General features: G+C 40.5%; 1 protein-coding gene, 2 long non-coding RNA genes and 1 pseudogene across 5 annotated transcripts; 3 read left to right on the plus strand and 1 right to left on the minus strand.

Annotated features, from left to right (window-relative positions):
- Positions 1-1,946: 1,946 nt before the first annotated feature.
- Positions 1,947-2,454, plus strand: LOC106987815 (RNA-binding protein 8A-like; annotated as a pseudogene).
- A 13,901-nt stretch (positions 2,455-16,355) lies between these two features.
- LOC106987820 (uncharacterized) lies at positions 16,356-38,160 on the plus strand. The gene is made up of 4 exons (XR_001432253.3): positions 16,356-17,136; positions 29,387-29,485; positions 30,292-30,454; positions 35,588-38,160. It is a non-coding gene; the product is annotated as an uncharacterized LOC106987820 (long non-coding RNA).
- On the minus strand, positions 33,176-42,436 carry LOC128316347 (uncharacterized). Of its 2 annotated transcripts, none has more exons than XR_008300101.1 (3): positions 42,138-42,435; positions 35,554-35,771; positions 33,176-33,297 (listed from the first exon to the last, which is right to left on the minus strand). It is a non-coding gene; the product is annotated as an uncharacterized LOC128316347 (long non-coding RNA). The 2 variants fall into 2 exon arrangements; XR_008300102.1 differs by lacking the exon at positions 33,176-33,297 and adding an exon at positions 33,306-33,448 and having other exon boundaries at positions 42,138-42,436.
- CLEC2D (C-type lectin domain family 2 member D) lies at positions 42,145-57,661 on the plus strand. 2 transcript variants are annotated; one of them, XM_015086135.3, is made up of 5 exons: positions 42,154-42,357; positions 45,218-45,328; positions 51,429-51,613; positions 55,617-55,720; positions 57,434-57,661. In XM_015086135.3, the coding sequence occupies exons 1-5, from the start codon at positions 42,297-42,299 to the stop codon at positions 57,570-57,572; spliced, it is 600 nt and encodes a 199-aa protein (XP_014941621.1). In that variant the 5' UTR covers positions 42,154-42,296; the 3' UTR covers positions 57,573-57,661. The 2 variants fall into 2 exon arrangements, with proteins under 2 accessions (XP_014941622.1, XP_014941621.1); XM_015086136.3 differs by lacking the exon at positions 45,218-45,328 and having other exon boundaries at positions 42,145-42,357.
- The last annotated feature ends 14,224 nt before the right edge of the window (positions 57,662-71,885 follow it).

Raw genomic sequence — 71,885 nt, forward strand, 5'->3', positions numbered from 1 at the left:
ATCAAAAGTGTCTGCTTAAACAAACCACAACTAGAATAGAGAAGGGAAGAAACAAGAGGAAGAAAAGGAAATATATACATATATATATAAAGAATTGACCGAGAGTCAAATCAGAAAATGCAAAACCATTGGACCAATATCTGATGGTGACTTTGAACAAGTGGCTGCACTGGTCTGGAGGAGGGGCCGTCTGGCTGGGTGAGGGTCAGTCTTGCTCCATTAGATATGCAGTTACCAGGAGGGGCGTAGGGCGTGGTTTGTGTAGGTTGGCCCCGCCTCCACTGTGGACCCTCTGTCCCATTCCCTGAAGCCCCACTTTGTTGGTGATGGGGAGAAAAATCGTGACACCCCCGTTCTCCTCCCCTGACCGGGTGTCCCAGACCACTCTGTTCAGGCCGTCCTCACAGTGCCGCGTGGGCATGAATCAGGCCATTTATCCTGCTCCACAGTCTCCCATGCCTCCCAGGTGCTTGGTGGGATTGCTAAACCCCAGTGTCTTAAAGGATCCTGATCTGTGTGCCCCTGTTCCAGGGTAGTGCCACTCCACCCAGCAAGCTGACAAAGGGCCTCTGGCTAGTGGGCTGGTGAGTGGCTACATGTTTTTTCCCCAGATCACTTAAGGGAGAGGACTGCTCTGTCCAACTGTATCTCTGAGCTCACTACAGATCCCAGAGCTGGTCCTTCTTCTCCCATAGGCACGCGTACAGGATGGCAGGCCCCAGTTCGGAGAAAGTCCTGCAACCCTGGATCATGTTAGAAATTGGTTATTTCTCTCTCTCTCTCTCTTTTTTTCCGTTCCCTGTTCCATGATTTTTCTCTTGTCCAAATACAATCCTACACTTCCGCAGCCTTTCTTTCTCTTCCTTGTGTCTCTCCACAGAAGGGGATCCCTCCTCTCTGTGCCTACACCACCCATTTTATTTTTCCCAACTTCTAATCATGCACCTATGGACCGCCAAGGTGTTCCCGTGGACCTCTGGAGATGTTTCTGTCACTCTGTAGCCTGGATGCCCAGAATTCCAAGTCTTCTGGCCTCTATACTGCTGTGTTTGAGGGATGAGGAAACTTCGGGTCCCCCTATTTTTCCACCATGTTGACTCCTCACCTCACGATCTATTTCCCCTTCAGCCGTCTTTTTCTTCCCTGCATCTTGTCAGACACGTCAGGTCCTGTGCTTGTCCGAAGGGTGTTTTTGCTTGCATCACACCTTCCTTAAAATTTTTAAGTGAAACTACCATATGACATCTTAACCCCACTTCTGGGTATACATTCAAAAAAATTGAAAGCAGAGGCCCAAAGAGATATTTGCATAATCATGTTCAGAACAACCCTACTCACAATAACCAAGAGTTGGAAGCAACCCATAGAGTCATTGAGAGATGAATGGATAAAGAACATATGATACATTGACACCTTGAATGGTTAGAATCAAAAAGATAAGAAGTAGCAAGTGTTGGTGAGGATGTAGAGGAAAAAAAAAAAGCAAAACCTCCTGTGAGATGGGTGGGAAGGTAAACTGGTGCAGCCACTGTGGGCAACTGGGTTTTTTTATAGAGGTTCCTCAAAAAATTAAAAACAGAAATACCATACGATCCAGTAATCCTACTACTGGGTATTTACCCAAAGAAAACAAAAGCACTAATTTGAAAAGATACATACCTTCCTACATTTATAGCAGCATCATTTACAAGAGCCAAGATATGGAAGCAACCCAAGTAGTAGCCATGGATAGATGAATGGATAAAGATATTAATCAGCCATAAGAAAGAATGAGGGCTTGCCGTTTTCAACAACATGGATGGTCCTGGAGGGTGTTATGCTAAGTGAAATGAGTCAGTCAGAGAAAGACAAATACCATCAGATTTCACCCATATGTGGGCCCTAAAAACCAAAACAAAGAAATAAATGAATAAAAAAACACTGTTCAAGAACTGGGTCCTCATGAGGCCAGGAGCGAGGATTTTGCCATGGATGAGGACAGGGAGGAAAGCATCCACAAACTGAAAGAAAAGGTGAAGAAATGGAAGGGACATGGCTTTGGCTTCAAAGAAGGGTCTGGAGCACGGATGTGGGAGGATTATGACAGTGTGGAACAGGATGGCCATGAACCTGGACCACAGCACTCTGTTGAAGGCTGAATTCTATTTGTCACTGGAGTCCAGGAGGAAGTCACCGGAGAAGACACCCATGACAAATTTGGAGAGTGTGCGGAAATAAAAAAACATCCACCTCAACGTGGACAGGCATACAGGATACCTGAAGGGGTATATTCTAGTTGAGTAAGAAACATTCAAGGAGACCCAGGTTGCTATGGAGGAACTCAGTGGGCAGCATTTTATGGGACAGCATTTATGCGCCACCAGTGTGGACTGGTGTTTTGTTCAAGGTCCACCCAAGGGCAAGGGGAGAGGTGGCCGAAGACGCAGCAGGAGTCCAGACTAGAGGCAGCACTGACTGCAACTCTGTTGTCCAGATATTCTCTCCAGAGATTCTATTTGACCATGGAGGCTTGGAGAAATAAGGGTGGGGTAGAACTCACTGTGTTTATATTTCTTCTCTCACTCTACGTGCTTGGAGTTTTTTGTTTGTTTGTTTTTGTTTTGTTTTGCTTTTGTTTTAGTTATAAATAAATGTTCCATTTTTGTTTCGTAAAAACAAAAGAAACAACAACCACAAAAAAACCCACTCTTAAACACAGAGAACAAACTGATGGTTGCCAGAGGGAAGATGGGTGGGGGAATGGGTAAAATAGATAAAGGGATTAAGAGGCATAAACTTCTAGTTATAAAATAAAGAGTCATGAAGACAAAAAGTACACCATAGGGGATATAGTCAAGAATATTGTAATAATGTTATATGGTGACCACACTTAACCGTGGTTAAGCACCAACTAATGTAGGAAATCGTTGAATCAATATGTGGTAGTCCTGAAATGAACATAACATTGTATGTTAATTACACTTCAATTAAAAGAAAGAAAAAAAGAAAGGACCTCAACATATGGTATATACATGCAATAGAATATTATTCAACCTTGCAAAGGAAGGGCGTTCTGGCACATAGTACAACACCGTATGGTAAATCTTAAGGATGTTATGTTAAGTGAAATAAGCCAGTTTCAAAAAAGACAAATAGTGTATTGGCTCACTTATATGAATTATCTAAAGTAGTAAAGTTCACGGAAACAGCAAGTAGACCACTTGGTTACCAGTGGCTGGAGGTGGTGGTGGGGGTGGGGTGGGCAGTACTTTGTTTAATGAGTGTGGAGTTGCAGATTTGCAAGATGAAACGATTCACAATGCAAATATAGTTAACAGACACTACCGAACCATACGCTTAAAAACGGTTAAGAAGGTAAATTTTTGGTGTTATTACCACAATAGAAAAAAAAAATTGCTGACCTGGTGTTCAGTAATGAGAAACAGGGGAACAGAGGTGACCTTATCCGAAAATCCTCAAGATGCAAGGACAGTGTTTTCAGTCCCGCCCAGAGAATTGGAGAATGGTCGATTGTTGGAAGAATGCAGAGGGGTATTGGGAGGTGAGAGAGAAGTGAAGAGTGCAGCACTATCACCCCACTCACGTTCCCCTCATTTAACATTGACATATGGACCTGTATGCACCATTCACTAGCTTTTTTCAGATACGGAATTGTGAACAAAATGATTCCTGCCGGATTCAAACGGTTAAACCTATTGCCTTTGAGAATGTTTTAAGATATTAAGAGCGTTAGGCATGGTTTCAGAGAACTGAGAGAAATAAATGCTAACCACTAAACAACTTATCGGTTGGCTGTGGGTTGTCATCGCTTTGCTTTGCTTTCTCGCTCATTCCTGTCCGGCTGCCCTGCATAAGTGGCAGTTTTGTTCTTGTTGTTGTGTAAGTCTCAGGACTTCAGTGTTCCGTGAAAACAGGTACACTTGCTGCCTTCTTCTGTGTGCCTGCAGAGTTTGCATGCAAAGCACGTTTATAATTTATTTGCAGTATGGTAGTATCTATGTTTTGGCTGTTAGATTGAAATTTTCCCTTGAACCATGACTGTTTTGTAATGCCAGAGGATAACTACATGCGTACATACTGAAGGGATGAATGAATGCGTGATGCACTTGTTGTGATTGTCCTATGCTTCGTATTTGCACTGGGGATTAGATGCATAACACTGCCCGTATTGGTTGCTAGGGCTGCAGTAAAAAGGTGCCACAGACCGGAAGGCTTAGTTCTGGCAGCTGGATGTCCAAGATCAAGATGTCAGCAGGGTTCATGTCTTCTAAGGCCGCTCTCCTTGGGTTGGAAATGGCTGTCTTTTCTCCATTTCTTCACGTGATCTCCTCCCTGCATCTATATCCTAATCTTCTCTATTGACAACGACACCAGTCATATTGGGAACAGGCTCACCCTAAAAGCCTCATTTTAACTTAATTATTTCTTTAAAGACCATTTTTCCAAACAGTCACAACTGGGACGCAAGGGCTAGGATTTGAATATATGAATATTTTGGCAGGGAGGGGAGTATAGTTCAGCTCATAAAATATCCTAATAAGTTTTGCACTTTTAAATCAGGGTAATGGTTATATTTGACTGTAGATGGTTTGTGTGTGTGTGTGACTAAACTTGGAATTATTAATATAAGCTGATCATCCTGCAAAAATTAAAGATATCTAAACACCAACTGAACCTACCGATTAACCCAAGGCAAAATACAAACTCTTCCAAATTGTTCATGCACTGTCTATAGCTCGTTTCATAAGGAGTTACGCCAATGCTGAGAATGTTTTCAACATTATAATGAAAAAATGATACTGCACAGAAATGATTTCTGTTCGAGGTTCAGAAATTTCCACTGTGAACAAAATTAGGCCAGTTGCCTTGATGCACAGGAAATACTTACCACAAATATCTTCCTAGAAACATTTACACATTTTACCCTTCAAAAAAATGTTTGTTTATTTTTGAGAGAGTGAGAGTGCATGCTCAGAGAGGGGCAGAGAGAGAGGGGGACAGAGGATTTGAAGCAGGCTCTGTGCTGATCCAGACAGACCAATGTGGGGCTCAAACTCAAGAGCTGTGAGATCATGACCTGAGCCAAAGTCAGACGCTTAACTGACTAGGGCCACACAGGTGCCCTGAAATGTTTGCGTTTTTATTTTTTTATTTAGTTTTTTAATGTTTATTTAATTTTGAGAGAGAGAATGAGAGAGAGACAGAGCACGAGCAGGGGAGGAGGAGAGAGAGAGGGAGACACAGAATCTGAAGCAGGCTCCAGGCTCCAGTTGTCAGCACAGAGCCCGAAGTGGGGCTCGAACCAATAAACTGTGGGATCATGACCTGAGCTGAAGTCGGAGGCTTAACTGACTGAGCCACCCAGGCACTGCCCATTCATTTTATTTATGTATTTATGCATTTATGTATGTATGTATGTATGTATGTATGTATGTATTTATTTATTTATTTATTTAAATATAATTGGTTGTCAGGTTAGCTAACATACAGTGTATACAGTGTGCTCTTGACTTTGGGAGTAGATTCCCATGATTCATCGCTTACATACAATACCCAGTGCTCATCCCAACAAGTGCCCTCCTCAATGCCCATCACCCATTTTTCCCCTCCCCTGCCCCTCCCCCCCAAAAAACGTCAGTTTGTTCTCTGTATTTAAGAGACTCTTATGGGTTTGCCTCCTACTCTGTTTGAAACTATTTCTTCCCCTTCCCTTTCTCCATAGTCTTCTGTTAAGTTTCTGAGGTTCCACATATGAGTGGGAACATACGATATTTGTCTTTCTCTGACTGACTTATTTCACTTAACATAATAGCCTCCAGTTCCATCCACATTGTTGCAAATGGCAGGATTTCATTCTTTCTCACTGCCGAATTATATCCCATTGTATATATATACCACAGCTTCATTATCCATTCATCAGTTGATGGACATTTGGGTTCTTTCCATGATTTGGCTGTTGTTGAAAGTGCTGCTGTAAACAATGGGGTACATGTGCCCCTGTGCATCGGCACTCCTGTATTCCTTGGGTAAATTCCTAGCAGTGCTCTTGCTGGGTCATAGGGTAATTCTATTTTTGAATTTTTGAGGAACCTCTACCCTGTTTTCCAGTTTACATTCCCACCAACAGTGCAAGAGGGTTTCCGTTTCTTCACATCCTTGCCAACATCTGTTGTTTCCTGAGTTGATAATTTCAGCCACTCTGACCAGTGTGAAGTGGTATCTCAATGTGGTTTTGGTTTGTATTTCCTTGATGATGAGTGATGCTGAGCATCTTTTCATGTGTCTGTTGGCCACCTGGATATTTTCTTTGGAAAATGTCTATTCATGTCTTCTGCCTATTTATTCACTGGGTTATTTGTTTTTCAGGTGTTGAGTTTGGTAAGTTCTTTATATACTTTGGATGCTAACCCTTTATCTGATATTTCACTTGCAATTATCTTTTCCCATTCTTTCAGTTGCCTTTTAGTTTTGTTGATAGTTTCTTTTGCAATGCAGAAGCTTTTAATCTTGATGAGGTCCCAATAGCTCATTTTTGCTTTTCCTTCCCTTGCCTTTGGAGATGTGTCAAGAAAGAAGTTGCTGTGGCTGAGGTCAAACAGGTTGTTGCCTGTTTTCTCCACTAGGGTTTTGATGGTTTCCTGTATCACAGTTAGGTCTTTCATCCATTTTGAGTTATTTTTGTGTGTGGTGTAAGAAAGTGGTCCAATTTCATTCTTCTGCATGTTGCTGTCCCAACCTCCCAACACCATTTGCCAAAGAGACTGTCTTTTTTCCATTGGATACTCTCTCCTGCTTTGTCAAAGATTAGTTGGCCATACCTCTGTGGGTGCATTTCTGGGTTCTCTATTCTATTCCATTGGTCTGTGTGTCAGTTCGTGTGCCAATAGCATACTGTCTTGGTGATTACAGCTTTGTAGTAGAGGCTAAAGTCCAGGATTGTGATGCCTCCCACTTTGGTTTTCTTTTTCAACATAACTTTGGCTATTCGGGGTCTTTTGTGGTTCCATACACATTTTAGGATTGTTTGTTCTAGCTCTGAGAAGAACGCTGGTGCAATTTGGATTGGGATTGCATTGAATGTGTAGATTGCTTTGGTAGTATTGACATTTTAACGCTATTTGTGCTTCCAATCCATGAACACGGAATGTTTTTTCCATTTCTTTGCGTCTTCTTCAATTTCTTTCATTAAGTTTTCTATAGTGTTCAGCATATAGATCTTCTACATCATTGCTTAGGTTTATTCCTAGGTATCTCATGGTTCTTGGTGCAATTGTAAATGGGATCGATTTCTTGATTGCTCTTTGTGCTGCTTCATTAATTGTGTATAGAAATGCAACTGACTTCTGTACATTGCTTTTGTATCCTTCAACTTTGCTGAATTCATGTATCGGTCCTAGCAGCTTTTTGGTGGAGTCTTTTGGGTTTTCCATGTAGAGTATCATGTCATCTGTGGAAAGTGAAAGTTTGACTTCTTCTTTGCCAAACTGGATGCATTTTATTTCATTTTGTTGTCTGATTGCTGAGGCTAGGACTTTCCAAAACTATGTTAAACAAGGGTGGTGACAGTGCACATCCCTGTCGTGTTCCTAATCTCAAGGAAAAGGTCTCAGTTTTTCCCGATTGAAGATGATATGAGCTGTGGGCTTTTCCTATATGGCTATTATGATGTAAGGTATGTTCCTTCTATCGCGACTTTTGTTTTTTTAGTAAGAAAGGATTCTATGTTTTGTCAAATGCTTTTTTTTGCATCTATTGACAGGATCCTATGGTTCTTATCCTCTCTTCTATTAAAGTGTTGTATCGCATTGATTGATTTGCAAATATGGAACCAGTCCTGCAGCCCAAGAATGAATCCCGCTTCATCATGTGAAAAATTCTTTTATTATGCTGTTGAATTTGATTTCCTAGTATCTTGTTGAGAATTTCTGCATCCATGTTCATCAGTGATATTGGGCTGTAATTCTCCTTTTTTATGGGGTCTCTATCTGGTTTGGGAATCAAGGTAATGCTGGTTTCATAGAATGAGCCCAGAAGCTTTCCTTCCATTTCTATTTTTGGAAGAGCTCAAGAAGGATAGGTATGAACTCTGCTTTAAATGTCTGGTAGGATTCCCCTGGGAAGCCATCTGGCCCGGGACTCTTATTTGTTGGGAGATTTTTGCTCCGTCATTCAATTTCTTCACTTGGTCTGTTATGGGTTATGGGTCTGTTCAAATTTTCTATTTCTTGCCATTTGAGTTTTGGGAGTGTGTAGGTGTGTAGGAATTTGTCCATTTCTTCCAGGTTGCCCAGTTTGTTGGCATATAATTTTTCATAGGATTCTCTAATCACTGTTTGTATTTCTGTGGTGCTGGTTGTGATCTCTCCTCTGTCATTCATGATTTTATCTATTTGGGTTCTCTCTCTTTTCCCAGACTTCATAGAAGTCTGGCTAGGGGGTTATCAGTTTTTTTATTTTTTCAAAAAGAAAAACCAGCTGTTACAGTCATTGATTTGTTCTCATGGTCTTTTTTATTAATCTATATTGTTTATTTCTGCTCTAATCGTTATTATTTCTCTTCTTCTGCAGGCTTTGGGGTTTCTTTGCTGTTCTGCTGCTAGTTCCTTTAGGTGTGTGGTTAAGTTTTGTATTTGGGATTTTTCTTGTTTCTTGAGCTAGGCCTGGATTGCAATGCATTTTCCTTTGAGGACTGTCTTTGCTGCACCCCAAAGGGTTTGGACTGTTGTGTTTTCATTTCATTTGCTTCCATATATGTTAAACTTTCTTCTTTAATTGCCTTTTGGCCCATTCATTCTTTAGTAAGATGTTCTTTAACCTCCATGCATTTGGAGGCCTTCCAAATTTTTCCTTGTGATTGGTTTCAAGTTTCATAGCATTATGATCTGGTATGCAGACTCCTTTATCCAGCAAGGCTGTTATTCAGAATAGAAGGAGAGATCAAGACTTTCCCAGACAAACAAAAACTAAAGAATAAGCCAGCCCTACAAGAGATTCTGCAGGGGGCTCTGTGAGTGGAACACTGCAAAGACTACAAAGGACCAGAGACATCATCACATGCATGAAACCTACAGATAACACAAGGACATTAAATCCATAGCTTTCAATAATTACTCTGAATTTAAATGGACTACCAAATTCTCAGTCTTTTTTTATTTTTTAATTTTTTTAACGTTTATTCATTTTTGAGACAGAGAGAGACAGAGCATGAACAGGGGAGGGGCAGAGAGAGAGGGAGACACAGAATCTGAAACAGGCTCCAGGCTCTGAGCTGTCAGCACAGAGCCTGACGTGGGGCTCGAACTCACGGACCGTGAGATCATGACCTGAGCTGAAGTCAGATGCTTAACCGACCAAGCCACCTAGGCACCCCTCAAAGTCTTTTTTAAAAATATATATTTATTTTGAGAGAGAGAGAGAGAGAGAGAGAGAACAGGGAAGGGACAGAGGGAGAGCAAGAGAGAGAATCTCAAACAGGCTCCGTTCTGTCAGTGCAGAGCTGGATGCAGGTCTCGAACTCACCAACCATGAGATCATGACCTGAGCCAAAATCAAGGTGGATGCTTAACTGCCTGAACCACCCAGGCACGCCACAAAGTCTTTCTTTTATAAAGTGATATGATCCCCTTGTCATGTGAATCCTTCTACTGATATTTGGTCCATATTCATGAAGCATTTACTATGTTATGCTTCATGTTATTTGCTTGGAGGGTTATATAAGTAAAATTTAAATATAAAATACAAATACACAATACAAAGTTAGCAACAACAAATGTTAAGCACAATTTAGGTTTTCAAAAAAAAAGAAATAAAAGGGTTGGGTAAATTCGCAGCTGATGTTGGGTGGGTGGTTGTGGTATAGGAAATGGTGGTGAAAGTAAGAGAATTTATCTGAAGAAAAAAAGTCTTAAAACAAAAGAGGCTTGGGTTTTGAACACGATGCAATGTAAAAAATACATAAAACAGTTTTCTGTGTTATTTATTAATAAATATTTATGGTAAATGCATAAAAATATGCATGCAAGTTATCTGCACCAACCTCAGTTTAGATGGTAACTTTGGGAGAAAGAAAAGGAAAAACAAATGGCTTTAGTAGTATCTGTAAATTTTGTTCAAGTTTTTAACTTGATGCAAGTGAACTATGTGCAAAAGTGTTGATTTCTTACATATGCAAGGCATTATTTTATTGAATCACTAATTTATTTAATTTTTTTTACTATAAATCCCAAGCAGGTATTGGCCGTATTTTTATTTTCAATATCATTAGTCATTTTGCTTACATGCATTTCATAATCAGAAATTTTTATTTTAAAGAAGCAGCAACTTCAACGGATGTTTTATCCCATTTATTTTTATTGATGTAACAGCTTACCCATAATTTCATCTCCTTATTTTGTGTGTGTGTTTGTGCATATGTGTTTTATGATTATTTTTTGCTATATGATCTATGTTTTCTTTGTTTGCCTAGGACATAGGAGCACATCTTTTGGAAATTTGAAAGTTTTATAATGTTATTAATGTCTTTAGTGGTAATATTGCATCTATTTATTTTATTTATTTTGTTAAAAGTTTATGTTGCTTTTATTCTGAGGGAGCTGAGTATCTGCTCAATGCTTTAGAGCCATTTGTAGATCCTTCTGGTAAATGTTCTGTTTTGGTCATTTAACTATTTCTATATTGAATTACTAGCAGTTTCCTTAGTGAATATTTAAGGCTCTTAATATATTAAAGAAATGAACCCATTTAACCCAGATTGATATGTAACAGTTATTCTGTTTGTACTCAAACAGTTAAGGGACATGATAATGTGGGTATCCATTTTTTCCCCATACCATTCGTTGAACAGAATATTGTTTCCCCATTGAATCTTCTTGGCTACCCCACTTTATTCAAGCTCTTCTAATTTATAACATTTATATCAGGAATCAAGGAACGGGTCAAATCTTCCTGCCACCTGCTTTTTTATAGCCAGCAAACTGGAAACATTTTTTTATTTTTACCTTTTTCATTGTTGAAAAAAAATTTTAAAGAATGTTTCGTGGTATATGACTTTCATACTGAATTCAAATTTAAATATCTGGAAATAAATAGCTTTTTATTGGAGGTTTTTTTTTAATTGAGGTAAGATCAACATATAACATTGTGTAAGTTTAAAGCGTAAAACATGTTGATTTGATACATTTATATATTGCAATATGATTACCCTCATAGCATTTCCGACACATCATATGATTATTATTACTTTTATGTGGTGAGAAGTTTTAAGATTTAGTCTCTTAACAACTTTATATAATACAGCATTAACTATAAGTGCTATGCTGTGCCTTACAGCTCCATAGCGAATTCATTTTCTAACTGCAGGTTTGAAATCCAATTTCCTGAAACCCAGCCCTTGATAACCACCATTCTATTCTGTTTCTACAAGTTTGACTTCTTTAGATTCCACATAGGGATGCTATCATATAGTATTTGTCTTTTTGTGTGATTTGCCTTACTTATCGTAAGGTCCATCCATGTTGTTGTAAATGGCAGGATTTCCTTCTTTCTCCTGGCCAACTAGTAAATTCCATCTTAAATACTTACCACATCTTCTTTATCCATTCATCCATTGATGGACATTTAGGTTATTTGCATAGCTTGGCTTTTGTGAATAAGGCTGCAATAAACATGGGCCTGCAGCTATCTTGTCTTTTTTCTCCCCACTTTTCTTGAGATATAATGGGTATATAACATTGTATTACTTTAGGTATCCAACATAATGAGTTCATAAGTGTATCTATTTTGAAATGATTACCATGATGGATCTAGTTAATGTATAGCACCTCATGTGGTTGTAACTTTTGTCCTGTGGTTAAATCTTTTACCTTAGCAACTGTCAAATGTATATTATTGTTAACTGTGGTCACCGTGCTGTGCATTATATATCCAGAACCTACTTATTTTGTAACTGTTAGTTTGTATCTTTTTGACCACCTTCCCTCGTTTCTCTCAACCCACATTTCCTGCCTCTGGCAACCACCAGTATATTATCTGTTTCTATGAATTCAGTTTTTTTAGATTCTACATATAAGTAATATCATACAGTATTTGTCTTTCACTGTTTGACTTGATTCCTTTGCATACTGCCCTTAAGTTTCATTCGTATTGTCGTCACAAATGGGATTTCCGTATTTTCGTGGCTGAATAATATATTCCATTAGGTAGATAGATAGATGGATAGATAGGTAGATAGATGGATAGAAAGATGGTTAGATAGGTAATAGTTGGATAGATAAATGATAGATAGATCTACCTGTCTATATAATCTCATTTATAATATCTGTCTACCTCATATTTCTTTACCCATTCATCTGTTGATGGATGGTTAGTTTGTTTCTATACCATGGCTATTGTGAATAATGCTACAGTGAACATTGGTGTGCAGATATCTCTTCAACATAATGATTTTGGGGTGCCTGGGTGGCTCAGTCAGTTGAGCGTCCGACTTCAGCTTAGGTCATGATCTCATGGTTCTTGGGTTCGGGCCCCTTATCAGGCTGTGTTGACCACTTGTTCAGAGCCTGGAGGCTGCTTCAGATTCTGTGTCTCCTTCTCTCTCTGCCCCTCCCCTGCTCACGCTCTGTCTCACTCTGTCTCTTAAAAATAAATAAATGTAAAAAAAAATTAAACATTAAAGATAATGATTTCTTTTCCTTGGATACATAACCCAAAACGGGATTGCTGGATCATATGGTAGTTCTAGCTTTAATTGTTTGAGGAACCTCCATACTGTTTTCCATACTGGCTAAACCATTAGTTTACATTTCCAACAATAGGGCACAAGTGTTCCCATTTCTCCACATCCTCACTAAAACTTGTTATTTCTTGGCCTTTTGACGGTATCCATTCTAACAGGTCTGAGGTGATATCTTATTGTAGTTTTCATTTGCATTACTCTGATGATTAGTGACATTGAATATCTTTTCACTAACCTGTTGGCCATGTGTATGTCTTCTTTGGAAAAAAAAAAAATTCTATCCAGATCCTCTCCCCATTTTGTTTGCTTGTTTTCATTTTGTATTGAGTTGTATGTTAAAAATATATTTTGAATACTAACCCCTTATCAGCTAGAGGGTTTGCAAATATTTTCTCTAGTTCTATAGGTTGCTTTTCATTTTGTTGATCATTACTTTTGCTCTATAGGAACTTTTGATAGCACCAAGCCCCATTCAGGGCTTGAACCCATGAACCATGAGATCATGATCCAAGCTGAAGTTGGATGCTCAACCGACTGAGCCACCCAGGTGCCCCTGTACAGGAACTTTTTAATTTGCTGTAGTCTTGCTTGTTGATTTCTCTTTGGTTGCTCGTGCTTTTGGTGTCATATGCAAAATACTGTTTTGAAGACCAATGTAAAGGAGATTCTTCCCTATGTTTTCTTTTAGATACTTTATAGTTAAGGGTCTTATGTTTAAGCCCTTTATCCATTTTTAGTTAACTGTTGAGAGGTACAAGTGTCTACCTAATTTTATTTCCTGCATGTGGGTATCCATTTTTTCCCCATACCATTCATTGAACAGAATATTGTTTCCCCACTGTATCTTCTTGGCTACCTTGTCAAATATTGGTAGACATTATTGGAGGGTTATTTCTGAGCCTCCATTCTATTCCATTGGTCTATGTGTCCATATTATGCTGGTAGCACGTCATTTTGATTATTATTGCATTAGAATATACTTTTAAATAAGAAATGTGATACCTCCAGTTTTGTTCTTTCTGAGGATTACTTTGGCTATTTGGCTAGCCATACAAATTCTAGGATTTTTTTCTGTTTCTTTGGAAAATGCCCCTTGGAATTTTAACAGGGATGGCATAGAATCTATAGGTGACTTTGGGTATTATGGACATTTTAACAATATCAGTTCTTCCAATCTTTCCATTTGTTTGTGGCTTCTTCAATTTGTTTCATTAAAGTCTTGTAGTTTTCATTGGACAGGTCTTTTACTTTTTGGTTAAATTTATTCCTAAGTACTTTATGTTTTCGATGTTATTATACATGGGATTGTTTTCCTGATTTCTTTTTCACACATTTCATTGTTGGTAGATAGAAATGCAACTAATTTCTTTATGTTAATTTTATATCCTACGACTTTACTGAATTTGTTGATCAGTTCCAACAGTTTTTTCGGTTGAGTCTTTAGGATTTTCTGTATATAATAAGATCATATGATCTGCAAATAGAGACAGTTTTGCTTTTCCCTTTCTGATGTGGATACTTTTTATTTCTTTATCTTACCTGATTGCTCTAGCCAGTACTTGTGGTACTATGTTGAGTGAGTGGTGAGAATGACACCCTTGTATTGTTTCTGATCTTAGAGGAAAAGCTTTTAAGCTTTCACCATAGACTATGATGCTAGCTCTGGGATTGTTGCATATGGCCTTTATTATATTGAGATACCTTCTTTCTATGCCCAATTGTTGAGTCTTTTTATAGAATGATGTTGTATTGTGTCAAATGCTTTTTCTGCCTCTATTGAGATGATCATATAATTTTTAAAATTATTATATTAGTGTGGGGTATCACATTTATTGATTTACCTATGTTAGACCATTCTTGCATCTCAGGAATAAATCCCACTTGATCATGCCATGGGATCCTTTTCATGTGCTGTTGATCATGTTTTGCTAATATTTTGTTGAGAGCGTTTGTATCTATATTCATCAGGGATGTTGGTCAGTTTTCATCAGGGTAATGCTGGATTTGTGAAGAGAATTTGAGAGTAGTCTCTCCTGCCCAATTTTTAAAAAAAAGTTTGAGAAAGATTGGTATTAATTCTTCTTTAATTTTTTTTAAAGTTTATTTATTTTTGAGAGAGAGAGAGACAGAGTGTGAGCAGGGGAGGGACAGAGAGAGAAGGAGACACAGAATCGGAATCAGGCTCCAGGCTCCGAGCTGTCAGCACAGAGCCCGACGCGGGGCTCGAACTCACAGACTGTGAGATCATGATCCGAGCTGACGTCAGACGCCCAACCAACTGAGCCACTCAGGTGCCCCAGTATTAACTCTTCTTTAAATGTTTGGTAGAATTCACCAGTGCGATCATCTGGTCCTTGGCTTTCCTGTGTTGGGAAGCTTTTGATTCCTGATATTCTCTTTACTTGCTATTGGTCTGTTCAGACATTCTATTTTTTTGTGCTTCATTTCTGGTAGAAAAGAATTTATCCATTTCTTCTTTGTTACCCAGCTTGCCAGCATGTAATTGTTCATAGTAGTCTTTTAGGATTCTTGTATTTCTGTGCTATCAGAAGCTGAAGTGAATCTCGTACAGCATGTTGTTGGGTCGTCTTTTTTTTTTTTTTTTTTCCATCTAGCCACTCTGTATCTTTTAATTGGAGAATGAAATCCATTTATTTTTAGAGTAAATATTGATATGTTAGCACTTCATAATGCCATCTTATTAACTGTTTTCTATTTTGTAGTTCCAAAATATTTTGTTCTTCTTTTTTCTCACCTGCTGCCTACCTTGGCGAAATGGTGATTTTCTATGGCAGCGTGCTCTGATTTCCTTCTCTTTGGTTTTTGTGAATCTACTATAGTTTTTTTTTTTTTTTTTTTTGCTTTGTAGTTCCTATGAGACTTAAATAAAAGGTCTTACAGATATAATAGTCCATCTTATGCTGATAGCAACTTAACTTAGATGGCATACAGAAACTCTACCCTTTTAGCTTTCTTTTTATGATTTTAATGTCAAAATTTGCCTCTTTTTACATTTTGTATTTAAGTAAGTATAGTAGCTCTAATTGATTTTAATACTCTTTTGCTTTGACTTTTGTAATGTAGTTAAGTGATTAACACACTATCATGTTGCAGAATTGAAGTTTTCTGAATCTGATTACACATTTACCTTTACCAGTGAGTTGTATAACTTAGTATGTTTTCATGGTACTAATTAGCATCTTTTCATTTTCAGTTTGAAGAACTCCTTTCAGCGTTTCTTATGAGGTAGTTTTAATGGTGATGAACTGCCTTAGTTTTTGTTTGCCTGAGAAAATCTCGATTTCTCCATTTCTAAAGGACAGTTTAGCCAGCTTGTGTATTCTTGGTTGGCAACTTTTTTTTTCAGCACTTTGGTTGTTTTTTTAACTGTTTATTTATTGAGAGAGAGAGAGAGAGCACAAGCAGGGGAGGGGCAGAGAGAGAGCGCGAGAGAGAATCCCAAGCTTACTGCATGCTCACCATGGAGCCCGACACGGGGCTCAGTCTCACGAACCATGGGGATCATGACCTGAGCCAAAATCAAGAGTCCGGGGCTTAAGGGACTGAGCCACCCAGGCGCTCCTAGTTTGGCATAATTCTTAAATTTGTATATCTTCTCTTCACCTTATAACAAACAGAGCAAGCTGGCTTTGGTAACCTTTCTTTTCTTTTCCTGAAGGTGGTGCTACAGCTGAAGCTTGTGTTTCCTCCCTTGCGTCAAACTCTGGCTTGTTTTCTGCACATCCTCTCTTTGTCTATTTAGCTGCCTCTTGCTTCCATCCTGGGAAGTGCACACAGAATGCCAGTCACGGAGTGGGAGGAAGTGTGAGTTTGGTACTTAGGACCAGCTCGGGGAATCCCCAGGTGAGGTTTTTCTAGCTCTTGGCCAGACTTCCTGCTGGAGCCTCGAAGGCAATTGGCAAGATCAGTGTCACTTTAAGATCAGTGTCTCTGATATTCTCATCTCCCTCTCTCCCAATCTCCCTTCTCGGACTCACAGAATTCGTACGTTTATGCTCTGGGTTGTGTGGGAGAGAAGGCCTTCTCTAGCAGTGTCCTGCACAAATTGGGTAAGCCAGGCGCTCACTTGGTCTCCCTTTTTTTCTCACGGGAGGAATACCAGCTTTCTTTTTTTCTCTAAAGTGTGCCACCTTCTGGGAGGAATAATGCTTGCAAAGTTCCTCCCACCCACTCCAAGGCATCCAAACTCTTCTGGGTTGTTTTTTGTTTTTTCGCGCTGGAACTTTTCCTCCATAAACCTGAACTTTCCTGAAGGCCCTCTTGTCTGTAAATATCTGCCCAAGTCTGTGTTTTCCAGGCACCACGAGCAAAAGGGATTGGATCTGGTTCACAGGATCCTGCTGGTTCCACTGGGGTCTATCTGCCTATTATCCAGTTCCCAGGTGAGTAAGGCTTCTCCTAAATCCCTTGGCATATGGTGCTAGATAACGCAGGCTCCCACGGAAGCACTTTCGTTCCTGGATAGATGCCCAATTTTAGATGTTGAGAGAGGGCAAATGAGGAATGTCTTACGCTGCCATGATGTTGCTCCGTAACTTTTATGATTTAAATTGATTTTCTTAATTTCATATTTGTTGGCTGACCAAACGTCTATCACACGAATTTCTACCTTTGCCAGAAGAAGAATTTAGCCACATTTACAATATATATTATCTATCTATCTACATATATATTTAGGTCACGATAATTTCAATTGTAGCTCAGCCTTAGTACTTACTTCATCATACATAGTGTTGATATTAGTTATACAGCACCCACTTTAAACTACATATTAAATACAGTCATTAACCCCAGTGAACAATTCGCACTTCTAGTCATTTCATACTACGTCTTTATCCTTTCTGAGATCCTTAGTTTTAAGCATCCGTTAGTTGGCTGGGCTTATTCATCAAGTTGTTTATTTTTAGAACGATATATGCTATATTTATCATATTCAATAAGTTCTTAATGTTAAGTTTTGGTTTTAATTTGCATGACAACTCAATGGATATAAGAACTTGCCTCTTTCGCTGTTTTTCTCAGACAGTGTAGACATTATTCTTCTATTTCCCGCCATCGATGGGCCTGCGGCAAAGTCTAGGGTGGGGTTCACATTCTGCATGGTAAGCAACAGACTTTTTCTTTGTACCGAAAAATCAGAAACTTTACCCAGACTGCTTTATTTATTTATTCAATGCTCAGATTTAGTTGTCTTCTTATTTCAATGAAGTTTTCTTCTACTAATGCTTAGCCGTTTTCCATTGTGGGCTAGTCTTCAGGAACACCGATTTTATGCATGTCAGAACTGCTCACTCTTTCTTAACAATCATTTTCTCATTGCCTTGACTTGGTTCACAGAGTCACTTTGACATCATGATATCTCTAACGTAGTTTTGCTTTATGAGATATCAGAAGGCATTCTTATCTTTCTGATAAAAATATCAGACGTATTTTTCACCTCCCTTTTCTGTGCTGACTGCCTCCAGCTCGTGTTTCGTCTCTCTGTTATGTCTTTACCCTTTCCGTTTTACCTGTTAGAGGAGTTCTTTTTCCAGCGTGAGTCGTCCATAATTTCTTCAAGTATGAAAAAGTATTTCTATGCAATTACCTAATTTCTCCCGAAACATGGATTCTCATACAAAGTGTTCACCTGCGTTTCTATGCTAATTTTAGTGGGGGCAGCAATAAAACAAGGTGGAGAGGGTGTCTATGCAGGGATCCCGTGGAACTTCTTTCTGGACATTGTTCGTGTTGTATGGGGCAGCTTTTCAAGCCAATCATTTGTTCAAAGATAGTTTTGGAAGGGATGGGTATAATAATACAGATGATCCGGAAATTTCCAATTTTATACCAGGGATGGTATGAAACCATCAAAAGATTTTAGTAAAGAGGGAAATCATATAGACACACATTAAGAACAATGCAAGCAGAATTTGTGTGGAATAGAGAAGGAAGAAACATATAAATAAATATGATACCATTTTGAAACAACTGATAGGGAAAAAAAAATCCATTGTTTGTCTCTAAATATCTATGGAGAGCTCTTAAATTCAGCTCATTTTCCAAACTTTTCAACCACCCCCCCACCATTTTCTGATGGTATTCAAATGGTCTTCACCTCCAGAACCCTGAGTGAATTCTTTTATTTTATTCCAACTAGTTATTTCATTGAGATATAGTGGACATACCCAGGTGATTTCTTTAACACTTAATATCTCATTTATGAGAAAAGTATTTTAAGTATTAATAATAATACTATTCGAATTTGGAAACTTTGGCAGTCCATAACCTACATTTAATCCTCTCCTAACCCACTTCACATTTTCTATTTCTTGACTCCTCTTTGATGGGTTTTTTGGTTTCGTTGTTGTTTAACAAATCACCTCCAAAATTTAGCCTCTTAAAACAACAAACATTGATTATATTGCAGTCTTTCTAGATCAAGAATCTGAGTGTCCTTCTGTGAGATGCTCTGCCTGAGAGTTTCCCAAGATGTTGGACAGGGCGACAGGCATGTCAAGGTTCAACTGGAGGACATTCTGTTTCCAACCTCATTCACATGGCTGCTAGCTGGCTTCTGATCTTCAATGCCTTTTGGCTGTAGATATCAGTTGTTTGACATGTGGATCTCTCCACAGGGTCCTAGGAATAAAGAGGAAGAAAGTTTATGGCACACAGAATTCAGTTTTTTGTAGCCTAATGTCAAAAGTGACATTCCATCATTTTGTTGTATTCTATGCATTAGAAGTTAGTTACCAGGTCCAGCCCGTGCTCCTACGTGCAAAATACATTCACCCTCCCAAAAACCCCAAACATCTAATCCCACTAAAACATCAGCTCCTAGTGTGGAATCTTACCAGATAAATCAGGTTCATAGGTGGATGTTTCTTTGGACATAGTTCTTCAAGTACAGTTTCTCTAGGTATACAGATCTGAGAAATTAAGGAGACAAGCTTCCCATAAACAAAATGTACACTGTCATACGAATGAGGAGAAATGGATTTTTGTCCACACTGTTTATCTTTGGGTCTTTAAGGTCTCAAAAATTTTAAGATCCTCGACCTCTTGCCAATTGTTTTCTAGAAAGGTTGTGTCAATTAAATTCCATGCTGATTAAGCATAACAATGACACTTCTCATTCTTAACATCCCCAAGAACTTTACTTTCATTTCTCTAATATTTGCCAGTTTAATAGGTGAAAATGGTACTCACTTATTTGGTACTTTATTCTAGTCATTTTGTTGTCATAGGGATCATTCATTCATGCGTTTAGCTTGAATGTACCTTAGTAGAGTGTAAACGATTAAGCCTAGTTGTAGTTCAGACCCACAGAACTGTGCCTGACTTGGGTTTCACTTAGTAGTTGCAACATACTAGGTCTTTCAACTGTCAGTTTGTATAAACCCTAGAATCACATTGCGAGGATTCACGCCCTCCCTTTCCTGTTTACTTATTTTGTTGACTTGGACAAGATATAGTAATCTTTTCAGACCTATTTCTTAGTACGATGAGGAGATTTCTTAGTACAACCAGTACAATCGGGAGATAAGGGTGCTTTGTGGAGACTGAGACCACATGTGTAATGGGTTTAAGAAAGTTTCTGCGGGGTGCCTGGGTGGCTCGGTCGGTTGAGCATCCGACTTCGGCTCAGGTCACGATCTCACAGTTCATGGGTTCGAGCCCCGCGTCAGGCTCTGTGCTGACGGCTTGGAGCCTGGAGCCTGCTTCGGATTCTGTGTCTCCCTCTCTCTCTGCCCCTTCCCTGCTCATGCTCTGTCTCTCTCTGTCTCTCAAAAATGAATAAACATTAAAAAAAAATTAAAAAAAAAGAAAGTTTCTGGCTGGTGGTAGGCTCACTCCTCTGTTGGCCTAATATATGTTGCCTATGCTAAGTTACAGTCTCTACAAAAATAAACACACACACACACACACACACACACACACACACAAGTTATCCATAAAAGTATATATAACATCCTTTGGTCATTCAAAAAAAGTCATGGAAAAGGGTGTTATTGTTGTCTTTTAAGTAATTTGTGAAGTAGGGAGGAAAGTCATTGTGTATATCGGATTTTTAATCGGCAAAGGTTCCTTTGCAGTTTTGCACAGGAAGCACTAAACTTTATCACAGGGTGTAGCCCTGATCTGCACAGTCAACAACACAGTTATTGGTGCATCAAATTAAATAATGTGGATTTAGCCACTTGGCAGGTAGCTTTAACTTTCTTACTTCGGTATACAACTATGCAAAACTCAGGTACAAGGAGGGATGCAGATTGCTTCCCTAACAAAGATTTCAGAGTCTGTTTCAGACTTCGTTAAAGCCCAAGAAGTTTTTCTCTTTAAAACTATACTTCTTTCTGAGCCTGGCAATGGGGAAAGAGGGAAAGAGCAACTGAATGGTTTTGAAGGTGACGGAGACAGACCTGGGAAACGACTTTCTCACTGGGTGAGGAGTCTATAAGGAAAGTGAGTTAAGGGAGGGGGGATGGTTGGTGGTTATGGGTACTCCCCCCCTGCCTCTGGGCTATCTGGGACGCACATAAGGGGAAATTTACTTCAAGAGTATGTGGAAGGAATTAGAGGTTTATGGAATGGCATTCGTGGTGTTAAGAACAAAACAACAGGTCCAAAATGGAGTCACTTGTGTTAAGCTCCACATTACCGAAAAGACTTAATTATAATTTCAGCTTTCCCGGAAGTGGCATCTTAAGCCAGGCAATCAGAAATCGCCTGATCAGTGCTAGCGAGGTTATTTGCCCAATAGACCCCTGCGATCCCCTAAAGGAAGGTAACTTTGTGAAGATCGACCTAACTTTTTTTCCTAATACAACTTCCTTGATGCTACTCCCTTCTTTTATCTTGTAGAGTCTTTCATTTTGTAAAACTCTTCAAAGATTCCTTCCGTCTGCTAGACCGGATGCCGCTGACTCGAATCCATTTTTGTTCAAATAAACCCTCAGCATTTTAAATATGTTTCAGTTTACCTTTCAACAATGGGGTGATATCTCCAGGGAGCCGGTCATAGGAGGAGGTCGGAGTTTTAGAGGTCAGGGTATGTCCACTTAACAACCTACGTCCACATAGTAACAGATGAAAATAAGTTCCCATATGCCAACTTTCCCCTCCCTTCCCATTTTCCCCTCTTACTGACATCTTGCATTAGCGTGGTGCATTTGTTGCCAAAAAAAAATCCATACTTTCCATTAAGGCTGTCTCTATTTATATATTCTCTGTGTTTTGGCAAATCTATAAGAACATGTCCAGCATTACAGTATTAGACAGAATAGTTTCACTGCCCTGAAAATCCCGTGGCTCTGCCTCTTTATCCCTCCTTTCTCTTACCCCTCAGCCTTGTGAATCACAGATCTTTTCACTGTCTCCATAGTTCTGCCTTTTCCAGGATGCCAAATTGTTGGGGTTTTATAGTATATAGCCTTGTCAGATCGTCTTCTTTCACTTAGCAACATGCATTACAGTTTCTTTTAGGTCTTTTCTTGACTTAAGGACCCCCCCCCCCCGCCCCCTTTCTTCTTTAAGTCCCTAGATAATATGCCATTGTTTGGATGTTCCACACTGCTTATCCATCCATCTATTGACAGACATGGTGGCTGTGGGACAGACAGACAAACAAGCTGCTACAAAGCTTGGGCAGGGGCGCCTGGGCGGCTCAGTCGGTTAAGCGTCTGACTTCAGCTCAGGTCACCGCGGTCCGTGAGTTCGAGCCCCGCGTCGGGCTCTGGGCTGATGGCTCAGAGCCTGGTGCCTGCTTCTGATTCTGTGTCTCCCTCTCTCTCTGCCCCTCCCCTGTTCATGCTCTGTCTCTCTCTGTCTCAAAAATAAATAAAACGTTAAAAAATTTTTTTTCAAACAAGCTTGGGCAGGTATTTTGTGGACATCGGTTTTCAACTCCATTTTCAGCTCATTTGTGAAATGCCCAGAGAATGAAACTCATTTGTGAAATGCCGAGCTCTGGATCCTAAGAGAAGCATATGTAGTTTCTTAAGAAACTGCTGCCTTTCATAGTCGAGTGCTTTGTTATTATCATCACCTGCTGAAACTTCTAAAATGTATCAGAAATTAAAACAGTCCACGGAGGGGAAAAATGTTGAAACTAAGACCAATTTCCTCAGTTACTGTCTTGTTTTAATAGAAACACGTGTCATTGCTGCTCCAACTGGACAAATCTCACTGTGGACCATCGTCGGCTTTGAAATCTAATCCCCACCCCCCCCCCCCCCCCAAGAAAATCCAAGAGCGCGTGATGGGGACAGACTTAACCCAAAGAGGCAGAGCCCTGTCGCCATCTTTGCTAGGCCAGGCCACGCCCACGATGTCGTGTCTGGAGCAGACTTTTCCCCTGCAGTGAGTGGCCCAGCAGGGCATGGCAGGGGCCCTGGGAGGAGCTCCGTCCCCACTCAGGACAAGGGTAAAGGCGTCCCCACAGTTGTCCACCAGGACCCCAAACAGCAGGTCGAGCGGCCCAGCTGAGTGTGGCAAGGAGCCAGTGAACCGCTTTGGCTTCCTGTTTACAGGCTTGCGCGGCTCCGTTCTTCCTCTTTGTCTATTTCAAAACTCGTGGCAGCGAATAGAAACACAAGGAGGTGAAACTGAGAGTAAGAACCCGACCAGGTGGCGGTCAGGCCCCGTTCGTGGTTTGGGCGACTGCCGGCGCCACCTGGCACGGCCCTGGACAGGCCTGTGCGGCCTAGAAGCTGGGGCGGGGAGCGCAGGGCTTCTGCAGACGCCAAGGCAAGGCCTGCCGAGGTGGGCAGCCCTAAGACTCCTCCATCCCCACTTTTCCTCTTTCTCCGGAGTTCCCAGATTGTGAAGGAGGAACCAGCGCCGGGAGCCAAAAAAGGCGGAAGAAGAAAAGGCCACCCGGGTTTCGCCCAGGGTGTGACCTCCGAGGGCCTTCCTAGCCTGGTGAACATGCCCTGGCCAGGCCACTTGAAAAAATCTGACCTAAGACCCCCACCCCAGACGTCCTGAGCCCCTGACCTATTCTGTTCATCAGAGTTTGCAGAACTTAGGGGCGGGGGGGCGAGTAACGGAGTCCCTGGGACAGACCCCCATGGGCTGAGGCATAAGGACTTTTGGAAAGGCCGCAGGGGGAAACAAGTATTTAGTGTTCCAGGTCAGGGTCCCTGCGCTTCTTATTTCTCAATATCGTCCTCCCCCCACTCGTCCCCAACTCCTTGGCCTTCCTGGATGGAAAATCTGTGAAAGCTTCTCCTCTCAAGAAGCGTTGGTATTTTAAGTGGAAGGTAGAGATCCACTTGGAACTGGTCCCTGTCTCCTTTTCCACGAACACAAACACCCTAACTTTTGGGGGGAGACTTGTTTTTAAAGTGGGTCTTGGGGCGCCTGGGTGGCTCAGTCGGTTAAGCGTCCGACTTCGGCTCAGGTCATGATCTCGCGGTCCGTGAGTTCGAGCCCCACGTCGGGCTCTGTGCTGACAGCTCAGAGCCTGGAGCCTGTTTCAGATTCTGTGTCTCCCTCTCTCTGACCCTCCCCCGTTCATGCTCTGTTTCTCTCTGTCTCAAAAATAAATAGACATTTAAAAAATAAAAATAAAAAAATAAAGTGGGTCTCGGTGTCCTCAAGCCCCTCGTGGCAGAGCAGGGGTGTGTTAAAAAAAAAAAAAAGGTTCCTTTATCAGGCAGCTTATCTGTGCCACTGTTTTCCTAACGTATTGCTCTTGGCTTTGCCATGGTTTTCAGGGTATGAGATAATCATGACCTTTTGAGATATCCTTCTCTTGACTAGACACCACCCACCTTGCCTGGCTCATTCTGGAAAATCTGGCCAGACCTCTTTTGTAGATGTCAAAGGTGCTTGCCCCCCTCCTCCCCCCACCCCTCCTTCAGAGTATGCAAAACTTTCCTTTCTCAAGCCACAACAGTAAACATTCTACAAATATTTGGTGATTGGATAAGAAATGACCAGTTGCAGCTTGCTTTTAAATCCTTTTTAGCGACTCTGTGCCTTTTGATTGGAGAATTAAAGTAATTACTGATAAGTAAGGGCTTGCTAACACCATCCTGCTGTTTTCTGACTGTTTTTGGAGTTCTGTGTTCCTTTCTTTGTCTTTCGTTGGCTTTCTTTGTAGGTGCTTGATTTTCTCTAGGGGTATGCAGTGGATTTGGTCTGTTTATGCCTGATGAATTTACCGTGGGTTTGAGTCTGTGGTTACCATGAGGGTTACGTAACATGTGTTGCAGATAAAACAGAGCGTTTTATGCTGAAAACTTGGCTCGCTCACAAAAACTTTACCCTTTTACTTACCCCTCAATGATTTGTGTTCTCAGTGTCATAATTTATTTCTTTTTATGATGTGGGTCCATGAAAACAGTCTCGTAACTATAGTTATCTCTTAACAGTTTTGCCCATTAAGCCTTTATGCTAAAGCCATGGTTACATAGCACCATACTCCAGTATTTGAATATTCTGAACTTGACTATGTATATTTACTGTATATGTCTTTACCAGGATGTTTTACAATTTCATGTTTTCTTGTTACTAATTAGCATCCTTTTGTTTCATCCCGACGAACTCTTTTTTCAGCATTTCTTGTGAGGTAGGTCCAGTGGGGATGAATACCCCCAGTTTATGATGGTTTGGGAAAGTCTTTATCTCTCCTTCATTCCTGAAAGACAAATTTGCCCTGTAAAGTAATTTTGGTTTGCAGTTTTTTTCTTTTACACTTTAAATATGTCATCGCAGTCTCTCCTGGCTCGCAAGGTGTTTGCTGAGAAATCTAATAACGTTACGGGGGTTACTTTATTTGTGAAAAACTCATTTTCTCTTGCTCCTTTAAAGATTCTCTCTTTGTGATTTTATACCGTTTTGTTATTTCGTGGTTTGGAGAAGATTGTTTTAGGTTGAAAGTGTGGGGTGACTTAATAGCTTCGTGAACTTGGTTATCTAAATTCCTCCCCATATTTGGGAAGTTCTCAGATGTTCTTTCTTTAAACAAACTTTCTGGGGTGCCTGGGTGGCTCAGTCGGTTAAGCGTACGACTTCGGCTCAGGTCACGATCTCGCGGTCCGTGAGTGCGAGCCCCGTGTCGGGCTCTGTGCTGACAGCTCGGAGCCTGGAGCCTGTTTCAGATTCTGTGTCTCCCTCTCTCTCTGACCCTCCCCTGTTCATGCTCTGTCTCTCTGTGTCTCAAAAATAAATAAACATTAAAAAAAAATTAAAAAAATAAAAATTAAAAAAAAAATAAACAAACTTTCTGTTCCTTTTGCCCACTCTTCTCCTTTGGAGGGTCTGGCAACGCACAGATTATTTCTTTGCATGATGTCCTATAATTCATATAGGCCTTCTTCACTCTTTTTTTTATTATTTTTCATTTTGCTTCTCTGGCCATATGATTTTAATAGACCTGTATTGTAGTTCACTACTCCTGCTTGTTGCAGTCTCCTGTTGAAGCTCTCTTTGAGTTCTTCAGTGCAGGCATTGTAGTCTTGGACTCTAGGATTTCTGCTTGACTTATTATAATGTTTTCTGTTCCTTTGTTGAACATCTCGTTTTGTCTATGCACTGTTTTTTGAATTTTCTTTAGTTGTCTATCTGTGTTTTCTTAGAGTTCACTGGATTTCTTTAGGAGGATTCTTCTGAATTCCTTGTCAGACAGTCCATAGATCTCCATTTCTTTAGGGTCCATCATTGAAATTTTATCAGTTGCCTTTGGAGATGGTGTCATGTTTCCTTGCTTATTCATGATTATTGTGGCCTTGTATTGGTGTCTGTACATTTGAGGATATAGGCACCTCTCCAGTCTTCACAAACTAGTGTTGGAAGGCCAGCCTTTCACTACTCAGCTTGTCCAGATTCGGGTGGGCAGTCTAGTGTTATCCAGGGGTGGGCTTGCTATTGGAGTCCTTGGGTGACCTGATGCTGAAAATGGTTGTATGTCTGGACCAGCTGTATTCACCCTGATGTTGAGCCCTAGTGGGACCTTGGGTTCATAGGTGTTGCTCCCATGGAGCTAGGGTTTGTGGGTATTGATTGGGAGCCTGAGTTCATAAGAGTCACCCAGAGCCATGGGAGCCAGCTGGAGCTACCTGGGGCCATAGGAGCCTGGTAGGTGATGGAGTGGATCAGGGGCCCGAACTCATGAGAACAGTGAAAGATACCTGGAGTTATGGGGGCTCCCTGTGGCCACTGAGCCACTAGGGGCTACTGGAGCTAGCTGGCATAAAGGTGGGCCAGGAGCCTGATTTCCCAGGGGCCCTCTGTGAGGCCGGGGCCAGTGAAGCTGCCTAGAGCGTGTAGCCTGCCTGGGGTCACTGGAACTGGAAGGTTCCAGAGTGAACCAGGGTCTGTTCTCATGGGAGCGTTGTAGAACCTGGTGCCATGGGAGCTGCCTAGGGCCACAGGTGCTTCCCTGCCTGAGTCAAGGATTCCACGTGGGGCTGCTGGAGCCACATGGGGATGCTGGGGCTGCCAGATTCCCGGATGCAGTGAGGGCCTGGATTCTTGGGAGCCTGCAGGGAACCCTGCCTTGGCAGCTGCCTGGAGCCGTGGATGGTGTCTGGGACCTCTGGATCAGGCAGGTGCTGGATGAGCTGGTTTCATGATTCGTGGGAGCCTGCAGGGGAGTCACAGGAGTGGCTTTGGGGCCACTGGAGACAGCAGGTGCCTGGATGAAATGACGCCTGGGTTTCCGGGACCCTGCCCAGATCCTGGTCACTGGAGCTGGCTGGCACTGGTGGGGAGGAGGCCCTAGGTTAGTGAGAACCTGCAGGGAGCCACTTAGGCCTTCTGTGACTCAAGCTGCCATGGTTCAGTTTGAAACCCTGGAAGAACTGGTAAAAAATGTTTTTGGATCATGCTGTTTGTTGAATACTTCGCCCTCTGAGAGGGGTAGACTGCATAGGATTAAAGCTGAAGGATAAGGAAGACCCTATTCCAGCAGACTTGGGGGCCTGGGTGCATATTAGTACCTAACATTTATTGTGTTCTCTTCCTGGAACCCTGTGAGATATTTTAGATCAACTCTTTCATGTAATCTGCATAATTAGCCTACAAGACTAGCTCTGTCGCTCCCACTGTATGAAGAAGTATGGTGATCCTATAGTTTGTCATCTAAATATCATCTTGATCATCTTCATTTAAGAAGTGAAAATGACCAGAGGGTTCTGTAGCACAACAGGCATAAACTGGGACTTCCCTGAGCTGGGATTTTTGGTCAGTTTCACAAAAGTAAGCTGGAATCAGAGACATTGAATGAGTTAAGCTCGAAATTGGGAAGTCAAACCCCAAAGTCCGTGCTTCTCCTTATTACCATGCTACCACCCAGAAAGAGAGAAGGCTGTAGAGAAGAGAGGCCCAAGAGCAATGTGACAGAAAGATAACACATGTACTTACTTCCTGTAAGTAGAATTTCCTTTTAGAATAGAATTTCCTGTAAAGATAAAAAGCCCTTCTGACCTTCAGATAGGCCTTAGCAGAGAATCATCCCATCACACTTGGAAATGTACAGACAACACTGAATATAGTGTCTGGTATATTTTGAGCTTTCTTTTCTTTCTACTGGGATTATGTATGGCTCACGCATGGGCATTGTATTTATGGGAAAAATTTAACCTCATGGAACACGTGTTGCACAATGGGATAAGATATATAAATTCTTTTTGCGCTCTTCCATTTATTAAATTATTTTGATAACCAACGAGAAAAATTACAAACTGGCCTGCGACTGGCCTTTAAAAAGTGTTACCACATTCAAAATTCTCTCATTGTCCATTACAATTATATAGGAGAATTTGAAAAGTGCTGAAACTCTTTACTTGGTTCTCTGTATGTTAAAAACTTAGAGACACTGAAAAGTGCTTTTTGCACTTTAATTCTTGGTGTTTATGTCTTAACTTGCAGGGTGCTACATAAATATTATACCTATAAACCAATAGCACTCTTTATGTTACCCTTTCTTGGCTTTAAAATTCTGCTTTTATCCCAGATTAAATCACAAAGAAATAATTTCTCGAACGCTTTAAGCACTCAGCACCCAATGTCAAGGCTGTTTCTATACTACTGAGTTTTAAAAAAAAAATGTTAAAAATCCTTATAGCGTTAGCTACACGGGACTGATGATCCCCAAATAAGAATTGACACTGCAATTTTCCCTTTTTCCATTTCTCCTCCTTTGTTGGTGTATCTGTCAATTTCTCCTTGTAATTCCATGAAATTCTTATTATATATCCTTTAAGGCTATGTTATTAGCTGCATGCAAATCAATTTTATTCAGGGACTAAATCTTTTTTTCCAGTGAGTAGTAACATTATTTCACCCTGAATATGATGCTTTTTGCCATACAATCTGTTATAGCTCAGGGTTTCCAAGAGGCACGAACGCCCATCTAGTTCACATCTGTATCCTCGGAGACTGGCAGTGTGTCTCACATATAGCACATGTTCGAAACGGGTCTGTGGACACGCCTTCATTATTACAAGACTCCGTCTTACTTGCGTGGTTTCTGTGAACTTTTTGACGAAGACGGGTAAATTTCTCCAGACGTCTGGAGAGTAAAAAACAGAACAAAGCAAAAAACCCCAAGACTTTACGTTGACAAACTGTGTGTGACTGACTCACAGATGAAATTTGAGTCAAAACGTGGCCCTAACCTGGCGTTCTTTTACAAACTAGGTTCCGAGGCATATATCTAAAGCACGGATTCCATTTCTCAACCGGCTGTGACCTTGATCCATGACCAAACCCTTCGAGCAGAATTTTTTCATACGAACAGTAAGTATAAGAAGAGCAGTTTCACTGCCTAGTGACAAGGTTCAAATGAGATAACATGAAAGTCTTTGCCAGCATGTGAAACTCATAGTAAATGTTAAAATATGTTGTTCTTCCATTATAGCTCTATGGAAATAAAAATAAAGTACCAGCAATAGCTCTGCTACCAGTGTGGGGAATTCAAAGTGACGTTAAGTTCATGGTCAGTCTTCTGCTCCTCCCAGCAGGAAGTCAGTGAGCTGTTTAAGTCAATTGCTGATACTTCTGTGGAAATCATGATTAGTTGAATTAATTATTCAAAGCGCATGTGTGAAACATGTCCTTATGAGAACAAGCTTGCAAAAGTACACGGTTTATAACAGAAAAAGTCTAGGTAATTTGGGACTTACCCAGTTTCCTAATTTAAATACATTCTGATTCATTTTTTACATTGTGACCAGAGAGATCATTTCAATACAGATAGGATCAGGTCACGTTCTTGCATAAAATCTTTCTATAATTCCTCCTCTGCTCTCAGTGTGCAACCCAAACTCCTAACAGTAGCTAAGGCCACATGATAGAATTATGTCACTGTTTCCTTTCCATCTTTAAAATGCCTGCACCCCATCTCCCCGACCTTGTTACCAAAAAATAAATAAATAAAAGAAATCGTACCCTAAATACATTTCCGGCCACCGGATAGCTCCGGACTGGTGGAAGCGTTCCAGAATGCGCAGTAGTCAAGCCAGAGCTCCGTGGTGTTCACGTCCACTGGAAATGATAACAGGAGTCGCCCACTAACGCACGGTCTCTTTATTCTGTGGTTTCAGAGACCCTTGGTAAACTGTGGTCTGGAAGTAGACGATTCCCCTGACATAACATCAGAAGGTCAGCAGTAGCCTCACACTCCATCTCCCTGCCTGCCTACATCATTCATCTCAGTTCATCTCATCACATAGGCATTTTATCGTCGCAACCATCGCACGAGGAAGGGTGAGTATAAGGAAAGCAGATCAATTGAAAGAGAGACCGCATCAGCATAACTTTTATTATAGTGTGTTGTTCCAGTTCCAATTGTTCTCTTTTCTTATTGTTATTGCTTATCTCTTGCTGTGCATAGTTTCTAAGTTAACCTCTGTCGTAGGGGTGTGTGTGTGTGTGTGTGTGTGTGCGTGTGTGCCCAGTACTATCTGCAGTTGCAGGCATCCACTGGGGATCTTAGAACGTGTTCCCTGTGGATACGGTGAGGGGCGGGGGGCTGCTGCATTGCTTTTTTAGCAACTTGAGAAGCATTCAGGGCGCAGCCGTCTAGGAGTAATTGGGATTATAGTCGCGTCAGCAGCTGGGGTTCCATAGACCTGAATTCTGGCGTAGACGATGGAGAGAGACTGAAGGAGCGGATCAACTGGGGGTGTGGTTTATGTGTAGAGAGCTGCAACCATAGAGGAGTTTCGTCAACTCATCCTTAGTCTTCATTTAATCATGGCCTTTCGCGGAGCTCCTTTCTGAGTTTCTCCACATGCTTGTGTTCCCAAAGCTGTTACTTCCCCAACAGAAACCTCATTACACTGTTTCTGTTACTTACCCAGTTTTCTTATTTCCCAATAACAGTGTTGCAGCATGCAAGGAGAAGTCACAGTGACTTCTTGCTTATGTTCTCATTGCTTTGTGCGGTCCCTGACGGCAGTAATTCAATTAAGTTAATTAATATTTTGGGGTACATATTGTGGTTTCCTTCAGTTTTGTGATCACAATAAAAAGGGAAAAGATTACATTTTTTCCCAAATATTTATTTATTTAAATCCAAGTTAGTTTACACTCTATGTTAACTATATGTGTTGATTTCGGGGATAGAATTTGGTGATTTTATCACTTATAGAATCAACATATATAACTATATGTGTTGATTTCGGGGATAGAATTTGGTGATTTATCACTTACACAGAACACCCAGTGCTCATCCCAACAAGTGCCCTCCTTCATGCCCATCATTCCCCCCCACCCAGTACACCTCCAGCAACCCTTAGCTTGTTCTCTGTATTTAAGAGTCTCTTATGGTTTGTCTCCTTCTCTGTTTTTATCTTATTTTTCCTTCCCTTCTCCTATGTTCATCTGTTTTGTTTCTTAAATTCCACATGTGAGTAAAATAATATGATATTTGTTTTTCTCTGCCTAACTTACTTCACTTAGCATCGTCAATCCTAATTTCATCCACGTTGTTGCAAATGTTAAGATTTCATTCTTTTTGATTGCTGAGTAATATTCCATTGTGTATATATGCCACTTCTTCTTTATCCATTCATCAGTCGATGGACATTTGGGCTCTTTACATAATTTGGCTATTGTTGATAGCACTGCTATAAACGTTGGGGTGCGTGTTCCCCTTCAAATCAGCAGTTTTGTATCCTTCAGATAAATACCCAGTAATGCAATTGCTGGTCATAGGGTAGTTCTATTTTTAATTTTTTGAGGAACCTCTATATTGTTTTCCAGAGTGGCTGCACCAGCTTGCATTTCCACCAGCTGTGCAAAAGGGTTCCGCTTTTTCCACATGCTCACCAACATACGCTGTTCATTTTAGCCATTCCGACAGATATGAGGTGGTATCTCATTGTGGTTTTGACTAGTATTTCCCTGATGATGAGTGATGTTGAGCATCTTTTCATGTGTCCGTTAGCCATCCGGATGTCTTCTTTGGAAAAGTGTCTATTCATGTCTTTTGCCCATTTCTTCACTGGATTATTTGTTTTTTGGGTGTTGAGTTTGACAAGTCCTTTATAGATTTTGGATACTAACGCTTTATCACATATGTCATTTTCAAATATCTTCACCCATTTTGTCGGTTGCCTTTTAATTGTGCTGATTGTTTACTGTGCAGAAGCTTTTAATCTTGATGAGGTCCCATAGTTCATTTTTGCTTTAGTTTCTCTTTCCTCTGGAGATATGTCAAGTAAGAAGTTGCTATGGCTGAGATCAAAGAAGTTGTTGCCTATTTTCTTCTCTAGGATTTTGATGGCTTCCCCTCTTACATTTAGGTCTTTCATCCATTTTGAGTTTATTTTTAGTATGGTGTAAGAAAGTGCTCCAGATTCATTCTTCTGCATGTCACTGTCCAGTTTACCCAACACCATTTGCTACAGAGACTGTCTCTTTTCCACTGGGTATTCTTTCTTGCTTTGTCAAAGATTAGTTAGCCATATGTATGTGGGTCCGTTTCTGGGTTTTCTTTTCTGTTCCCTTGATCTATTCTATGCATCTGTTTCTGTGTCAGTACCATACTGCCTTGATGATTACAGCTTTGTAATACAGATTGAAGTCTGGAATTGTGATGCCTCCCACTTTGGTTTTCTTTTTCAACATTACTTCAGCTATTTGGGGTCTTTTCTGGTTCCATACAAATTTTAGGATTGTTTGTTCTAGCTCTGTGAAGAATGCTGGTGTTCTTTGGTAGGGATTGCATTGAATATGTAGATTGCTTTGGGTCGGATCAACATTTCAACAATATTTGTTTTTCCAACCCATGAGAATAGAATGTTTTTCCATTTTTCTGTGTCTTCTTCAATTTCATTCATAAGCTTTCTATAGTTTTCACTGCATAGATATTTCACCTCTTTGGTTAGGCTTATTCCTAGGTATCTTATGGTTTTTGGTTCATTTATAAATGGGATCGATTCCTTGATTTCTCTTTCTGCTGCTTCATTATTGGTGTATTGAAATGCAATAGATTTTTGTGTGTTGATTTTATATCCTGTGCCTTTTAAAAGATTAAAAACAAAACAAAAAAAATCAAAGGAAGCTAGATTTTAGGTGTGTTTCAGTGTCCTTGTTGAAAGAGGCTTGATAGAGAAAAAAAGGGAAAGGAAAGAAAAAAAGAAAAAAATTAAAAAATTTAAAAAAAATGTATAATAAAATAGAATATAAAATGAAATCGGATAAAACTTTTAAAAAAATAAAAAATAAAATAAAAGGAAATAAATTTTTCTCTTTCTGTGTCCAAGAGAAAGAAAGAAGGAAAGAAAAAAGAAAACAATTTAAGCAAAAACAGAAGCAAAGAGAATGAACAAATAAATGAACCAGCAAACAGAATGAAACCCAAATGAAGTTACATCCTGTTTCCCCTAGAACTGAAACTGTGAAGCATTCTATAGTCCATACGCTAAGCAGGTGGAGGGACTGTGCTGGTCTTCTGGGAGATGTGCTTGGATTAATGGTATAATGGCTTGGTATAATGGCTCCGTTCTCCACTAAGTGTTGCTGCTTAACTTACTGCGGTGGATCTGTGTGCGTGTGAGAGGTGAAAATGGCTTCACCCAGCTCCCTAGTCTCTGGGGGAAGGAACTTCTTGCTCTCACTGACCTGCATTCAAGCACCTCCCCTTTGGCTCAGGCCTCCGTCTACTCCCCACCTCTACCCTGTCCATGTCCAAGCTGTTTGCCTGTCAGGTGGCAGTTCACTCCAGAGCTTTATCTCAGATGGGGTTGTGTTCCAAACCCCACACTTCAGAGATCCCCGTGGCTTGGACCCCCACTGACTCTCTGGGGGAGGGTCTCGCCGAGCAATGGCTTGCCCCAGAAAATGTTCTTATGATCACGTAGTAACAGAGGTTCAGAGATGCCAAGTCACAACCCACAGCCCGATGCCAGGTTTCGCCGCACTCTGGTTTCTTCATCCCAATACCAGCAAACGTGGCTGCTTTCCAGGGTCCGCTGGGACCTTTGCCTGTAGGGGGGCAAAGGCCCTCCAAGCAGGGGAACTGCTTCTCTCTGGCATACAGACCCCTCAGACCCCGCTGCTTGTTCCTGGGAATTCACCCTAGTTCCTCACCAGAGCACCACCAGTCACTAACCTCTGAAACTTCAGACTCTGCACTCCACTGTATATAGAATCCTGGTGGTATTGAATCCCTCTCCTTTCTCCCCATCGATGATTTTGGGGAAAAGATTTCTTATTTAGTCCCCTGCGAGCGTTTTCACTCTTTCTCTCCAGCTACTTTCAGGGGGAGTACTTTTCTTGCGGAATCCCAGTGTGCCACAATTCCCCCCTTTCTCTTTCTCTCTGTCCTTTCTCTGTGAAAGTGGCTCCCTACTTTTTGTGGCTTTTCTCTCCCCCAGTTCACCTCTCTACACCAGGTACCTGCTGAGTTCTGTGGCCCAAGTTATACGGATTGTTGCGTTAATCCTCAGATCAATTTCCTAGGTGTTGAGAATGGTTTGGTACTGATCTAGCTGCGTTTCAGGGACAAAGACAAGCTCAGCGTCTCCAAGCTGCTCTGCCATATTAACTCACCATCCATTTATTTTTGAGAGAGAGAGAGAGTGGGGAGGAGGAGCAGAGAGAGAGAGAGAGAGAGAGAGAGAGAATCCCAAGCAAGCTCCACGGTGTCAGTGCAGAGCTTGATTGGGGCTCGATCTCACGAACCGTGAGATCACGATCGAAGCCCAAACCAAGAGTCGGACTCTGAGCCACTAGGCACCCCAGAAAATCGGATTCTTTCAGCATTCCCGTTAGGTCTAAGATTGGACTTCTGTGTCTCTCAGAATACAATGTAATAACCAGAGAGACCACGGAGACCTCAAGAGCAGGGATAACCACAGAATAGGTGGAGAGCAAGACGTGGGAAGACACAAAGTAATAAAAATGGAAAAGGAGAGAAGGACAAAGAGTGAACTTGGATAAGATTTATCACAACAGGAATTCAGATAGAAAATGTGGGTGGGGCCATAACTTCTGGTAGGACAGGCTGGGCTAGCATTATCTCTCCATGATCCCCATCTGAAAATCACACCAGGGATAGGCAGTCGAGAATTTTTAAAGATGGTGAGATGAAAGGGAGCTGGTTTGGGATCCTAGAACTGGAGAACTAACACAGTGGCAGGGCACCTTGTATGCCCTTCCCACTGTACCTAAAAGAAGTCAACTACAGCTTGGTATTTCCTGACCCCCAACCTAACAATAAAAGACAACCCAGGTAGATTCTTCTCTTGCACTGATTGATGGCTTCCCACTAACACTACCAGGCAAGTCCAGTAAGGCTAGTGAAAGGGATCTACTGGGATCCCCACTGTCAGTAAGCAGCTGAAGAAAGCACTCACCCTTCCAGACCTGAGACTCTCCTCTCCCATGCAGAGACACCACAAGGCCAGGAACGCCAGCAGGGGTGAACACACCCTAATAAGCACACCGTCCAGGCAGTTTTCTTCATTTCTGTGGCTGAAGGCTCCCTTCTTCCAGCTGGATGCACCAGGCTGGGCGGGTTGAGAATGCTCCTTCTGCCCCCCTCCTGCAGCACCAGGGGAGACCACGGGAGCCCCTGTGGTACCAGATAAACCAAGACCAAAATAACACTGACTCTGAAGATTGTCACTGGAACCACAGAACCCAAAAGTGGGCCAGAGTGCGCATGCTACATCTAAAGAAGCTGACTCCCTACTAAAATAAGGACGTATAGCTCCCAGAGTCTCCAAACGTAATGGTCAAAATAGAGAATCATGTTCCTTGGTATTGACCCGAAGAAGCTGGAATCTTACATCCACATAAAAACCTGCACAAGGATGTCAGCAGCCTTATTCATAATTGCCAACATTGGGAAGCAATCAAGATGTCCTTCAGTGGCTGAGTGGTTAAACAAACTACGGAACATTCAGACAAGGCAGTATGCAGCAATAAGCTATCAGTGCATGAAAATACTTGGAGGAAACTTAAATGCGCATTACTAAGTGAAAGAAATCAATTTGAAAAAGTTTATGATCCCAACTATACGACTTTCTGGAAAAAGCAAAGCTATGGAGACAATAAAAAGGTCAGTGGTTATGGTAGTGGGAGGCTAGAAGGTGATGAATTAGCAGAGCAAAGAGGTGTGCCCTATTTTATGGTTGAGATGTGTTTGCCTTCAGTCTAGTTGTTTGCAATGGCTCTCTTGGCCTGTTATAGGCAGGGTTTGGTCTCCGTGATGTTAAAGGGCCAGTCTTAGGCCACCTTGGGCTTGAGTTGGGTCAGACCAGATAGACGCCCGGCCTCAACCCACTGCTGGGGCTAGAGTCTTACGTGTGTGGTTATCTTACCCTCTCCCCAGGACAAGTCACTTTGGAGTGGTGCTGGCCATTGTTGGGGATGAGACCTGCATCCACTTTAGAGGGACTCTGCTGAATGAGAATGGTTGGAGGGTGTAGTCTGCAGGAGAATGTGGGGGCAGGGTGCACCGTTAGCAAAGCTAGGTGGAGAGTCTTTGGGCTGATTCCCACAGGTGTCCATGTATCTAGGCTAGTGGGCCAAGGAGAGAGATGGCACCAGCCAGAGGGCACTTCTTAGAGAAGTGTCCCAAAGATATCTGCCCCTCCTGTACATGCTCTGAGGCCAGGAAATAAGTCTACCTTACTGCATACCCCATATGCTATGCTTTTCAAACTGCTGCTCTTATGCTATATCTGTGTATGTGGGGTTGTTTCTTATGCTTTTTTTTTTTTAAGGGTTGGAACTCAGTTTCCCTGTCACCCTCAAGCTCCGTCAGAACCAAACCTGCTAACTGTTAGAGTTTCCGGTGTTAAGCCCTGCTGATTATAAAAACGTGTGAAGTTAAGCCCCTGTGATTTTCAAAGGCAGACATGATGGGGATTCATCTTCTCAGTGCAAGTCCCCCTTGTCTGGGGTCCCCGGCGTGGGTCTCTTCCTCTCCCTTCTCCATGCCTATGGTGTACCTCCCTATTGTGATGAGCCTTGCAGCTTAGTTTGGTTCCCAGCCTGTCTCCAGGCCATCTTTCCAGTTTTGATGTGGCCTCCTCTCTATGATTAAGAGTGGAGAGGGGCGCCTGGGGGGCTCAGTCAGTTGTGCATCCAACTTCGCCTCAGGTCATGATCTTGCAGTCCGTGAGTTCGAGCCCCACGTCAGGCTCTGTGCTGACAGCTCAGAGCCTGGAGCCTGCTTCTGATTCTGTGTCTCCCTCTCTCTCTGTCCTTCCCCTGCTCACATTCTGTCTCTCTCTCTCTCTCTCAAAAATAAATAAACATAAAAAAATTAAAAAGAGTGGAGAGTCTGTTCAGCAAGTCTTGGGGTCATTTTCTAGGTGAGCTACACTGATGTGTGTGTTATTTAGGTGTACCAATGGGACCAGGTGAGCTCAGGATTCTCCTACTCCACCAGTCTTTCTGGAAGTCACAATATTTTCATTTTTTTTAATGTTTATTTTTTTCTTTTGAGACAGAGACAGAGCATGAGAGGGGGAGGGGTAGAGAGCGAGAGGGAGACACAGAATCCGAAGCAGGCTCCAGGCCCTGAGCTGCCAGCACAGAGCCTGACGCGGGGCTCGAACTCATAAGCCGCAAGGTCATGGCCTGAGCCTGAAGTTGGATGCTTAGCCGACTGGAAGTCACAATATTTTAAACTCTGATGCTCATTAAACCCCGGTCTTTGTTCTTAGTGACCCCCGGAAGTTTCAGGTATGCCAGGCTCCATCAGAATTAGCATCTTCTTGGCCTCATTAGCTTTCTGAGGCAGGCAAGTTAGACATTGATGGTAACATGTCAAAGCGAGCCGGCAAAGTGGTCATGTGATTTGTGTGGTCCAACTCCTTTTAATGGAAAGCTGACGTGGGGCTTGATCCCACAAACCATGAGACTGTGACCTGAGCTGAAACCAAGAATCTGAGGCTTAACCAACCGAGTCACCCAGGTGTGCCTAAAAACGTGTAAGTAAAAAAAAAAAAATGAAAGACAAAAACTACACCACCTCTTTTATGCACAAAGGGTCAGGGCCCGCTGCGTAATTTGCACGGTCACGTGCAAAATAAAAGCTTGGAGTGTCTTGTTTAGATATTAGTAATAAGTTGAAAGCATTGAAGGTAGCATATTAAACTGAGTATAAAGCCCCTTTGAGCATGGAGATCGGCTCCTGGACAGACTGGATGTCCATGTACCTGGTCCTGCACAGAGTCATTTTTCTCCCCAGTTACAGTTCATCATTAACTGCTCATGTTCAATGTTTTGCTTCTTGAAGAGGGTGCCTTCCTTACTGAGCTACTTAGCAATAGTCGCTTTGTCTGGATGGCTTCCCTCATTTTTCTCAGATTCTTTTCATGATGCACTAGGATGAAACACACCATTTCTCTTACCCTCCCCCCCCCCCGGCTTTTTCTAATATTTATTTTTGAGAGGGAGGTGGGAAGGGTAGAGAGAGAGGGAGACAGAGAATCCAAAGCAGGTTCCAGGCTCCGAGCTGTCGGCACAGAGCTCGACACAGGGCTTGAACTCACAAACCATGAGATCGTGACCTGAGCTGAAGTTGGACGCTCAACTGACTGAGCCACCCAGGCACCCCCCCCCCCCCGCCATGACTCTTACCCTTGAAGAAACATTGATGTTCAGAATATTTTAACCCAGGCATGAGCCAATCAGAGTAATCTCTGGCCAGTGGTCCACTTGGGGGAAATGGCTTTATCTGAACCCAGCAGAAAAAAGGTTGTTGGTATTCTCCAGACCAAAGCTTCATCAGGAAGATGTTAGATACTAAAGTTCATAATGTTTCCTGAAGCAGGCATAAATTAATAGTTATTGGATACTAAGTATTAAGCTGAGGTTTATTGGACACCTTTACCTAAATCATAGATTTCGTTTTTCAGAGCAAGCCTGTCACCATATAGATCTTGCGGGCGAGAGAATTTAGTTAATGTGCTGTAATAATTTGTGAAATAATGAATTACCACACATTGTGGTTTAAAAACAATATGAATTATTATCTTATAGTTCTGGAGGTCAGAGTTTCAAAATGGATCTTAATAGGCAAAAGTCAGGGTGTTGGTAGAGCTCTGTTCTCTTTGGAACTCTGGGGGAGAATCGATTTCCTTGCTTTTTGCAGCTTCTAGAAGCCACTTGCGTTCATTGGCTTGTGGCCTCTTGCTTCATCTTCAAAGATGGCAGCACAGCTCCTTCAAGCCTTTCTCTGGGTAACGCTGCCACCTTCCTCGAACAAAGATCCCCATGTGATTAAATTGAGCCACCCACATATTCCAGAATAATTCTCCATCTTAACAGTCTTCATTTTTTAAAAATTTTTTAATTTTTCAAAAATTTAATTATTTAAATTCAAGTTAGTTAACATATAATGTTGTATTGGTTTCAAGGGTAGAGCCCAGCGGTTCATCACTTCCATATAAAACCCAGTGCTCATCCCAACAAGTGCCCTCCTTAATACCCATCACCCATTTAGGCCATTCCCCATGCACCTTCCCTCCAGCAAGTCTAGGTTTATTCTCTATAGTTAAGTCTCTTTTGGTTTGCTTCCCTCTTTTTTCCACTTCCCCAATGTTCATCTAATTTGTTTCATAAGTTCCACATATGAGTGAAATCATATGATGTTTGTCTTTCTCTGACTGGCTCATTTTGCTTAGCATAATACCTTCTAGTTCTATCCACATTGTTGCAAATGGCAAGATTTCATTCTTTTTGACCACCGAGTAATATTTCATTGTATATATGGACCACATTTCTGGATTCTTAACCACATCTTCAAAGACCTTTTTTGTTTTTTAATTTAGTTTTATTTTTTTAAATGTTTACTTATTTTTGAGAGAGAGAGAGAGACAGAGTGCCAGCAGGGGAGGGGCAGAGAAAGAGGGAGACACAGAATCTGAAACAGGCTTCAGGCTCTGAGCTGTCAGCACAGAACCTGATGTGGGGCTCGAACCCATGAACTGTGAGATCATGACCTGAGCTGCAGTCAGATGCTTAACTGACTGAGCCACCCAGGCGCCTCAACTTTCTTTATTTTCAATAAAAAATTTATTTAGAGGGAGAGAGAGCGTGAATAGGGCAGAGGGGCAGAGGGAGAGAGAGAGAGAGAGAGAGAGAGAGAATCTCAAGCAGTCTCCATGCTCAACATGGAGACCCATGAGGGCCACGATCCCATAGCCTTGGATCATGAGCTGAACTGAAGTCAAAAGTTGGATGCTTAATTGACTGAGCCATCCAGGCACCCCTCTTAAAGACATTTTTAAATTTTTTTCCATGTAAGGTAACATATCCACAGGCTTGGGGATTAGGACGGGGAATATTTGAGGGGCCAATATTCTGCCTACCATATACACGTAAAGTTAAACAACTACCAGGCTATAAGACTTGTGTTTGAGTTGAGAGTATTTTGCTCCAAAGGCCATGTCTTTCACACAATCTTTTATGTTTCCTCACATTGAATACATCTGTCATTTATTCTGTTGTCAAAACCAGAAAGGCCAAGAAAAGTGGGGCAGAGGTAAAGTAGGACTAAATACTTTTCATGAGGTTTTGCTGTTTCCTATAGTTTCTTATCAGTGAGCTGTTCCAACAAAACAAAACCTGTTACAATTATTTTTACATTAGTCACTTGAGAGAGTCCCTTCTATTGAGTAGTGACGGGAACCTTGAAGGGCATTTTCGCCACAGCCAGACAGTCACTCATTTGTGCCTTTTAAATATATGCCTCATTTTAAAAAATCTTGTTTGGGAAAAGAAAAAAAAATCCTTTTTTCTAAGTGAAATTTGAAATAACTGTCTGGGTACTCTGTCTTTTCACCGTGTAAAAACATGCCAGTGTATCATGTATAAGGTAACACCTGTTAGACACAGGATTTGATAAGAAGAGTGAACAGAATCTTAGGGCTTATAAGTCATGAAATTCACACAGTTTAATATAGAGCCCTTGTGTTTTAGAAAGGTAGTTTTTCATGTAGCTAACACATCATCGGGACTGTATGCACTAGTTTTCTGTTTCTTTTGCTCATTAAGAGGAGCTGTTTCAGGAACAGAAACTGAGAGGGTTTTTTGTGGCTTTTTGACTAACAAGGTCAACGTTTGACCTTTACTGACTATGGGGGGTCTTAGTTTCAAACTAGTTCCTCAGACAGATCATTTAATCATGGCATCTATCAGTAACTGAATGTAGACAAATGGCTTTGCCCTTAACTCGAGGAGCTCATTTTAAAATAAAAGTAATAATGTCAGCCCCATTATTTAGCGGCACCAGTTAAATGAGAACATGTGTGTAAATCTTTTCTCCGTGTTCCTAGATCATGGTAAAGGGTAATAAACTGTAGGTTTTTGTTATCATGCCATGATAATAATAGTAAAACTGATGTTGTTAATTGTGCCACCTATGTAGGAACTCCAGTATAGTGTGAAACCTATCAAAGTTTACTTTCTGTCCCCTTTGATGACAAAATTGTGAAAAAATACAAAAAGGGCCGGCTTGACAATTCATATTTACTCTGCCAATGGTATTACAAGCTGAGAGACCCCAAGCTTACGCTGAGAACCAGAAGGGGCCGATTAAAAAAAAAAAAACAAAAACAAACCAGAAACACCTCTTTGAGGGCATTGGAGCAAACGTCTTTTAAGGTATTGGAGAGTTTTCAGGGTTAACTGGAAGGCCAGCAAAGATTCTGGATTTAAAAAAAAATTTTTTTAAGGGAGAATGAGCTTTTGAGAATAGGTTTTAATTGGAGATTAGGCTTGCCCTCGCTTTTTTATGTGCGTCATATTTACTGCCCCTGAGAATCACCTCCTCCATCCTCACAGCAGTACTTCTGGTAATGCTCAAGCAGTAACAAATTTGACTGTTCCCATGACCGAGTTTTAAAGAAATTTTTGCAAAAAAAAAAAAAGAAAGAAAAAAAAAGAAAGAAAAGAAAAGAAATTTTTGCTAAGCACCCACCTTCTCTGAAGGCAAGCTGCTTTCTGACTCATGTGGTCCCCTTTCTTTTCGTGAGGCGGGTGTGTAAATGAGGAAGTTCTAAACCGAAAGGAGAGGTGGTTCTCTTGGCTTGGAAGCGATCTGAAGCCACTTGTTAGCTGTCTGTGATGTAGGGGCAAAATGCATGATAGCAATTGTGTGGAGAAAGCCTGTGTGCCGGTGGAATTGCTGAGAAACCCAAGTAAGAAGCTGGTCTGTATGCAGTGAGTGTGGGAATTGGGGCGGTAAGATAAGAGCAGTAATGCGGGTCTGGTTTCTGCACAGGGAAGACAGTCTTTTGGAGAGAGTTTTCAAGGCTGAGAGATGGAATGCTAGAGGTTATAAATTGCAGGTTTACGATTGGTGTAAAAATATGCAGCTACTTGGGTACACTTGCGCCAACAAGTGAGGAGGCAGAACTGTTAGGGAAAGATGTCAGAGAGTCGAGTCCGGTTCCATTGACGACGGAGGATAAACCTTGTAACAATGAATCTCACTGACATATACAGTCGTATTTTATTAATAAATATCAGTTCACAAATAGTAAAAATTCAAACGTAAGAAAATGGAATTAAAAATTAAATTATGAGGTTAAAACTTAGTAAATGTTAATAACAGTGAATTTCACCGAAAAGAACAATGCACATTTTAAAGTGTCCTACAGATGCAGGGTACTATCATTGGTAAATAAGGTAAAAAATAAGGGCGCCTCGGTGGCTCAGTCGGTTAAGCGTCTGACTCTTTATTTTGGCTCAGGGCATGATCTGAGGGTGGTGAGTTTGAGCCCCATGTAGGGCTCCATGCCCAGCAGGGAGCTTGTTTGGGATTCTTTCTCTCCCTCTACTCACTGTCTCTCTCTCTCTCTCTCTCTCTCTAAAAATAAATAAGTAAACAAACAAATAAATAAAATGAGGTGGAAATCTACAATGGAAGCTCATACATAGGAAAGATAGAAATAAAAAGCAAAGAAAAGGCAAACGGTATGGAGTTTTTTAGCAAGTAAAAAAAGTAAACAGAAGGCAAAGGAAAAACAGTACAGCATTCAAATGGAATTATCTAAAATTGGAGGAACAGTAAGAAGAAAATGTATATACACACATATAATCTCATATATATTATATGAGATACGTTATATATTATATATATTATACATTATATATATATTATATATATTATACATTTATACAAAGCTTGAAACTGTAAAAAACCACTTGTATTCAAGGCTTTATGTGATGAGTTAGTAAGTGGGGGAAAAAAAAACGTTTTGGACCAGTTGCAGAAAATCGAAGTGGTATAATTTAGGAGTGAAAAAAATTTCTTTTGTCTTTGATAAAAGTTGTCCTCGACTTAGAGAAAAGGCAGCTCATATGAGGACAAGATGATGTCTAATCCTTGTTGAGTGACTTCATTTATTTCTTTATTCCTTTGGGATTTTTCATATTTCCATAAGAGCTGCTTTCAAAGTATATGTTAGATAATTCCAACATCTTGTCATCGCAGCATTGGCTTCCGTTGACTGTCTTTGGCCACGTTCGTTGAAATTTTCATGGCCATTCATATGCTGAGTAATTTTGGACTGTGTTCTGGACAGTTTGAATGAACATTTTGTTACGAGACTTTTGATTTTGTTTACATTTTGGGATGCATTGATATTTTTGGTTTTAGCCGGCAATTACTCTGGCTTGGTTCAGGCATTCTGTGGGCTCTAATTCCAATGTCGGCTTGGTGTTTGGATCCTTTGTTGTGTTATTCAGATCTTTCCTGGGTGTGCATCAACCATTGATCGTTCTGGGAAACATTAATGAGAAACTTTCTAGTGTGGATAGAATGTTACAGGAAAATATGCCTGCTTCACCAAGAAAGTCTTTAAAAGAAGTAGCTAAAAGTGTGTATGGTGGCCACGTGATGGACTCTGAAGAGGGTTCCAACAGGAAATTTGACAAGAGGGTTTAGGGGTGCCTGGGTGGCTCAGTCAGTTAAGTGTCTGACTTTGGCTCAGGTCATGTTTTCATGGTTCGCGAGTTCAGGCCCTCCATCGGGCTCTCTGCTGTCGGCACAGAGCCTGCTTCGGATCCTCTGTCCCCCTCTCTCTGTGCCCCTCCCCTGCTCATGGTGTCTCTCTCAAAAATAAACATTAAAAAAAAACATTTACAGCAGGTTTTAGATAACATAGGGTCTTTTGAGATACAACACAAATATAGAAAAGTGTACAAAACACATATACAGCTTAATGAATTATTCTAAGGTGAGCGTCCTTGTTAAATGCTGTCTTTGTCTGGGGTGCCTGGGTGGCTCAGTTGGTTGGGCAGCTGACTCTTGATTTTGGCTCAGATCATGATCTCACAATCCATGCTGGGTGTGGAGCCTGCTTGGGATTCTCTCTCTCCCTCTCCCTGTGCTCCATCTCTGCTCACACACTCTCTCTCTCCCTCCCTCTCTCTCTCTCTCTCAATAAAAAAAAAAATACTATCTTTGTCAGATAAAGAAGCTTGCCATCCATCTCAGAAGCCCTCTAGGCAGTCTTTAGGAATAACACTAAATTGACTTTGACGAGAATCATTTTCTCACTTTAATTTTGACTTAAATAAAAAGAGCTACCCCTGTGATTGCTTTTTAAAATGTGCTTTCCATGTTTTTTTAAGTTTCAAGATAATTTCTCACGTAGAACTTACAACAGTCTGAAGTTTGTTGCTCTCGTTCCTGTCATTTAATTAACATGATTCTCCCTCTCTTACATTTCTAGTAAATTGGTAGCTGGATCTGGAAATAGAATGAGATTTGTATTTAGTTTTGGGGGACAGGTGCAAAGCCACTTCATGGCTTGTGCACTAAGATCAGTTCTTCTGTGAGCAAGTAAACTCCAGAGACAAAATTGTACATTCATAAAATGACAGGCCAGTTGTCCCCCCTAGTGAAAAGGAATGAAGAGGAAGTAACATTTTGTCGGTTAATGCTTCTAGTAGTCTGAGGTCTGTTCTGCAGTTAACGTAAAAAAAAAAAAAAAAAAACAACAATAACAAAAACCTGAAACAAGAACGCGTTTTTCATTATGTTTTTTCCAGATTATCTTCCTTCAAAAAAGCATTCTACTAAAGTTAAACGAAATAGAGCCTTTTCCTTCATCATCACATGTTTCATACTTATATTGAATGGAATAATTATATACGTTGTAGGTAAGTAATTTGTAATCTTTGTTCATCTAGAGAAGTCCACTTTCCAAAAGAAGAGAGGACTTATTGATAATTTCCCTGTTCTTTACAGTTCCTAAGTTTTTTTTTTTTTTTCATTTCACCAGTTGAGTTAAATTCCAATAACCTTGTAAGTGGGGTCTAAGATTTTAATTGTGTAATATAAGGGTCACATTATTACAAACTTAATAGAATGCTCAGAGTTTGCAGAAGGTAGAACCCAATTGCCAGTCATATTGTGCTTTAATTTATATTATTGCTAGGCCTTTTATCATGTAGTCTTACTATATATATGTATACATTTCTATATATATTATATATGTATAAATATTTACTTACAAATATATATTATATATTTAATATATCTATATATAAATTTACTCTCAAATTACATTTTCTTTTTAAACAATTTTCTTAGGTTAAGGATATATCAGAAATGAGCTATAGTTGGCATGTAACATTATGTAAGTTTCAGGCATACAATATAATTGAAATTACATTTTCAATTAAAATTACTTCAAAGATCGTGTGTGTAGGTCCTGATGGAGGACGCATCCAAAGAGAGCTGTAGAAACTGATGTGTTTGATTCATGAAATTGCATTTGTGCTTGAATATTTGCCAAGAATTCAATAATTTTCTTTAATGTTGACTTTTTTGAGGGACAGAGACAGAGTGTGAGCAGGGGAGGGGCAGAGAGAGAGGGAGACACAGAATCTGAAGCAGGCTCCAGGCTCTGAGCTGTCAGCACAGAGCCTGACTTGGGGCTCGAATTTCTGAACCGTGAGATCATGACCTGAGCTGAAGTCAGATGCTTAAACTGACTGACCTCCCTAGGCACCCACAGCAATTTTTAAACAATGTATTAATAGGATCTAGGCTGAGATAATATTCAAAAAATAGAGGACCACAAAACCATGGTGGCTTAAAAAATAGAGACTTCTTTGATCTCTCAATAATTCTGTTGTGAGTGAATAAGACTGTGGGGCTGCTATTTTCCATTATTCTCTTAAGATATCATTGGCTTCTGTAAGGTGCCACCATCAAGGCTGGGTTTCCTGAAAGAAAGGAATAGGGTACAATGAGGAGGGCTGCTCAGTCTTTTAAGGTCCAGGACAGAAAGTAGCATAAATCCCTTCCAACTCAAGTTTCATTTGTGGAAACTTAGTAAGAAAGCCCCACGGAAATGAAACTCTGTCTCTATCTTTGACCTGACAATTTATTAGGATTTGTCTCAGGGTGAGGTTTGGGCGTATTTATCCTACTGGGCATTGGCTGAGTTTTTGAATGTTTAGATCATCACATTTGGGAAGTTTACAGCCATTACTTTTTCCAGTAATCTCTCTGCCACTCTTTGTCTCCCTACTTCTTCTGAGACCCCTGTGATGCGTATGTGGGTTTGCTTCATGGCATCCAACAAGTGCCTTAAGCTCTGTTCATTTTCTTCATTCTTTTTTTCTGTCCGCTCCTCCTCCTTGATAATTTCAGTTGTCCTACTGGTAACTTCCCTGAATCTTTCTTCTACTGCTCAAATCTGATATTAAGTCCTTCTACTGAAATTTTTCCTTTTTAGTAAGAGAAATGTCTGTTCTGCTCCCTCCATTTTGAGAGAGGGAACAGGGGACGGGGCTGCCTTCTACCTTAGGCCCAAACTGCCGCTGCACTAGTCAGAAGGTATTCCATGCATGAGAAGAAAACACGTTTTCCTACTATTTTGAAGATGGCCTTTATTGATTGGGTGTTGGCTTGATTTGTGTAGACTTTTATAAACCTTTGTTTTCCACAGGTCTTACCAGTTTCAGTCAGCTATTTTCTTGGGCTTTTTTTGGTTTGTTTTTATTTTTTAAGTTGTTCTTGTGGAGGAACGAGAACTTGGGGTTTCCCAGTTCACCATCGTACTGCCCTCTACTCCTGGGGATGGGGAGATACTTTTGAGGGAAGTATGCAAGCACATGCTGCCTTCCACTGTTTTCTCCTTCTGACTGCAAAGAATATTTGAGAATTACTGTGATAGAAGAGCAGTCCGCCAAAGAAAGTTATTCATTCATTTTCTCAGTGAAAAGTCTACTGTTGAGTCATAGCCTTGTCAAACTTACATGCCCCAGGAGACAGTGATGGTTCACAGGAGGTCAGACTCCCTGATAAGCCCTGGCGTTAGCAGAACAATATGGAAAACTATGCCCTTGAGTAACATAAAACAAAATCCATGATGCAATTCACACGCAGGTAATAATTGGTTAAAGTACTACGTTCACGTCCGCCTCCATTTTTATGTCTTTTCTCATCCTCATCACACCTAATTACCTACTTCTTAGTCCTTCATAGGTCGATCAGAGTACAGAGTTTAAAAGCACAAATCTGAGTGCAGATTCTGGATTTAGATGGCTTGGGTTTGAATTCTAGCTCTCTCATCTGTGCAGCTTTGTAAACTTGGACAGCTCTAATACCCTCTCGGTGCTTTAGTTTGCTTACTGTTGTTGAAATAATGAAGTAAATTTGTGTATGATTGAACTTGGACAATGTCAGGGACACAGCTGGTAGACGATGATTACTGCTACTTGTTAGAAAACTCAAATTCTTTTCAGTTAAAACACAGTAGCGGACTCTGCGTGTTGGTAAAAAATTTAAAATTTCGTAGAATCATGTGAATCCACCATGTAGTGAAATGTGATGAAAATCAGAAATGGTTGAATAATTGTCCCAAAGTCATGTATTTCATCTATGGCATAGGCAGGATGCTGACCTAATTATTTTGGCTCCATTAGAATTGACTTCCTTTTAAAGCAGGTATACATTCGGACAAATTTATAAAGTGCTTCCATTTTTCAGGAATAACATATTAATATTGATTGCACCCCTGAGTTCTCATAGCATTTGCTACCTGATGGTTATAATTATTAATTTGTATGTGCATTTTTTACGTTTGCGGTGAGCAACTTGAGGGAAAAATACCATTTTTTTCCTATATCGTTAGTCCCTAGCTTAGTACAGAATAAGTGTTCCATAGATGATCAGTGATTGTATAAATTTCTAATATTTTTATCCTTTTGAATATAATTTTAAATATGTGGCTTCATTTCCAGTTTTCCAACTTCTCTAATCATACTATCCATACTATAATTTTGGATAGGGATTTTTCCTTCTAAAAGTTAGAAAAATGGTGTAGTCTAGTGATAAGGCACATCCACATTTTCACCACCAAACTATCTGAGTTCAAATCCCAAATCTGCACGTGTGAGCTGTGGAACTTTTAGAAAATTAAACATCTATTCCTAATTTCTTCATCTGTGAAATAGACATGATCAATCAATCCACCTCATAAGGCTGTTATGAGCCTTGATAAGCTAATATAAATGAAGTATATAAACCAGTAAATAAAGTATATAAAGATTTTTTTTTAAATCATTTTCTGCTCTGGTTTTCTTCTGCATGTTCTGTATAGCCACTATGGCTGATAGGTGAGGGACTAATTTTTCAATCCTGTGTGGACTACTGCACTTTTATTTGTTTTTAAATTTCTCATATTATTTTGACAGAAAACTAATTTTGAGGCCTGTGATCCAAACCACTCAGCATGGTTGACGGGTAACATAACTTAATACTGCCCTACCTTGGACTGTGAATTTTGCTATTATTCAGTCATACCAGACGTTTTAAAATCTGTGACTGCCCTCTGGTGTCAGTAAGAGATTATACAGACTCTGTTAGCTGAAAACAGGTCTGCTTTTATTAATTTATTTTTAATTTTTATTTTAATCCCAGTATAGTTAAGATACTGTGTTATATTAATTTCAGGTGCACAATAGAGTGATTCAACATTTCTGCAATTACTCAGTACTTGTCAAACTAAATATACTCTTAAAAAATTTTTTTTGAGGGGCGCCTGGGTGGCTCAGTCGGTTAAGCGTCCGACTTCAGCTCAGGTCACAATCTCGCGGTCCGCGAGTTCGAGCCCCACGTCAGGCTCTGGGCTGATGGCTCAGAGCCTGGAGCCTGCTTCCGATTCTGTGTCTCCCTCTCTCTCTGCCCCTCCCCCATTCATGCTGTGTCTCTCTCTGTCTCAAAAATAAACGTTAAAAAAAAAAATTAAAAAAAAATTTTTTTTAATGTTCAGACAAAGCATGAGCAGGGGAGAGGCAGAGAGAGAAGGAGACACAGAATCGGAAGCAGGCTCCAGGCTGTGAGCTGTCAGCACAGAGCCGGATGTGGGCCTCAAACTCATGCACCATGAGATCATGACCTGAGCCAAGGTGGGCCGCTCAACCGACTGAGCCACCCAGGCCCTCCAAGATAAATACACTCTTAATCCCTTTCACTTATTTCACCCATGTCCTCACTCACCTCCCCTCTGGTAACCATCTGTTCCCTATAGTTAAGCGTCTATTTTTTGGGAGCACATGGGTGGCTCAGTCAGTTAAGTGTCTGACTCTTGGTTTTGGTTCAGGTCATGAGCTCACGGTTCGTGAGATTGAGCCCCATGTCCACAGAGCCTGCTTGGGATTCTCTCTCTCCCTCTCTCTGCCCCTCCCTGCACATACACGTGTAAACATGCTCTCCCTCAGAATAAATAAACGAGCATTAAAAAATGAATCTGCTTTTTGTTCGTCTCTTTACTTTTCTTTTGTTCCTTTGGTTTTGTTTCTTAAATTCCACATGTGAGTGAAATCATATGGTATTTTTCTTTCTTTGCTTTTAAATATCTGGGTTGCAAAAGGCCACTAATAGACAAGACACGTGGAGTTTACCTTTAACTCTAAAATGGAAAGGTAATGGAGTAAGTAATTGTAAATTTAGTGTATTGAAATATAATCAGGATTAAATAATTCGATGCATTAAATAACTGGATACACCTAATAAAAAATAAAATCTTCAAAAACTGTTTGCTGCTATTTTGTTATCGTAAACAGTATCACTATCACCGTTACCATCTTTAATGGAAATGTTATAAGCTTACAGTTAAAGAAAAGATAGAACAAGTAATAATCCACCGTGGTCATCCTCGGCTTAAAGATTTCTCAGTGCGACATTTGCTCAGGATTACCTCCGGACAGAAACCCCGAGTAGAGTGATTGCTTATCACTTGCTCTGCCTAAACTTGAACTTTGCAAAACAAAGACGAAGAGGGGAGACTCGTTTGAAATTGGTCAACATACGCAGCAGTCTCTTGTCTAGTTTGAAAGTTGGGGACAAAGATTTGATTTTACATTGGACTCTCCCATGTTCCAGGTGATCCGTATTTCTTTTTTAATATTTTTATGATTCCACAGAGAATGATCTATTCTTGCCATTCTGTTAGCAAAAAGAAAATCTCTTATACATGGATGAAGCAAAAATAAAGCTACAGAGATTTAAATTAACATTACTTATTTAAGAAAGAAGCTATGAGGTTACTTAGAGAAAATGGTTATAGAAATAAAAGCCTCACCTACTAGCAAATCAGTAAAGGCCACCTGGAGAGACTTTTCTTCTTTTTAATCTCACCTTTAGAGAGCATCTCTCCTGGTTATGGGAAGTGTATCAGAAAAGCTTACCCCATGGAGTACTATCAGCTTCAAAATAGAGAAAGCCTCACAAAACTTCCTTAGTTGAAGGAAGTTCTTTAGTAGAAGGACACGCAGGGTAAAACCACTTCTTTCATCATCATGGGACTCTTCACACATCTATCCGACCATTTCATTTCCAGAAACTTTATTCACAAAAGGTATCTATGCCCTGTCCCTCATTTTATTTAGGAAGGCATCTAGAGCTCTTGAACTATCTGTTCTCTAAGGCTGGTAAGATGTTATTGGTGTGCCTAGTGTTTTAAGAAAGGTAGCATTGTTGAAATCTAAGTAGGCAGATCTATAGTCCAGATTTTAAGACATTAGTAATTCTTTATTCAATTCATCCACTAACTAAGGCATTAGTTTGAATCTCAGCTTTGACATTTGCTGTGTAATATATGCAATGCCTTGCAGAATCATATTCCTTGTTTGAAAAATAAGGATGATATATTTAGCATATCACACAACTATGGAAAAGTGTATTAGAAAGCACTTGATAATGTACATATAGGAACATATAAAAGTAAGTTGTTTTTATTTTTAGTAACTAGAAGAAAACCCCATCAAATACCGCCAGAGTGCCTTGAAGCTGCATGCCCAGAAAACTGGATTGGTTTCCAAAGAAAGTGTTTCTATTTTTCTGATGACATCAAAAATTGGACATTCAGCCAGAGGTTTTGTGTCTCACATGGTGCTGATCTTGTTCAGATTGAAACCCTCCAGGAACTGGTAAGAAAATAGTTCTGTCTAGAATAAAATAATGTGCCCCATCAATACACTACGTAATTCTATGTGAGAATGTCTAAGGTGCAGGTTTAGACACTTGCCTAGACATTGATTATTTTAACATAAGGAGAGAAAACCAGCAGGTGCTACATTCTGCAGCGGATCATCTACAGTTACCTTAACATTCATAGCAGGAAAGTGGCCAGAGAGCAAGACAGTGCTTTCTTTGACTAATGAGCAAGAACTGTGCAAACAGAATTAGAAAATTAAACAGGGAAACATAATTTTAAATCTGCATGAAGTTAACGTTGCTTCAAAATAAATCAGGCAGGAGTGATATCAGAGAAGATGGCAGAGTAGGAAGCTTTGAAATCTGTACCTACACCTAAACAACTATTGGACTGGCAGAAACTCTCAACGAATCTGGAGCTCTGGAGTCTTGCAGCATCCAAGGGATAACTTAATGAAGAGGTTAGTAAATTTCAGTTAATCTCCATGAATTTCAGCCTTCCCACTCAGTGGTTACCATTCCCCATACACCATCATGTCCTGCGGCCATGGGGACTCCTGGCCACGTTCCTGGTAAAGCTTGCTGGAGCCAGGATGGTGAATAAGAACATTGTGCTTCAAATATTGTGGTTATGTGGTGTTATTTGTTATTGCTGCTTTTCTTTGCTGAGGGACAGACACAGAGGTGGGCTGCCATTTTTCATTCAACTCCTACCAAATGAAGTGATTTTCAGAACATTTAAAGAAACAGTACTTGCTTTCCCCCCCTTTTGGGAGCTAGACATTTAAGAAGACCTGTGGCAGTTAACTGGCTGACCATAAAAATAACAGAATAGAAATTTCAGTGACCACACACAGTAGGTAATGCACATTTTGCAAAAATTGTTTGGAAAAGTCACAACCAGATGGCTCTGAATGTCAGTAATCGAAATTCAACAATCACTGAAGAAAAGAAATATATTCCCAGAGTTAACACAATAAAGTATTCATAATGTCCAGTTTTTAACAAAGAAATTACAAAACGTATAAAGGAATAGGAAGGCATAGCTTATTCGCAGGAAGAAATATCTGACAGAAACCATCTGTGAGGGAGTCCAGACATTTGAAATATAGTCAAAGATGTTAAATCTATTGTATTAAATATGTTCAATGAGCTAAGGGAAACCATACACCAAAAAAGTAAAAGAAATCAGGAAAAATGATATGTAAATAAAGTAGGAATATCAATAAAGTGGTAGAAATTATTAAAAGGAACCAAATAGAAATTCTGGACCTGAAAAGTATAATAATTGAAATGAAAAACTCACTAGAGGAGTCAAAAGAATATTTGAACAGGAAGAAGAAAGAGTCAGCAAACTTGAAGATAAGAAAGTTGAAAGTATCCTCTCTAGCAATAGAAAGAAAATTTAAAAATGAAAACAAACATCCTGAAGGAACTGTAGTATATCGCCAAGCAAACCAACATATACATTGTGGGAATCCTAGACGGAAAAGAGAAAAAGAAGTAGAAAAAATATGTAAAGAAATAATGGACAGAAACTTCCCAAAGTTGAGGAAAAAGATGAATATACATGTCCAAGATTCTCAACAAACTCCAAGCAGGATAAATTCAAAGAAAAGTACATGAAGACTAAAATTAGAGTCAAGTTATCAAAGCCTAAAGAGAGAAGTTTGAAAGCAGCAAGAGAAAGGACTAGTCATGTACCTAGGATCCTCAATAAAATTAACAGTTGATTTATCCTGAGATAGCATAGAATCCAGAAAACAGTAGAATGACGTATTTTAAATTCTAAAAAAACCCTGCCAGTCTAGAATTCTGTATGTGTCCAAACTATCTTTAATAATGGGAAAAAATTTAAGATACTTCTAAAAGAAGAGCAGCTAAGTGAGTTTCTTATCAGTAGACCCATCCTATAAACAATGATAAAGGCTGAAATTAAAGTGCATTAGATAGTAACTCAGAGCCAAAGGAAGAAACAACACTCATAAAAGTAACCACATAGATCAATATAAAAGCCAGAATTAATATACTTTTGGTTTACTTTGTAACTTATCTCCTTTCATATATGATTTAGCAGGTGAATTCATAATACAATAATTATAAATCTATGTTAATGGGTATATAGCATATACATATATAGTCTATGACAATATAATGAAGAGAGGGTTGGAGATGGGGCAAAATGTTCATTTGCCATTATAACCAAGTTCATATTGTAAACTATGTTGTTATAAGTTTAAAATGTTAATGGCAATCCCCAAGGTAACCACTAATAAAATTACTAAAATATATGCAGTAAAAGAAGGAGGGAATAAAAATGGTACTTAAAAAAATCAATTAAATAAAAATCACAGTAGTAGAGGAATTAGAGAATAAAAAACATATAAGACATATAAAAAATAAATAAATGGTAGAACTAAGTCTTTTAATGATAATCACATTAAATGTAAATGGATGAAACTATCTGATTAAAAAGCAGAGACTGACAGTTGGCTAAAAACAAAACAAGATCCATCTGTATGCTATTAGAGACTCACCATAGATCTAAGGACCCAAAGAAGTTTAAAGTAAAAGGCTGGAAAAAGATATGACATGCAAACAGTAACCAAAATAGAGCTGTGTGACTATATTTTTGTTGGACAAAACAGATAAAAGCAAAAAAGTTTACAAGAAACAAGGAATATTATATCTTGATAAAAATTTTGTTACAGCAAGGAGATATAACCATTATGAACATATACTACCCACAGCACCAAAATATATGAAGGAACAATTGATAGAATTGAAATGAGAAATAGATAGTTCTATAATAATATTTGAAGACTTCATGATTCCACTTTCAATAATGGATAGAACAACCAGACAAAGGAACAATGAGGACATACAAGTCTTAAACAGTACTGCAAACCAATTAGACCTAAAAGACCTGCAGAGAACGCCTCCCAACAATAGCAGAGTATGTATTCTTCTCAAGTGTGTGTGGAACATTTTTCTGGATAGTTCATGTGATAGGCCACAAAACAAGTTAGTAAGTTTGAAAAGATTGAAATCATGCAAAGTTCCTTTTGTAAACACAATGGAATGAAACTAGAAATCAACAACAGAAGGAAAATTGGAAAATTCAAAAATACATAGAAATTAAACAGCCCACTGTTAAACATTCAGTGAGCAAAAAAGAAATCACAGGGGGAAATTAGAATTGAAACAAATGAAAAGAAAACATGCAAAACATAAGTGTTTTGTAACATACCAAAACCTATGGCATGCAGCAGAAGCAATACTGAGTGGGAAATTTATAACTGTAAATGCATACCTTAAAGAAAAAATAAATAAATACTTGAAGTCAGTATCCCAACTGTACACGTCAAGGAACTAAAAATGGAGAAGTAAAAATAAATGTCATCTTCAAAGAGTAAAGATTTCCCCGAGAAGTCCACTAATCGTAAAGGAAAATTATACATTGGATTATATAGAAATTAATACTTGTAATCATAAAAAGACACTCTACCTGTTGACAAAGATGTGTAACGTGGAAAACTACAATGCTGGTATGAATACGATTTGTTACAATTATAGAATCAGAAAATAATTAGGTGTCATTTGGTAAAATTGACAATAACCGTTACTGTGTCCTAATCATTCATTCCAGGACAGGAGGACAGGTGCCACGAATGTCATGAAGGCATTCATAATAGCTTCAAACTTGAAATAATACTAGTGGAAACCAATAATAGAATAGATAAACAAATTATGGAGTAGTAAGACGAAGTGGCACTATGCTGAATTAAAAGCAAACAAATTATCAGCAATTTTTCTCAGTTTTAATATTCGTTTGTGCTACTGTAGCATATCTATTCTGTATGTATTATTAAACAATACAAAATTAAAAAGAAGAAAATTGTGAGAGCAGTTGAGAAGATAGCATAGAAGCAACATTTCTTCTGGTAGAGGCCAGATAATGTCGGGTTAATGCATATCATCTTTGTTTTCTCAAAGGGTTTCCTGTTGCGGTATAAAGGCCCCTCTGACCACTGGATTGGGCTCAGCAGAGAAGAAGGCCAACCATGGAAATGGATAAATGGCACTGAATGGACCAGCTGGTGAGTTCTGAAAAATATGGTGGCAATATTTGTACCATACTGTGCACATATCTAGTGTTTAAAGGAGCAAATATTTTGAATTCACTTTGCAGGAAACCAAACACAGAAACCAGTGTGTTCTCTAAAAATTTTTATTTTGCGATTAGTCATAAAGGAACAAAGTAAAAAATTGTAGACTGCGAAGGTTTTGCAACGTCCTCAAACTGCTACAAAATCTATCATAGGTGGCACAGTAGAATGGTGGTGAACTTGACTCCAGCTATGTCATTTACCAGCTCTTTCACTTTGAGCAAACTACACACTCTTTAAGTCCGTTGCTTACTCCACAACAAAATTAGTCGTACTTGCCCAATTGATTTCACAGGGTTGATATGAGAATCAGAGATTTTGATATTTACGGTGGCACCATTTAACTTTAAATGTCATATAAATGCAAGGTAAATTACTATTTTCGTTGATCGCTGCATCAGTCTTCAACCATTTACATAGGGATTATGAGGGATGGTAATAATGTCTATTATTTATAAGATCATCATTACAATGTTTAGGACAGGTACAGTTAGCATTGTCACATTTAATCTCAACTGTATATCTGTTGGATCTTTATATCACTAGAAGAATTTTGGATAATGTCGGAAGACTTGGATTTAGAGAGCCTCACTAAATGTTTTCTTATCTGAAGATATGAGGAGGTTTTGAAAAGTTGCTTTATGATGATAAAATAGTCAGCATTGGAAATGTCACTTTATTTAGTGGAAAGAGCACTGGACCAGACGTTGGTAGTTTTGAAAACTGGTTCTTACCTATTAGCTTTTTTTTTTTCCAATATATGAAATTTATTGTCAAATTGGTTTCCATACAACACCCAGTGCTCATCCCAAAAGGTGCCCTCCTCAATACCCATCACCCACCCTCCCTTCCCTCCCACCCCCCATCAACCCTCAGTTTGTTCTCAGTTTTTAAGAGTCTCTCCTATTAGCTTTTTGATCTTGGACAGACACTAAGTTTTAGGAATTAGAGCTTATATTTATACACTGTTGTATCTGCAGTGCCTAGCCCATTGTGGATGCTTGATGAATATTTAGGATTGACCTTTACTTCTCCCTTTATAATAGTGAAACGGTAATGTTTACTTCATCTAATTCTCTAGTGTTTAAGGAGCAAATATAGTGCTAACTGTTCAGTCATTGAAAATGGTTCATCACCATAGAAGTGAAAAATATATTTATTAAGGGCTAGCGTGTCTTAACAAAAGGCAAATCATGTCACCCTGAGCAATTTCAAACAGTATGGGGGAAAAACTTCTAGTCTAAATGCTGACCCAGATGTCTGAGCCAGGCTGCTTAAATGCTGAGTAGACAAGCATTCTCTCTCCTCTTTCCCAAAGGGAAGAAGGTGGGAATAGCGTGGACCCTGTGTTTTCACTGGTTTAGTTATGAATCCTCGTTTCATTTGTTATAGAATCCTGGGAAATTCTGTGAATTTTGCTTGTTGGCTCGTTGTGTGTGTGTGTTTTTTCCCCCCCGGCCTGTAAAAAGAGATGATCGGTATCTCTCAGGGCAATCTTTAATATTGAAGAGAGAATACGGGGTGATGCACCTTATATTTTGGAGGCTGAATTAATGTTAGTTTCCTGATTTTCTCATCTGTGTTCCCTGTGCTTTTGAAGAACTATCCGGCGGCCAACTGAGCGACTCTGCTTTTTCATTGCAGTTTTCCTATCAGAGGAGGAGGAGAGTGTGCCTATTTGAATGACAACGGTGCCAGTAGTGCTAGGCACTACACGGAGAGAAAGTGGATCTGTGCCAAAGAGGACACATACACCAAGATCAGGAGGCAAAATGCAACGTAACTCTTCCCTTGTGAATTGCACTCCTTCCCGAATGTGTCTTAGCTCTGACAGTGTGGAGCCTGCTGCGGATTCTCTCTCTTGCTCCCCATCAAAAAGAAACATTATAAAAAATGAGCACCTGGAGAGACTGCTTTGTATATAATTGCTTTGTATCCAGGTGCTGTTGTGTTAATCAATTTTGTAACTTTTCTCCGAAAACCCCGAGCAACCCAAAAAGCTTTCCTTCTAGAATCTTCATTGAGAGAATAAAAGCGGTTTCTTTTGTATATAACTTCTTGGCCTGATTGCACTTTCAGAACATTCCCTAGTGTTGGCAACATAAGGTGACATTCTTTACGTGCCTTCTCACTTATGTAAAATACGAGACTGAATGAAAAGGGAAACCTCTTTTGAAAAGTCCTTGCGTACTTTACAAGTTTTAATTCTTCTTGATTGGAAGATACTCCTTAAACATCAAAAATCTCAGCATTTTTTTTCCCTTCAACCTCATTAAAATGTTAACCTTTTTTTCATTTTTATTGAGTTTTAATTTTAATTCCAGTAGAGTTAACACACAGTGTTATATTAGTTTCAGGTGTATAATACAGTGATTCAACGATTGTGTACATTACTCAGGGTTCATCATGGTAAGTATACTTCCTAAAGGAGGACACTTGTGAGGAGCACTGGGTGTTGTATGTAATTTAGTGATGAATTACCAAGCTCTGCTCCTGAAAATATTATTACACTATATGATAACTGACTAGAATTTAAATAAAAATGTGAAACAAACAAAAAAGAGATTAAAAACTGATAAGTGTACTCTTAATCCCTTTCACCTATTTCACCCATGCCCCCACCTATCTCCCCTGTGCTAACCATCGGTTTGCTCTCTATAGTTAAGAGTCTGTCTGTCTTTTATCCTTTGATCATTTGTTTCATTTCTTACATTCCACATATGAGTGAAACCTACGGTATTTTCTTTCTCTGACTTCTTTTGCTTACATTATACTGTAGCCCCATCTCTGTTATTACACATGGCAAGATTTCACTCTTTTTTATGGCTGAATTGTTTTTTGAGTTTGATAACTTCATTATAGATTTTGAATACTAACCCTGTATCAGATATATTGCTTGCAAATATCTTATCCCATTCCATAGATTGCCTTTTAGTTTTGTTGATTGTTCCTTTGCTGTGGAGAAAATTTTTATCTTGACAAAATCCCAGTAGTTCATTTTTGCTGTTTACCTTGCCTCTAGAGACATGCCAAGTATTCGTTGATAGATAAGTGGTTAAAGAAGAAGTGGGGTGTGTGTGTGTGTGTGTGTGTGTGTGTGTGTGTGTATAATGGAATATTACTTTATTTTTCTGATTCAGCACATTGAATATATCCCGCCACTCCTTTCTGGCATGCCAAGTTTCTGTGGACAGGTCTGCTGCAAACCTGATCTGTCTTCCCTTGTAGGTTAGTAACTTTTTTTCCCTTGCTGCTTTCATGATTCTCTCCTTGCCTGAGTATTTTGTGAATTTTACCATGATATGCCTTGTTGATGCTTGGTTTTTGTTGAATCTAATGGGAGTCCTCTGTGCTTCCTGGATTTTGATGTCTGTGTCTTTCCCCAGGTTAGGAAAGCTTTCCACTATGATTTGCTCACATAACCCTTCTACCTTTATTTCTCTCTCTTGCTCTTCTGGGACCCCTATGATTCTGATGTTGTTCCTTTCTAATGAGTCACTGTTTTCTCTAATTCTTAAGTTATGCTCTTTTGCCTTACTCTCCCTCTTTTTTTCTGCTTCATTATTCTCCATAAGTTTGTCCTCTATATCACTGATTCTCTGTTCTGCCTCATCCATTCTTGCCACCCCAGCATCCATTCGAGATTGCAGCTCAGTTATAGCAGTTTTTATTTCATCCTGACTAGTTTTTACTTCTTTTATCTCTGCAGAAAGGGATTCTAATCTATTTCCAACTCCAGCTAGTATTGTTATTATCTTGATTCTAAATTCTGGTTCAGACATCTTGCTTGTATCTCTGTTGGTTAAGTCCCTGGCTGTCGTGTATTCCTGCTCTTTCTTTTGGGGTGAATTCCTTTGTTTCATCATTTTTTTTTTTATTTTTGGGACAGAGAGAGACAGAGCATGAATGGGGGAGGGGCAGAGAGAGAGGGAGACACAGAATCGGAAACAGGCTCCAGGCTCCGAGCCATCAGCCCAGAGCCTGACGCGGGGCTCGAACCCACGGACCGCGAGATCGTGACCTGGCTGAAGTCGGACGCTTAACCGACTGTGCCACCCAGGCGCCCCTGTTTCATCATTTTTAAGGGAGAAAAGGAATTAATAAGGTAGAAAAATTAAAATTAAAAAATTAAAGTTAAAAACCTATTAAAATTAAAAAATTAAAAACAAGCACACACACACACAAAATTGAATAAATGATGCTAGAACCTAGGTATGTTTGGTCTGGGTGTTGAAAGTGGCTTGATAGATTAGAGAAAAAAGGGGAAAAAAAGAAAAATAAAGGAAATCATTTGAAAATTTGAAAAAATGAATACACTGAAGTAGACTAAAATGAAATGATGGAAGTAAAATAGAATTTGAAAAAATTTACACATAAGTTAAAAATATAGTAGAAAAAAATCAAAGGAAATATTTTTAATAAAAATTAAAAATAAAAATGAATTTTTTCTCTTTCTGTATTCAAGAAAAAGGAAAGAAACGAAAAGGAGAAAAAAAAGAAAAGAAAGAAAATAAATTGAATAGTTGGACCAGCTAACAAACTGAAGTACGACTGAAATTACTTTGTTTTCCCCTAGAAGTCAAACAACGAAGTGCTTTATAGTCCATAAACTAAGCGGCCGGTGAGACTTGTGTTCTTGAAGAGGGAGGTTGGCCCAGTTGGGCAGGGCTCCATGTAATAGCTCCGTTATCCACTAGATGGCGCTGCTAGCCTACTGGGGTGGATTGTTGTGGTGCTTGTAGGTGTGTATGCGCATGCGCGGGAGGGGTGAAAATGATGTCACCCAGCTACCCAGTCTCTAGCATCAGACCTCTGTTCTCCCTGATCAGCAATCATGCACCCATCCTTCATCTTCAGCTTCTCTCCACTCCCCACTTCCACCGCTGTCTGTGACCAAGCCCCAAGTAGCACCTCCCTCCCGCGTTTTGTCTCAGCTGTGGCTGCCTTCCCCCGTCCCCCACTTCTGAGGGACTGTAGCTTTGACCCGCTCCGCCCCTCTGCGGAGGGTCTCACCGAGCAATGGCTGGGTGCTGGCCGCACCCAGGAACGCTTGCAGAACCGTGCTGCTGCCAATGCCCAGAGACTGCAGCCAGGTGCCAGCCTGCCCCAGAAAAAGTTCGTGAGACAGTGTAGCAGCAGTTTTTCAGGGATTATGGAAAATCACAACACACATCTGGCACCCCAACGACCTTGTTCTAGCACCAGCGAATGTGGCCGTTTTCTGGGGTCTGCTGGGCCCAGGTGGCCTCACAGCCTCTACCAAATGTGCTTCCAACAGTGGAACCGCTTCTCCCAGTGTGCCCCGAGAACCTCCTGGACCTACTCTGCTCCTGGGGATTTGCCTTTCCCACCAGATCAGTGCCACGTATTGAGCTGCAGAGTTGCAGACTCTGTACTCCCCCTGTTTATAGTCTTAATGGAATTTAAACCCTCTCCCTTCTCCCTTTTTAGTTCAGTCCTCGTGGCTGTTTCCAATTTTCAACTTCTCTCCAGCTGCTTTTGGGGAGGGGTGCTTTTCCCGTATTCTCCCCCCCCCCCCATCTCTGTCTTCTCTCTGCATGCAAATGTGGCTCCCTGCCCTCCACGGCTTCTGTCTTCCCAAGTTCACCTCTCCACACCATGTACCTGCTGAATTCTGTGGTTCAAGTTGTGCAGATTGTTGTGTTAATCCTCCAATCAGTTTTCTAGGTGTGTAGGATGGTTTAGTTTTGGTCTGGCTGTATTTCATGGACATGAGACACGCAAAAAACTTCCTTGCTGTTCTGTTATCTTGGCTCCTCCCTGTTGGGCTTTACATTTAAGAGCATGGTCCCTGTAGGGGTGTCTGGGTGGCTCAGTCGGTTAAGTGTCCCACTTTGGTTCATGTCAGGGTCTCGTGGTCCCGAGTTTGAGCCCCACGTTGGGCTCTGTGCTGACAGCTCAGAGTCTGGAGCCTGCTTCAGATTCTGTGTCTTCCTCTCTCTCTGCCCCTGACCCACTCACGTGACAGTTTTGTCCAAGAGGATATCCACAGAGTACCTTGTGGGCACGAGCTGATTGTAGTTACAAACTTTCACCTAAGACTTGAACTTGGTCTTTGACCTCTAGGCGTTTTCTTCTTGCCCATGACAGCTGTCACTTTGAGCAGATAGCAGTCAATTCCAGCCAACAGAACATGGCTCTATGAACAGTCTGAGGTGCCATTATCAATGTTCTTCACGATAACTACTCTGTGTCCAGAGTAATGTCCAGCCAGGAGCAGCACCACTTTTCCGGGTTCCGTGAACTTGCCCATCTTGACGTAAGGCACTTGAGCTTACAGCAGAAAGCAAAAAAGGGCTGGAGCTTCTCTTGATTTTGATATTTATGTTTTGTTTGCTTTTGGTCTTGCCACACGGGGGCATGAAACTGACACACACACACACACACACACACACACAATGATGTTAAACCATCAATAAGTCCATGGTGACAAGCAGAAACAAATGCAAACCGATTCTGGAGTAGGAGTATTATTTAGACATAAAAAAAAATGAAGCACTGACACACGCTACAATGTGGATGATCCTTGAAAACATTATGCTAAGTGGAGGAAGCCACACAAAAAAGGTTACCCAGTGTAGGATTCCGTATATATGAAATACCCAGAGAGGTGAAAACACAGAAACAGATGCAGCTTGGTGGTTGACAGGGGCTACCTGTGGTGGTGAGAAATGGGGTGCAACTGCTTAATGAGTATGAGGGTTCCTCTTGTGATAATCGAAATGATTTTGAACCAGGTAGGGGTGGTGGTTTAGCAATGTTGTGAACGAACTAAATGCCACTGAGTTATTCACTTTAACTTGTTTTTTAATGTTTATTTATTTTGACAGAGAGAGAGAGTATGAGAAGGGAAGGGGCAGAAAGAGAGAGGGAGGCACAGAATCGGAAGCAGGATCCTGGCTCTGAGCTGTCAGCACAGAGCCCGATGTGGGGCTTGAACTCATTAACTGTGAGATCATGTCCTGAGCCGAAGCTGGATGCTCAACCGACTGAGCCACCCAGGAGGCCTGAGTTATCCACTTTAAAAGAGTTGATTTTACATTATGCCGATTTTACATCAATTAAAAAAAAAATTAAAAAAAAAACTATTCTGGACTGACACTTCCACAATGTGGGAAAATTCATACCAAAGGTTAGTTCATAATAGAAAACCAAAAACACTATCTGAGTCAACAGAAGCAACAAACAGGAGGATTAGAAACAGAAGAACCCACAACAAGAACTTATTTATTTATTTACTTATTAATTTTTAGAGAGAGAGAGAATGTGAGCAGCAGAGAGGGGCAGAGAGAGAATCTCAAGCACATGACCCATGTGAGGCTCAAGCACATGACCCTGAGATCACGACCTGAGCTAAAATCAAGAGTTGGATGCTCAACCAACTGAGCCACCCAGGCACCTCAAGAATAACATTTTTACATAAGTGAATACAGCTTTCACAAATGAAAAACATAATAGTAAATTTTTTAATGAAGTGGAGAACAACTGATTCAGTTAAAACTGAGGATAATAAAAAGATTAAAAGTATGTAAGACATTTCAAAACCTGAATGATGAATGAGAACATTCCAAAAAATGTCTAATAAAAATTCTAGGGGAAAAAAATAAAAGAAAAAAATAAGAGAGGCAATATTTGAGGAGTCAAGGACCAATCATTTTCTATAATTCTCATTATTGTCTAATAAAAGTATAAATGATTACTGTCAGCCCAGAGGCCAACATGGGGCTTGAACCCACAAACTGTGAGATCATGACCTCAGCTGAAACCAAGGGTCAGACATTTAATAGACTCAATTATACAGGTGTCCCAGTTAAATTACTTTTAAGAAAAATTTGTCAATATCTAATAAAGTTGAAGAACATATATATATATATATATAATATATATATATATACTTTCTACAGATATAGATATTGAAGAATATATATACTTGTACTTTAATGGGGAGAAAATCTCAGAGTAAGTACCCATGTAGTAATGTATTTTGCAGCCTTATCTGTTTTTTCCTTTTAAATTTTATGTTTATTTATTTTTGAGAAGGAGAGAATCAGAGTGCAAACAAGGGAGGGGCAGAGAGAGAAGGAGACACAGAATCGGAAGCAGGCTCCAGGTTCTGGGATATCGGCACAGAGCCCAACCTGGGGCTGGAACTCACAAACCACGAGATCATGACCTGAGCCAAAGTCGGATGCTTAGCTGACTGAGCCACCCAGGCGCCCCGCAGCCTTATTTGTAAAAGGGAAAATATGGAACCCTATTAACTGAATCACTCCCAGGACATCTTTGACACACGCTGCTTCTATATATTAGGAAATGTGCATTCAGTCACCAGAAACTGTATACTACTCAAGAGTTAAAACATTTGACTAAATTTTATTTGAGGAAAAAGTCCCGTAATTGAGTTCAAAATAAAAAATATAAATTAATAAGCAGAGACATAAATACTTTAAAATACCCTGTCAATTTATAGAGGTCTGCTGAAACAATGTGCTCAAAATAAAGCTAATATGTACCTTTCAGAAGAGTGTCCCATTCCGATCTGGATTCAAAATCAGTTTTGTAGTTATACTACGCACAATTCCAAGGGGCTTGACTCTTCGATCGGTTCACAAGCTATATATAAACAGTGGATGAGAAGTAAGGGATGAAAATATGCCTACAGAGGAACAGGAGTTTCAGCAGCAAGGGATGACAGCAGCAATAAAAAGCAGATGCATTGACACAAAAGCCTTGTCACTTTGAGTCCCTTAATTTGGAATTGTACAACCCTGTGGACCCGTTTTTCGTGAAGCCTTCATTATATTACGGTATGGCTTTAAAGTCCATGTTCAGAGTAAATCATTAGCCCACATTTCATTTTGTTCCATACGTCCTGTTTAAGACAGTAGGTTAAGAAGAATGGACTAGAATGTGTAGACACGAAACACACGATTGAAGAAAGATAAATAAAGGGCAAGGTTCTTAGAGCTTACTCCGGCAGTGTGAACTCAAGGAATGCTGCTGGGTAGGTGAACTTCCGGAGCCAGATGCCCTTAAAGTTGTGTGATTCTCCTGAAGCAATACCTAGAAGGCAGGGGTGACATCAGGGAGATCAGCTGTCTGCTCTGTTTTCAAGAAATAAATGGCATGGAAGCAAGAAATGATGTCGTTTTAAAAAATGGCTTATCCTATGCACTATGACCCTCTCTGATTAAACTCTCTATAAACCTTCAGTAACACATATGCGTCCTATTATGCTCTGGAATGAAGGATTTGTGATGGTGACAGGGGATGGTGTTGAGTCCTGCCCAACCAGCAGTGAAAATAAAGAACTGCCGGCGGGTACAGCGAAGAGTCAAGTTCCGGCCAATGCTTTGTCCTGGAGCTAAGGACATCCCCATTAGAAGCCCTGTGTGAAGAGCAGGTCGTACTTCATTTGGGAAACAGCAATGAAGATCTTCTAAACTTGAACAACACCCCAAAATTACATTATCAGCATTGCTGACAGGATATTTGAGCATTTTTCCGAAAGGCTCTTTGACAGCAAAAAATCCTTGACTATCGCTGCTAGTTCACTCTATGATACCCTCAGGTGGAGAGGCACCTGTTATGTTTCCTAGGAACTAAAGATAGTAACCAATGGGTAGTTACTCAATGACTGACTCAAAATCCTCTTCTCACAATGGATTATTAGTATTTTTTTTTTGTTATGTCACAGAAAGGAATAACAAAAACATAATTGCAGAGACAATTCCCTTACTAACTAACCAACTATGGACATTTCCAGGCATGTATTCAAGTCCTCACGTGTTTGTTTGGATTCTGGGTCATGACCACAGCAGTTATGTTTTTCTTTGCACATTGTTCGGCTCTCCAACCAGGTGTCATTCTTCTCTGAAAACCACTAGCATGTTTCTTGGTAAGGCGATCTCTCTGATGAACAAGTAGAGATCTAGAGGCTTCCGGTGGCAAAATGTAAATAAGATAATGTGACGACTGTCAGCATGGGGAGGCTCCGGAAGCCTTGTGAAGGATATTGTGTTTTTCTTATTGCCATTCAACTTTATTCTTTCAGTGTTCTCCTTCCCAGTTTCTACTCCCCATCTTGAAACTTCGATGCTCCAGTCCCGCCACAGTCCTCTGTGACCGGACCCACCCTTGCAAACAATGTTGCTCTTATCAGATGACTCTCGACCCTTAGCCAGCCACTCCATCCAAACTCACTTTGAGCCCTAGTGCCTAGGAGATTAATTCTCTGGCAGGGGTGAAACGATGGTTTTAAGCAAACCGATTTCACTCCTAAATAAGTTAACATAAACCAATGTCTAGAAAAGTTAAGGATCCTTTCGGGTTAAAGATCTATGGCTTTAACCACGATTGCACTGTGTCGATTACAATTCCCAGCGGTTACAGCTCTTCAGAAAGGAGGCCTACAATCCCCTCTTCACTTCTCCTCAGTCCTCTCTTGAACCCATACGGGTAAGTCTGGTTTGTTTGCTTGCTTTTGTTTTTCGTCACCAAAACTGGCCCTGTCCAGGTCACCGCGGGCCTCCCTTAATCCAGAATCAGCGTCTCCTCCCCGGCCAGGGCGCCCCCCCCCCCCCCCCCCGGAGGGATGGCACCGGGGCAGGAGCCCTGGGTAGGAAAATAGCTGAGGGTGAGAGGGGGTAGCAGGGATGGCAGCGCCCCTGGAGCTCCGGGTAACTCGCCCGCCGGGCAGAGGAGGGAGATGTCGCCACTTCCCCCGACTCCTCCAGTCCCGGCTAGAGAGCGCCACCGCACGCACGCACGCAGGGGCGCCGGAGGAAGCGCGGAGGAAAAAGACCCGGCAGCGCGCGCTGCACTGCGGAGACCCGCGAGCGCCGGATGTCCCCACCCACCTATCCGCATGCAGGGACTGGGGGACGCGCGGGTGGACTGGCCGGCTAGCGCGCGCGCCGCACTGCGAGGACCCGCGAGCGCCGCATGTCCCCCACCCACCTCATGTCCCCACCCCCACCCCCTGCTCCCCTGCTTCCCACCGCCTCTGCAAGGAGAAAACTAAGCAAAGCCGGTGCACCACTTCCTCCGGCTGAGACCCGATAACGTTGTTTCTTCCGTTGAGGGTTCTGCAGAACCCTCCAGTTTCATCACGGAACAGAAGGAAAACACACCGGAGAGCACTGATTTCTTTACGGGGAGGAGCATCAAACCTACCGCTGGTCCTGGCAATGAGCACAACGGTGTTGTGCCTGTGTGCCCAGTATCACGAAAGCCTTCCGGCTGCACAGTCCCTATATTTGTCAGTTGCACAAAACGGCATCTCTGAGGCAAAATACTCCAGCCAGTGGCGAAGGTAATTTTAAAGCCAACAGTTTTGGGTTAAAAAAAAAAAAATCTGCCAAAGCTGTATAGGGAGAAAACGGCGAGAGGAGCGATCAGGTGTAAGAAAACCCAGAAATCCTGAATCTGGGTGGGTTGCGAAGGAGGCGCTACCCCAGGCCCAGCTGGGGCACCTTTATGTAATTCTTCAACACAGAGCAGATACCTTTAGGAAAAGTATCCTTACCCACTCCGTCCTCCACCAGGGGAGCTTTTTCCCCTGTGTGTGAAGGGTACCACATGGCCAGCAGTGGTCTTGGCTCAGCCCCCCAGAATTTACAGGGGGGTTACTCTGGCAGTTAAATTCTCTCCAGTCGTATTTGAGAAGGCAGCTTCAGACCGTGGGCCCCTTGGGGCTTCCCTGAGGGAAGTGCATCAACAACAACTCTAAGAAACCAAGAGGGAGGCGAGAGATTGTGGAATCTCAACCTTTTGGGACTGGGAAGGCCCCTCGGATTTTGCCTGGGGAGTAGCTTTGCCAAGAGCTCCAGCATCTCGACCACAGAGGGTAGTGGCTTGTTATTAAGCGTAGGAACCAGGCTGCCTGGGGGAAGCCTCGACTTTCTGTTTATTTCCTCTGTGACTCTGGGCAAGCTACTCAACTTCTGTGTAGTTGAGTTTTACCTTCTAGAACAATCCTGGCCGAAGTAATAAATATTTAATGCCTATTGGTAAAAAAGAGGTAAAAATCTCCCTGGAATCAGATTTGAGAAGGGGAAACTTGTGAATGCTGACGTCCTTCTGTAAAAAAAGAATAGAGCTTGGAATAGTGTGATTTGGGCACTAAATGAAAATATGACCTGGCATATGATTTTAGTCAAAGTACACTTATGGAAGTAAAAGGATCACTCTTGCAATAACATGCAATAATTAATAACGCAATATTGTATGATAAGAATGCTGGAGAGACAGTCGGGTAGGCTGTGTTCCAGTTTCTTCTTTATCACAGTTATCTGGGTGAGCAGTTAATGTCATAAGGTGTGTTTTCTTTTCGTTTTCAAAACCTGTTAGTTTAGATCAATGGCTCCATGTTATGATGTGAGTCATAATAATCTGGAGAGTTTTTGTTTAAAATATATATTCGCATGTACTGCCCCAAGTCTATTGGACTAGAATCATCTGTGTTGGGGACCAGTAATCGGCACTTTTTAAGAGCTATGAGGACAAATTTGGAGCAACGCTTAATATCTACGGTTGATTTCAGCTCCAAAATTACAAACGTAGCCCATTTCATTGTCTCCTTGTACACTCAAATTCTATGATTCACAGTTGTGTATTTCATTTGTTACTAAAACACTGTTTACACCACTGTATTTCTACACTGTGCCCATATATACTGTCTCCCAGGATCAACAACTCAAATCTTTATGTTAACACATTGGTACCAGAGGAGTTATGAGACGCAATCCTAAAAGAATGTTTTAGTTCTATTAGTTTAGGATTTCTTGTCAATTGTGTTAAATTTTCATCAGCGCACGAAGAACAAGGGAAATTTTTCCATACATAATGAGTTGCTGTGACCAAGTCCTGTAAGAGTTTGTGGTTGAGGTCGGCTTTTCTCTGCTGATCGTGTAGAAATAACATCAGGTTACGTGTGAACAGGTGATGCGATTTTTACTTTTCACAGAAATCGCACTTGATTCTCTGACTAGGGCTTCCTTTCTCTAATACTCAGGAAATCAACTCTTTCATTCAGTGAGTATTGTTTCAAAGATGACCTGATCATTATCTTTCGTAAGATTATTTAGAGTATGAAACCAAATAAGAATATTTGTACTTGTTTGCTCAGAAAAAAAAAGTAAATTAATAGATTAAATGCTCATTTCGGACATGAGACTTAGAGACCCATTTTTTTTTTCAAAGTATAAGACTATTGGAGTGTGCCAAAATGTTTCAAGAATCTGAATGAACATTTTAAGTAAAAAAAAAGTGTATATATTTCTGTCCCGTCCTATCTATTTCCTCACTATAGCTCAGTAATGAAAAGCAGTCTTTCTTTCTATTTGTGAGATGTGAATTAGAATTCATCATAGAAAAAAATAGGAAGCAAATACTTTTAATAATTTTATGAGAGGAAAGGCATTTCATGATTTCAACTACCTTATTAATAAGGAATAAAACAATTTTAAGATTTAAACAGATATAAAATTCTCTTATGTGTGATTAAATTTTTTAAAAATGAAAGAAAATGAATGGAACATAATCTCAATGTTGAAACAGTAGTATAATGAGTTTTTTCTGGTCTCAAATTGTAGATAAACTATCAGAGAGGAGAAACTGGTACTTTAACTTCTCTGGATATTCTGATATCTAGTACAAATTCAGTGATTCTCTTAATAAAGTAATGTTGGCTTACCACGTCTTTAATCCGTCTGAGATCCTATCCTGTTAATTCTCCATAAACCACCAGTCACAAGTTTTGATTTTTGATTGAGAACTAAAACGGTTCTCAAAAGACTTAGGTTATATATCCTTACGTTCTATAAGTCACTTCTTTAGTCTCAAGAGCAGCAGATTATTCCCTCCTACATTTGTTTCCTCCTCCTCTGTCCACAAATATAGATGTGTGTCATTCCCACACTTCTATGACCTCAAAAAAGCATTTGTCAATAGCTTTGCTCTGTTATTTATTTCTTTTATGATCTTCTGGGTTTGTTCACAGCGGTGATGTTTTCTGATTTTTAAATTGTAATGCAGATTCTGCTTCTTCTTCAGTTGGAACAAGGGGAAACCCTCCTATTTAAAAATAATCTTGGGGCGCCTGGGTGGCTCAGTCGGTTAAGCGGCCGACTTCGGCTCAGGTCGTGATCTCGCGGTCCGTGAGTTCGAGCCCCGCATGGGGCTCTGTGCTGATGGCTCAGAGCCCGGAGCCTGTTTCAGATTCTGTGTCTCCCTCTCTCTGACCCTCCCCTGTTCACGCTCTGTCTCTCCCTGTCTCAAAAATAAATAAAACATTACAAAAATTTTAAACAAATATAAAAAAAATAAAAAATAAAAATAATCTGTAACGTATTTTTGATACCAGCATGGTTGACCAACACTTGTTTTATATGATTAAGAGCTTGAAAATGTTTTTGTTTTTTTTTTTTGAAAATCACAACTTGTTAATGGCAATGTTAATGCTTATCAAGTTATTTCCTAAAATAGCTGTAAGATTTGGGAACATTTCAAGTATTCTTGTTCAGGGATGACACTTAAATACTCTTTGACTTGATGACCTTCATTTTCCAATGTGTCATAGATGTCCTCATGCCAGTATATTTTTATGTTATCCTACAGGAAAGAAATATCATTTTGTCTAAGAGTGGACGGGAATCCGTCCTCCGCTTACAGTTTTACTTGTGTGACTCCCAGAAGAATTTTCCACAGACTAAGTTATGGCTTTGTACATTTCAGATCTTGTTTCTGCCTCATTTCCTACGTGCTTCTGGTTCTGGGTGCCGTGGGATCCAGTCATATCATGATATGATTTCTAGTCTTACATCTCTATGTCCTAATACAAGGTATTTAAGAGTATTCCTGGAATACAGGGCAGTTAAGAGTATTCCTGGAAGCCATACTTGTATCACGAAGGCTAGCAAGAATATATTGATTCCTGAATAGACTTTGATATGACAGAAAACTGCATAGATTCGTGAGAGTTGACTAAGCTGAAAATGCCACCTCAACTTCTCCTTCAGAAAAGAAGAAGAAAATACTGGCCTCCAATGCCATCCAATACAAGTGGAAGGAAATGTGATGCGATGGAAAGCAGATCAGAACAGAAAGACGCAGTATGGATGAGTTATATCTTAGGTTTACAAACTTGTGACGACACACAGCCGTGAGGACACATTGCCAAAGTTCATCCTATGCCTTAGAAGGGAGTCAGGCAAGAGAGGAGTTTGAATCTTCAGCCTCACCAGCTTTGGAGTAGATCCACTGGGGGACACATTCCTGTACTTTTCGGAGAGTAAGCGCTGCATGAATGAATGACTCTTAATGTGGAAGTCTAAACTGGGAGCTGAGATGATAGATCACTCCAAGTGAGTGGAAAGACCTGCCGGGGCCCTTTCCTTCATTTGTGCCCCACGTTTGCCACATCCGGTTCAGAGCAATGCCCAGAACTGAGTGCAGTATTCTGGGAGCAATCCACTTCATGCAAGGCAGGCAAAGCAGAAACATTGTCTTGCCCATTCCAGACCGTTCATCTCTGTGAAGCCAAACTAAAGTTGCTTAGCTGGGTTATTTCCTTTCCTTCTCTTTGGCAACCTTGCTATGACACAGATGCACAGTAAGCTTGGAGTCAATGAAAACCTTTAAATTTTTCACACTTGCTAAACCAGTTCTCCCTCAGTCTGTAACCAAGCAATTCAAGGTGCACATGATACTTAATTTTGTACGTTAACCAGGTGACGGGCTATGCCATAGATGTGTCTGCAAAATGCAGATGAGTCTGCAAAAATGTTTCTGGAAGAGGTTAGCATTCGAATTGGCAGGTTGAGTAAACAAGGTCACCTTCATTGATACAGGTGGACGTCATCCAATCTGTTCAGGGCCTGAATTAGAGCAAAAAGCAGGGGAAGGGTGACTTTGCTCTGCTTGTTTCAGCTGGGACATCCATCTTGTCTCTGCCTTTAGACGCCGTGGCTATCTGGCCTTTGAACTAGACCGAATGACACCACCAGGTTTCCTGGTTTTCTAGTTTGCAGACAGCAGATTGCAAGATTTATCAGCCTCCATAACTGCACGAGTC

The sequence above is a fragment of the Acinonyx jubatus genome, chromosome B4 (genome assembly GCF_027475565.1).
Source record: "Acinonyx jubatus isolate Ajub_Pintada_27869175 chromosome B4, VMU_Ajub_asm_v1.0, whole genome shotgun sequence".
Lineage (NCBI taxonomy): Eukaryota > Metazoa > Chordata > Mammalia > Carnivora > Felidae > Acinonyx > Acinonyx jubatus.

Bases quoted from the DNA above. Each gene is read 5' to 3' on its own strand.
- CLEC2D (XM_015086135.3), top strand. From the start codon at position 42,297: ATGCATGATAGCAATTGTGTGGAGAAAGCCTGTGTGCCGGTGGAATTG. The intron at 42,358-45,217 runs GTAAGAAGCTGG...TGTTTTTTCCAG, and splicing joins GGAATTGCTGAGAAACCCAA to ATTATCTTCCTTCAAAAAAG. The intron at 55,721-57,433 runs GTGAGTTCTGAA...TTTTCATTGCAG, and splicing joins GGCACTGAATGGACCAGCTG to TTTTCCTATCAGAGGAGGAG.